The 72,089-nt window shown below is 40.8% G+C and overlaps 1 protein-coding gene and 1 long non-coding RNA gene across 5 annotated transcripts; one reads left to right on the top strand and one right to left on the bottom strand.

Annotated features, from left to right (window-relative positions):
• Window positions 1-19,732: 19,732 nt before the first annotated feature.
• Window positions 19,733-64,981, top strand: GRAMD2B (GRAM domain containing 2B). 4 transcript variants are annotated; one of them, XM_076362337.1, is made up of 14 exons: window positions 19,733-19,909; window positions 45,554-45,676; window positions 47,782-47,869; window positions 48,175-48,241; window positions 49,213-49,316; window positions 53,343-53,438; window positions 54,425-54,496; window positions 54,614-54,694; window positions 55,397-55,508; window positions 57,192-57,314; window positions 57,508-57,595; window positions 58,040-58,141; window positions 59,969-60,062; window positions 63,735-64,981. In XM_076362337.1, exons 1-14 carry the CDS (start codon window positions 19,785-19,787, stop codon window positions 63,768-63,770), a joined length of 1,311 nt encoding a protein of 436 aa, XP_076218452.1. In that variant the 5' UTR covers window positions 19,733-19,784; the 3' UTR covers window positions 63,771-64,981. The 4 variants fall into 4 exon arrangements, with proteins under 4 accessions (XP_076218452.1, XP_076218451.1, XP_076218453.1 ...); XM_076362336.1 differs by having other exon boundaries at window positions 63,729-64,981; XM_076362338.1 differs by lacking the exon at window positions 19,733-19,909 and adding an exon at window positions 31,465-31,594 and having other exon boundaries at window positions 63,729-64,981.
• Window positions 28,511-31,335, bottom strand: LOC143172669 (uncharacterized). The gene is made up of 3 exons (XR_012997384.1): window positions 30,950-31,335; window positions 30,199-30,298; window positions 28,511-28,601 (listed from the first exon to the last, which is right to left on the bottom strand). It is a non-coding gene; the product is annotated as an uncharacterized LOC143172669 (long non-coding RNA).
• Window positions 64,982-72,089: the final 7,108 nt, after the last annotated feature.

Below are 72,089 nucleotides of genomic sequence, written 5' to 3'. Positions count from 1 at the left end.
AGCAGTTACAATTTGAATTTCCCCTTCATATTCTCTCCTTTCATGAGCAATTACTCACAGACATTCACCATTGCAAGCATTTCAAATTCCTCCTTATGCTTCTTGCTCTTGATTTCCATTTCCAAAAACATTTGCTTTGCCTCACGCAGTTTTATCCCCTTTGCTCCCTTCTTCATTTGTTTACAGCTTAATTTCAGACACCTTCAGATAAGGATCTCTTTCTCTTAAAGATCTAGAGTATGGTAGAAAGGCTGCAGACACCTAGCCTACGACTTGTGGGAGCCCAGGATCGATCACCGCATGGCCCATGCTTTCCCATCATCCATTCCTGCCTCTAGGCTTTATGAACATTCATAGCCATTAGTGCAAGCACTTCTTCCTTTCCGTCTTCCTTATCCTCTAACATATTCAGCATTTTTGTTCTGGCCTCTGCTTGCTTTTTGCCGTGCTCTATACTTTTACGTACCAATTGGCTACAACGTAAGATCAACTGAACTAATAAATGCACAAGCAATGAAGTTAATAAATCCACCAAATTGTACTTCAATGCTGTCGTACATAGTTTTTTCTAACCATCCTTTGCAGTCTGGAAGCCATCCCACCAGTCAAAAAAGTTTTTCACGAGATGTTTCATGCAGCATCTGAATGTTACCTCAAATTTTTTGTCCATTTCTATTCTCTGATCTTGGTCTGCATCTGTGCAGCAAGCGGTGTTAACCAGTACCCACGTACCCTCCTTCAGTGATGAGCACATAATCAAATGCCATTCTGTTTTGCAGGGCTACCTGAGATGCTCTAACTGTAAGGCTGAAATAGCATTACCTATCCCTTCCATTAGAGCAGATATACTTACAATAGCCCTTTATAATTCTGATTACAATGCAGACTGGTGGAAGCCAGTTTTTCAAATAACAAGTACTTCGCAGAGAGCATTTTATCTTTTGTTTGGTACACTGTCTCCGTCCTTCCAGGAGAGTTCTGGATGCACTGAAATGTCAGGAAAAAAACAAAAACATTCTAATGTACAAGTGCCAGTCCCCTGAACAGGCAGTATCTTACGGGCCTCAGAGCCACATACACCTCATAATCTTTCATTCCTTAAGGCCTTACCGTGTAACAATTCTTACAGGTTAGTATATGACCAGTAATAATATAAGCCCAAATGCAAAACCCTGAGCTACAATTTCTAAGAACAATCAACAGGTTCAGATGATAATAATAGGGTCATCAAAGTCTATTTGCAGGGCCGCAGACTGTACTTCTGTTGACATTTGATCAAAGGAAGTTCATCTAGATCATCCAGCTCTGCTGTGACAGGTGATACACTCTGCATTGTGTCTTAAAATGGTGTGACCCTTTTACCCTGGGATGCATGGATCCCTCAAACAGGCCCTTGCACATGACTGCAGCATTAGTAATTACCAGTACAACTAAGGTCCCTTCCAGTGCAGCTGAAGCAGATGTTCTCACTGGTTTCCCTAAATGTAGACTCAGTCTCCTGATTTCAATGAGTGACAGACTTCAGTGGTGGGTTATGGTAAAACATCTTTCAGTGGTCTGTAGAAAGTCCTTAAATATTTCATTAATAGCTGACAATATTTCAGAAGACCATTATCTGTTAAGTTTTATGTTTGACTGTAGGGAGTGCTGGGTGAGACAGTCACATGGGTTTGCCCATTAAAATCTCGTGAGGTGACAGCCCGTGTTTTCTATTCACAGTGCTTCTTAAATATAATCAGTGGGACAGGTAACACAACCAGACATTTCAGGCCAGTCTCTGCACAATTTTGTGCCAATTGTGTTTTAAAATAGGAGTTTTTCCTCTCTGCAGCCCCACTGGATTGGGGATGATGGGCACAATGACACCTTGGTTCTATTTGTGGGGCTGCTCAATTTTTTTGCATTACTTGTCCGGTAAAACGGGTCTCCTTATTGCTCTCTAGCATTAGGGGAATATTAAAACAAGGAATTAGTTCTCTCAGCAATTTTTTTTGCAACAGTTGTTTCATCTGAAACAAGAAGAATGGGCAGGGAAGACGACTGGCCTGGCTGAACAGGGAGCTCTTGCTGGGACTCAGGAAAAAAAGGAGAGTTTACCGCTTGTGGAAGAAGGGGCAGGCGAGTCAAGAAGAGTACAGGGATCTCGTTAGGTCGTGTAGAGAAGAAATGAGAAAGGCAAAAGCCCAGCTAGAACGCAATCTGGCCGCTGTCGTTAAAGACAACAAAAAAAGTTTTTACAAATATATTAATGACAAGAAGAGAGCCAGGGAGAATCTCCCCCTTATTGGATGTGGGGGGGAACATTGTCACTGAGGATGAGGAAAAGGCTGAGGTACTCAATGCCTTCTTTGCCTCAGTCTTTAACAGGCAGACCAGTTATCCTCAGGGTACTTGGCCCCCCGAGCTGGAAGACAGGGACAGCGAGCAGGATGAACCCCCCGTAATCCAAGAGGAAGCAGTTAACGACCTGCTACGCCACCTGGATGCTCACAAGTCTATGGGGCCAGATGGGATCCACCCGAGGGTGCTGAGGGAGCTGGCAGAGGAGCTCACCAAGCCACTCTCCATCATTTATCAGCAGTCCTGGTTAACGAGGGAGGTCCCGGACGACTGGAGGCTTGCCAATGTGACGTCCATCTACAGGAAGGGCCGGAAGGAGGATCCAGCCTGACCTCGGTGCCAGGGAAGATTATGGAGCGGTTCATCTTGAGGGCGCTCACAAGGCATGAGCGGGACAACCAGGGGATCCAGCCTAGCCAGCACGGATTCATGAGAGACAGGTCCTGCTTGACCAACCTGATCTCCTTCTATGACCAGGTGACCTGCCTAGTGGATGAGGGAAAGGCTGTGGATGTGGTCTACCTGGACTTCAGTAAGGCCTTTGACACCGTCTCCCACAGCATTCTCCTCGAGAAGCTGGCGGCTCACAGCTTAGACAGGTGTACTCTGTGCTGGGTCAAAAACTGGCTGGACGGCCAGGCCCAGAGAGTTGTGGTGAATGGAGTTACATCCAGTTGGCGGCCGGTCACAAGCGGTGTTTCCCAGGGCTCAGTTTTGGGGCCAGTCTTGTTTAATATCTTTATCAATGATCTGGATGAGGGGATTGAGTGCACCCTCAGTAAGTTTGCAGAATTCACCAAGTTGGGCGGGAGCATTGATCTGCTCGAGGGTAGGAAGGCTCTGCAGAGGGACCTGGACAGGCTGGATCGATGGGCCCTGGCCAACTGTATGAGGTTCAACAAGGCCAAGTGCCGGGTCCGGCACTTCGGCCACAACAACCCCATGCAGCACTACAGGCTTGGGGAAGAGTGGCTGGAAAGCTGCTCGGTGGAAAAGGACCTGGGGGTGTTGGTCGACAGCCAGCTGAACATGAGCCGGCAGTGTGCCCAGGCGGCCAAGAAGGCCAATGGCATCCTGGCCTGTATCAGAAATAGTGTGGCCAGTAGGAGTAGGGAAGTGATCGTGCTCCTGTACTCGGCCCTGGTGAGGCCGCACCTCAAATACTGTGTTCAGTTTTGGGCCCCTCACTACAAGAAGGACGTTGAGGTGCTGGAGCGTGTCCAGAGAAGGGCAACAAAGCTGGTGAAGGGTCTGGAGAACAAGTCTTCTGAGGAGCGGCTGAGGGAACTGGGGTTGTTTAGCCTGGAGAAAAGGAGGCTGAGGGGAGACCTCATCGCTCTCTACAACTACCTGAAAGGAGGTTGTAGTGAGGTGGGTGTCGGTCTCTTTTCCCAAGTAACTAGCGATAGGATGAGAGGAAATGGCCTCAAGTTGCGGCAGGGGAGGTTTAGATTGGATGTAAGGAAAAATTTCTTTACTGAAGGAGTGGTTAAACATTGGAACAGGCTGCCCAGGGAAGCGGTTGAGTCCCCATCCCTGAAGGTATTTAAAAGACGAGTAGATGAGGCACTTAGGGACATGGTTTAGTGGGTGGTGGTGTTGGGTCAACAGTTGGACTCGATGATCTTAGAGGTCTTTTCCAACCTCAATGATTCTATGATTCTATGATCTGCATGTTTACAAGGACAGGCCTCCATCCTGAAAACACACCTAAAATGACAAGGACATACTCAAAATTACAGCATTTAAGCATCTGGATAAACTCAATTTGGAAATTTACAAATGGTCCTCATGGTTTAGGGTGTGCAGCTGCACTTGCCTTCTCCTTCTGTCTTCTACTATTTTGTTGAAATCGTGTCCAAACAGTATGAAGATTCAAGAATGTGAACAGTACTTTGCTGGCAAGCCTCAGTTGTTTGAACCTTAATTTCTGCCAAAATGAAAGCCCCTTCCTGATCATTCACGCTATAGAACTATTTGATTAAATAAAAATGTGTTTGAATTATACAAACCCTAAATTTGTGTAGACTATTAAAAAAAAAAGAAATAATCTTTCAAGTCCTTTAACTTTCCTTTTTCAGTATTAGTTGTATCTTCAGATACACCAACATTTTAATGGTGTAGTCATTAGCTCAGTTTAAAATGGCATTTGAAACTCTACATGTGAAATTGCAAAGACAATTGGTCTGTTAAGTACAGCAAGAGCACAACATTTTTTTCTCAAAAGAACCAGAACAACTATACAGAGACTGAATGAGGTATCAAGAATAAAAGCCGAAGCCTCACAGGGCAGGCATGAATTTTGATGCTGCGCCCCCCAAAAATAAAAGGCAACACAGGACCCAATGCAACCTTTGCCATGTACCCTCAGTATAAGCAAAGCAAGCCAGGACAACTTTGCTTTCTTGGCTGCATTCCTTGCACATTTCACCAACAGCCTCTTTAACCTTTTAAAGACTGGGTAGTCTGAACCCTGGATTGAAAGCCAGGCATCGTGAATATAACACACCAGTGGAAGCTCTGAGGATAAGTAAACACAGGCATGTTCAGCTAGCAGCTTTATCTAGCTTTGTAACAGGCCTTGGAGATGACGTATCACCACCTGCACACTTTGGATTTAACTTCCATGGTTTGGAACAAGCTGAAAGGCCAATTTTCCAACAGCATACAAATGCCTGCATTTTGACTGACTGCCAGATGAGGGAAGAGTTTTGTATTTATTAGAATGAAGTCCATTCAATAAGTAACATGGGAAGCATTACCAAAATTAATAGTTCTTTCTTGACAATGGTATTGATTGTTGCAGGGAGTGTGCTGACACCCTTCTACCTTCCTGCACACAGAGGCTTCATACAATAAAATCAAGCATACTATGAAATCAAAACATCTCTGAGTCTTTCCTAGTGTGCACTAGCACATCCAGTTGTTACCATAACAACAACAAAAGATGCAGGGGATGAGACGTTATTTTCAACACTGAAATATCTGAAGAACTACTTTCCTCAGGAAAAGAATCAAACAGATACTAAATAATCTCTTCTTCAGTTGCAATAGGATTGCAAGCTCCTACAAGCTGAAAAGCTGCTTTCAAAGTGTTCCTGTGTAGTTTTAGGTAGCACAAATAGACACACAAAAAAAAATCCCAAAGAATTAAAATATTTAAAACTGTACAAGTTTACTTGCTTTAAAAAACCCAGTTTTTTTACTTACTGAAAAAAACACGTTTTTTCCTCAGGCACTTGTAACAACCAGCTGTTAAAGTAAGTGCTGTGCATGCTTTCAGGAGGTAAGCTATTAAATATACACTTTCTCAATGTAATCCAGCCAGAAAATTAATTCGCTATTAGAGCTTAGCTGGTGTGCAAGCCAGGAATTCCAGATAGGCCTTTAAGTGCACGACAAACTGAATACATTCTTCATATCCCTAACATAACACTTAAGATCAAGTTAAATCACAAAACAAACCAAGATGTGTCATGCATATATAGTCTGTTTCATCAGTTAGACAGTTTAAAAAAAAAAAAAAAAGGTCCACCAAAGCAGTTCAGATTGATTTGAGAGCTGCTTCTCCCTCCACAGATGTTATACATAGATAGGTTACAGACTGGAAAATGCTCTCTCTTTTTCAAATTGCTGTTATAATTCACTGACAAACACGTACATTTCTGCTGATCAATACAGCACTTGCTTGTGTCAATTTTTTAAATACATTTCTAAATACATCCAACACATTATTCTTTTCAACAAAACCTGTGAAAAACTCGGAGAAGGAAACCTAGAAGAATAAGGATGCAATTTAACAGAGGGAAAAAAATACACTAATAGCCAGATTAGGAAAATGTGCAGCAAAGTTTCCTGCAGCCTCAACGCTCTTGCTGTGGTTGAGGTCAAAGGAACCATGCCAAGACACACTTAATGTCCACTAAAATGATGCTTGGTCCCATATCTGTGTAACTAAACCATGAAATTTAGTGCTTATGATGAAACAGAGCTCAAGCACATTCAATCCTTATCTTAGTTTGTGCAGTACTGTTTCTCAAGCCCACAAAGCTTGTTCTTATAAGCAAAAGTATAAAATGTTTAAGGTAAATATGATGCAAATACAGGCAGTCAGCAATTCTAGCAATACAGAACCCTGACTATGGACTATGTGGCTATCTGTATCAAGAGGCAGAGCTACTCACTACTTAGAGGAGAAGTCGGGCAGAAAAATTCAGTCTCCAGATCAGATGAAGTTAGACAGTGCAGAAGTCTTCAAAAGCCATGGGTTCATAAACAGACAGACATAGATGAAGTAAAGGTAACCTAGGACACTTCAGCATATTTTATGGCAAAGTTGATATTTCTGATCCCTCTTCTATCCATCGCCTTTGAGAAAGTGTAATTTATAAAATGTTGTTCAGAGACTTTCGGTTCCAAAGATGCTAAAAGCAAGTTTGGGGCCTTTTTTTGCCAGGGCGTGAGGGGCTCTTTTAAACACACAAAAGCCAAACAAGCAAATCACACAGACATTTTTTTCCCCCATAAATAATTCTAGTGCAAAGTTTCCATTGAATTTTTGGAATTCAAGATGCATACTCAGTTCCACACGTAATTTCAAGTACTCAGTGAGTAGTACACCTTGCTAGTATCAGCCAGCATTGTATGTTATAAAACATCAACATAATCATATATTATAAAACATATATCATATATCAACAATCATCATATGTTATAAAACATCATCAACATAAAGCATCTAAAGCTGATGCTTTTTTTAGGTGACTGTGTCACCTCTCCTATTTCTCCAGCTTCAAGTGGGGCTGCATTCAGCTATGCAAACTCAATGTTTCCAGCGGAATATTGTTGCAAGATTGTTATGCAGGTTTACAGCCAGAGAATCAGTCTGTCAACATATTCTACCACTACCACACTCCTTCATCTTTTAGCACTAAGGGGAACTAGGAAGGAAATAAGTAATAACCAGAATAAGTTCATCTGTGCATATGAAGAAATCTAAGATGGACATTCCATGTGAAACAGGTGAAGAGCTTCACACTATTAAGTATACCACTACAGGGGAAAAAGCAACAGAAGTCAGATCACTGAATTACTCCCAGAGATCTTGCAACTACATAAATTAGGCTCTATGTCCTGTTCACATTTCTGTGCACCGCCCTAGCAAATGAAGCACTGTTATCAACAGGCCCTCTCCAAATGCAAGCTTGGCAACAGCCTTCACACCAACTTTGATCCACTGTCAGATTACTGCATTATCTGCGTCTGCCTATATCACACAATAGGCAGTCTGGATTAGGGTTCATCATTTTAACAAGTGTATTACAGAAAGCAGACAAGCTATGGATTACACAGTTATCACAAATGGTTTGTGACTGAGCATAAATTCCCTAGCATACACAAAAACAATTCTTCTTCCTAAATCCAGATTCCAGAGCTAAACCTCCTTTGATTACACTTTTTTCCCCATCGTATTCAGGATATATTGAACTCTCACATTTCGCCATCAGATCAGATTAGGATCTAATATGTGTCACTTTCCATAATTCATTTCGGATGTGTGATTTAATATACCAAACACCTAATATTTTATAGCTGTTGCATATGAATTGGATGATGAGAAATACCCTCCCAGAGGACTGGGGAGAAAAAAAAAAGCACAAGACAACTAAACCCTGCAAGCTGATGAAGCTAAAGAAAAGCACAGACTCAGCGGTTCTGTAGCTAACTAGCCTCCTCAGAACTATACACTTGCCCAAGTGTTTCCTTTCCCCCCTTTTTCTCTTTTTTTGAAGGCTCAAGCTATTAATTCACAGAAGTTAGTTACTATTCACCACAACCACTATGCAATGTATGAATTATTCACCTTAACTTTTATAGCTTCCCTTATAATTAACAAACCACAAACATCCACATCACAAATGAGCTACAGCTGATGTAGGAGGATCTCACCGATACTCACTCATATCACGTGGACACATGTTCTACTCTGTTATCCAGTAATCTCAGATGTAGAAAATGCAACGTTGTCACAGAATGTAGACAATGTTGAGTAAAAAGCAGCATAATAAACATACTTATTCTACAGAGAAAATATATATGACTTCCTTCGATTTGTAGATTTCTTTCTTTCTGTCATTTTGCATTAAAACTAGCAAATAACTCACAAGTAAATTACCAAGCACCTGTTTTGACATCTGGCTGCTTTCAGATCTCAGCTTTCTCATTTGTTCCATCATTCTTGGCTCAACCCCTTAAAGCAGCTTTAACTTCTATTCTTGCAAAAATAAACTACATTTAGGCGTCATTTTATGAGAGTCAGAAGGACTAATGGATCACAGTTGAAAAAGTTTTCTTTGGAAGAAAGACCATCACTGAAAAGCTGTGTTAACTATTAATAAGTGCACTGCAGAGATAATCAAGAGCATTCTCAAATGGGGAATATTTGTAAAGGATGCTCTTTAACTGAAATATTATCAGAATAGTTTTTAGAACAAATAAACAAATGGATTACTAAATATGCTGAACTCACCCTAAGCTGTAGAGAATTCATGCACTGAATTTTTGCAGTACTGTTTTCAAAATTGACTGCAGGACCTGCAGTTTATCATTTGTATTAGCCACCATCCCAAGCAAATGGGAAGTGGTAGCTGCAGCACGAGCAAGAGAGCTGCGGGTGTGGGGTCCCTGACTCTGGCTCAGCGGGAAGAGGAAAGCGAACGCTCTCCAGCACAGGCCACCGCGGTGCCAGGGCCCACTAGATGGTGCTGTTCTCCCATATATTTAGGACATTTGGATTTGAACCAAAAAAAGTAAGAATAGGAAAATATTCACTGGGGGAAGCGTTTTTTAAAAACAGAAGAAAATAGAATAACGCTTCAGAACAATATTTTATCAGCTTTCTCTTTATCACCTGTGTGAGTGGTGCCAGCTCCATCACATCTTTTTCTTGAGGCAAGTTTAGATCAGAAAATTAAACTTTGCCCTAGTGTTAGAAGCTTGGAGAGGTGTTTTCTCTTTTTTAACTGTTGTTCTCTAAAATAATTCAAAGCCTAGACTGCTCTACTGATAATGTATATTATTCAATCAAATACTAAATTATACCATGGGAGAGTCTTCTTACTTGATTAATTCAAAGAAATAGTCAACATGTTTGGAAATAATTTACATAGAAAATATAATTTACATCGCAGGTAAAAAAGAAAAACAACTTAGATTGTAGGGAACAGAACCTGACCTTTTGTTTCCTGAACTTTTTCCAGTATATACACTGATAAATGTCAGAAGTTCACTGCACACAAAGACTATTTTTTCCAGATGGCCTATTCCATTTTGTCTTCATTTCAAAGTAATAGTCTATGCCCTTCCACACCCCTTGAGGGCATACGGGGGGGGGGGGGGGGGGGGGGGGGGGGGCGGAACCGGGGAAGATAGTATTTTCAAAAAAATTTGGTGTAAAAATGGCAGTTGAACCACAAAAGGTGGTAATTTTCTCCTGGAAAAAGAAAATTACACACACACACACACAAAAGAGTTATACACACATGAGATTATGAGGGGAGGAATAATGGGTTGAATAGTAGGGAAACTTTACTGAAGGGGGGAGGGAGAAAAGTGCGGAAAGTACTAAGCCAATAAAGCACAGCAGATTGCATCAGAAAATGTAAGAGTGATAATAAAAAACAGTGGAGATTTAATCATTAGCAGTTTCAATAGAATTTAGAAAATAGGTGTCTTATTGCTGAAGGCCTAAATAAATTAGAAGAGAAGATTTCAAGACAGCAATTGCAGATGGTCAGTGAAGAATCACATTACAATCTACCTTTCCTAGCTTCTAAGGGAAAGCTCAGAAACAAGGCAAACCCAAAAGTTAGGTTGAACATATGTTAGGCAAAGAATAAATCCAGCGCTTGCCTGAATAACAATACACAGAAAGCAGTCTGCTGATGAAAGCTGCTATTACACATGCAAAGTTACCATCACACCTTAAGAACCTAGTATAAAACGGTGGGTTTTAACAGCATTTTTAAGGACATAGGATTAACATTACATTAGAATGGTTGACATAAAAAACTAAGCAATGATTCTGATTATAAACCAAAGTTGATTCTAAGTATGACTGCAGCGGTTTAATTGCATCTTTTAGATATAAAACTGACAAAAATGTTAAAGGTTACCAACAAAACTAGCAAGTCAGAGGAAAAAGAAAAGTATTTGTGATATTTTCTGTCTTTCCTTAATATAAATAATTTACTGCCAGATTAGATCACTCAGAAAGCAAATTAATAGGTAATATTTATTATAATTAAAAATTGCTACTAATTAAAAATAATGTTAGGAATTTAAAGTTAGATATTAAAAAGCCTAGTAGTATTGTTTCCAGTTTTACTGGAACACTGCGCTATGTCTCCTGTTTAAGCATAAACAGACTTTGTTCCCTTACGGTACCATTATATTATCAGTAACAAATTGGTATCTTTGCACAGTGAACTGACCTACAAATCTACACTTAGGTTTAAGCATAAAAGGTTGTTCTGGACACATCAACAACTTATTTGGACTTCTTATGCTATTAGCTTACTAGATAGCTTGTTATATTTTTTGTTCACTATAGAAGGTATTTTTCAATACAGAATAATACAGAGTAATGGTCTGGACGGAAATTCTAATTCCTGTAATTTTAAATTATAACCTATGTAACCACTGGAAAATACAAAATGCTTGTTGCATAATGCCAGATCTAGTATGGATTTTGAAAGTGCTTCCTTATGTTTTCAAACATGTTTCTGCATATACTAATGATTAATACGAATGTTTTTCTTGCAAGTTGCCAACTTTGTTGCATTAATCTGTTTTATATTTTGTTCAGTCTCATTCAAGGGATAGGAAAAATTGCCGTAAGAATATTAAAACAGACATGTAAAGCAGGTTGCTAAAAACCTCACCCCAGTTACGATCATTTGAAGAATGCATGCAGGGATGAACAGACCAAAATTATCATGGTTCAGCTCCTTTCAGCAATGCTACCCACTGCAAATTGAGCCAAACAATAGCTTTATGTAATTCAGTTGAAGTATTAGGGACCCCAAGGACACAGTCCTGTATTGCTAGTCAAACTGAAGAGCTGAAGTTCTGAAGGCTCTCCCTACCTCACTTATCTGAATGACATGGGCGACTTGAATAGGCTTTTCGAACACTCAGCATTAATTGGTAAGAGAGACTAGATCAAAATCAGCCGAGTTCCTTTAACCTCCCCCAAATACCCTCACATCTTCAAGTTTCACTTAATGTAATTGTAAAAACAGGCCTACTGTTACTCAACTCTCAAAGGTGGCATTAACTTCATCAGGTGCTGTTTGTACGTTTTAAGCTCCTCATTAGAACATGCACAGAGGTATTTTAGACTAATGAGGCACTATTGTTATAACCTATCACTGCATAATTGCAATTTCTTTATAAGTAGCTGATGGGGTGCAAACTCTCTTAAATGGTAAATATTGGCACAACAATCAGTTTTCATTGATGTGTACTTTAAACTAAATCTTCCCATTAGGCTGCAGGCTGTATGCCTACTAGCTTCAGATAAAAAAAAGACCTAAAAAAGAAAAAAAGAAAAAGAAAACTACACACATGTGACCAACACCTCACCCATTTGCTGAAGAGTGCTGCAGCCTCCTTCCTTCTCTGCAGCCCCACTACGTAGCCTGACCTGCTGACCGGACACACAGCAGCAGCAGCAGATAGGCTCTACAGCTACAGCTGAGATGACAACTCACCCCACCAGTGGTTTTCAGCAGCAGCCTTTAATGACACCCCCAGTTCAGGTATTTCACTGTCTCCTCTCACGCTAGAAGAGAAGCAGCCCCAGAGGTCTGGATAGACAGTCTCCTCTCTCACAAGTGCACAGTCACAAGAGCTAAACTGTTACTTCAACTGTGCTCCCAGTGGCAGCAGGGACAGAGGGAGGTCAGTCAACTCGGCAAATGCAGCAACTAATGCTCTAGGCAGGACAAGTATCTACAGCAACTCATGCTCAACACCTAAGCATGTCTTGGAATGAAAGAAGTTAAGCAAATCAAGGGAAAAACAAAAGCAAAACCAAACAAATAAATATCCAGGTTGCAAACAGGAAGTTTGCTTCTGAAACTGTTTCTGAACAATGTAATTTCTATGCTCTTCTTTGCCCTTCAAGAAAGAAAGACGCGAGGCTTATATAATTTAAATCGTGTACATAGCTAAATATAATAAAATCTTCAGGGGAAAAGAGCTGCACCTAAACCTAAGTTCCCCTTTTTGCCTTGACAAGGGTCCTTCTAATTGCCATACCTGGGCAAAAAGTTTGGCTTTTAGCACAGTTGCACAGAGAAAGACAGCACATTAAAACAGATGTTTGCATATACAGAGACAGAAATTTATCTCTGAAAAGACATTCTAAAGGAAAAAAAAAAATTTTAAAAAAACATGTATTTTTATTTCACTTTCAGGAAGCACTCTACTGTGCAATCACATAAGATTAAACTTGTCTCTCCAACTCTTCCTCCTATTGTTTGTGTTACACTCAATAAAAATATATGGTAAGAGGTAGGAATGGAATTTAACAGCTGGGCCCATATTCTGATCAGGACTACATCAGAGCAGTAAGTTGCCACTTTTCTTATAAAAGACATAAAAACAGGTTTGAAGTGCTTAAATTTCCTGGATCTGTTTACTTTCCTCATGGGCTAGTCTAATCGCTTCCCAAGAAAATCAAAGTAACCAAATCCATGATTTGTTTAGACTGTCTTTATTGATTACTGTAGGCAAGTTTCTATCAAGTGAGGTTTTTTCTATGCTTCCTACCTACAAATTAAGTTCACTGTTGCAGCACAGGGCCATCTGCCAGTGATCTGATTAGAAGTCTGATGAAGCTTCTGTTCACCTCGGTAGGGTTTTGTATAATGTCTCAAATGCCCTTCCCGTTTTAACAATTTGCTACACTGACATATTACAGCTGGCCTTGTTGGAGTTTTATTCCTATTACCAACTTGTTGTTGTTTTACTGACAACTGTATTACCGGCTGCTATCTCACCGACATTATTAGTCTCATGCATCTTCCTGGTGCTGCTACACTAGCTAAACTGCTGGAATTTCCTATTTTATTCACTAAAGCCTTTGGCCATGCAGCCCTCAAGAAGGAGTATCACTGCACAGTCAGCAATGGTATTTTACACTGTGCAGACCAGTATCTCATTTACCAAGTGAAGTGTTTGATGAAGCAGAGGTCTAGATAGAAGACAGCTAGCATAAGCTCACCTCAGAGATGACAGTACTATGGCTAAGCAGAAATTTTCAACATTTCACTGCTGCTTACTTAATTTATTTCTTCCTCTCATGTCAGCAGCCACCAGCTTGGTAAGATATTGTCACTTCTCATTCTTAGCAACATTTTACTCCAGGCCTGGCTGTAATCCTCACCATTACCACAGAAAGTTTGAAAACATGACCGTGACAAACTCGTCAGATTCAAATGCATAAATAAAAGTTGTTGTGTTTTTTTTTTTAATTATCTTCTTACACTACTCAAAGAAGTGAATAGAAAGAAAATCAATTCACATTTTTTAATGCTTGGACTGGTAGTACTGCAAGCCTCTAGACATTACTTCAAGAATGAGAAACGCAGACATTTACAAAGCTGAATTTTTTTACCTCTCTAAAGCATATCCTGCAAACATCCGTAAGGCAAAGAATGGGCCATTCACTCAAATAAGCAGCACCTTGCAAAAATCAGATGCTAGTAGCCTATTTGCTTCGCATGCCTATATTCTTGTGTTTACTACCACAGAGTCTATACTCTCATTCTAACCCAAGCCACTCAGGCCAGGCATAATTAATAGCAGGAGTCCTTCAATCAATCAGAAGATGTATTTTTTTGTTGTTATTAACAAACCTAAATCTCTCACTCACACAGGGCAACAAACTCAGACACTTTTTGTCTTGTATTTCTTTATCAGCCTCTGGTGCTCAAGCACTAAAGCTGTACGTACACCAAATTTTTAGACTTGAAGATTTCCTACTGTTACAAGCAAATTTTACCAAACCCCATCTTCCAAGTCAGAGTTGCCTTTCATAACCCCACCATATCAAACTCTCTTCTCCAACCCCAAAAGAAGCCTCCTTGGCTTTCTTCCAAGTTCATTGGGTGTGGGGTTTGGGGTTTTTTTTTTAACAAAAAACTCTTTCCTGCCTGAAAGTAGAAGCTCCCAAACACAGATAAGCCCGAATACTCCAAGTGTGTAAGTTCTATCTATGTGGCTCCAGAAGCTGAGCATAAGGGAGCTCCAGGGAGAGGAAGGTGAGCATTCATACACCAGAGTAATCACAACAGCATCTACTGAGGTGACCACCATGCCAGAGAGCAAAAAAAAGACATAGTTTTAAGTGCATGTTTGTACAAGATTACTGAAGAGAAAAACAGTCACTAGCCACCACAAACGTGGACACCACATCATTCAGTTCATTCCTATATACCTCTAGGTGTCGTTCTTCTATGCTGCATTTTCATCTACCTCTCTCAGTGCACCTGACCAGCTGAAGAAGTTTTCTGTCTCCTTGCTACATAAATGTTTGTGATTCTACCAGTTCTGCTCTCATCCAGCATTCAGAGCAGCACAGAAGGAGCCACAGCAATCCTAGGTATCTGCCTGTAGCATCCCACATACTCAGCGAACGACTGGTTTAAGTTTAAGCAGAAACAGGCACAACTCAAAACTCACTGCATACAAACTGAGTGTATCTCACTGTTGCAGACTAAGCATAGGGTGGAACAGATCAAACACAAGTTCAAGAAGAAAACCAAGAAATCTAAGATTACGAAGAGGAATAAAATATAGGAACCTAGATATAAAACTTACCTAAAAACGTCCAAAGCATTATAGTGAACTAGATCTGATCCGTATTTCATTCTGAAATTATCTGTGGAAAGGTGCACTTTTCAAATGTACAATTCAGAGAAAAAAATACTAGTTTTTGCACAGGCTTGGTCCAGGCAGCAAAAAAGAAAACAAAAACTGGAGGTAATCCTAACCATGAAAGACAATGTCAGCTCTGAATCAGAGCAGCTGCTTCTTTATATACCAGAGAGAACAAAATTATGTGAGCCAAACCCATAAAGCAAGAACTCTGTGCTTTAGGCTACTAGTTAAACGTTGCTCCCCCCCACCAATTATTCTAGGGATCATAACAGACTAATTATGCAGAGGCTTATTCCAATTTATAGGCCTGTAAATTCTGAGACTCAGAACAAACTGATGAAACACCCACTCATCCATTCCCCTGCTCTTTATTATAAAATCTATAAAGTTTTGTGGCTGCACTCCAGCCAAGATGTAAACTTTTCTAAGGTTGTATATAAAAACATTCACTACCATCTCAAATCACTAGTACGACATCCTGCCACAAGTACAATAGCTGGTTTATTGTTGATTCAATTCATTCTTGGAAGGTAATAAAACTGAATGTTTTGTTCAGAATATATTTCCAGCCATCTCTTTACCTATTTGTTTCATAACATCTCCCTTCATCATCGACTTGCAATCTTTATACAGTTTCTTAGCAGTTACCTATCACAAGGCACAAAGGCTTTCCTAGCATAAATGAAACTTCTCCCTTTAAATACCCAGAATTTATCACTTTTTTCTTCCTATCCGATAACATGAGATCATTTTAGTAAAGATATAGGGACTTAAAATTGTTGCAACAAAATTGGCAATGCTAATATAAATCCCAGTATCTCTTTTCTCAGAAGAAATACTTCAGGAATTGAGAAAGCAAAAATAAACTACCATTCTTTTCCTGGAGTAACTCACTTCAAAAAAAAAAAAATTCACAGCAATCAAGAGGATGAAAGAAGAGAAGAGAATTGTAAATTTTTCAGGACAAATTCTAACCTTTCAGTGATGGCCACTGCAGACTGAGAATGAAATTGTATGAGGTTCAAGGACACCAACAGCTTTTTTTTTTCCCTCTGCCTATCAGAAACAATTGCAACAGTGCTAGACTCCACAAGATATAACAGGTAAGTGATAACGGAGTGTCAGTGACAAAGGTCAGAATTAAAGGGCATAGTTTGATAATTGAGAAAAATAAGGATACACTTGGCCAAATATGCATATGAAGTTGAAGAAAAGTAGGTTACAGGAAGAAAATAAGAAATAAAGGGAAAAGCTGTTTTCATGATACGGGACAGCAAGAGAGAGGGTCAAAAAATGTATTCAAGCCTACAAGCCACTGAGCTACCAATTTCTTCAGAACATAAAGAACAATTCTCTGGGGAGAAGTCCATGTACAGCAGATAGCCACACCATCAGGAGTATCAACTTCTCCCCACACCTGATCCACCGCATCAGAAAGAGAAAAGGTATTGGTGTCCGTTAACTACTGCTAAAAGATATGAAGCAATATGAAACTAAGAAAAGTAAGTACGGTATCTGCCACACGCCTCTATAGGTGAAATTTCTGTGGGTATCCAAACCTCCCCTGGAAAATTTTATGGATACCAGGAATCAGAAAGACAGGGAGTGACTGACTGCTTTAAAAATTTGCATAGTGATTACAAACTACAAGGTTTGCATACGCTTGCACCAAAATAGGGTAATCCCGAGGTTGATCATACAGCTTAGATCCCCTTCCAATAAAAATGGCATGAATTCAAGTCTTATCTTTTATACAGGCACCATCAGGTCAGCCCTTTTGGGCTCCTAACTACAAACTGCCATCTCCTCCTTTTCCAGCCCCAAAACAATCTCCAAAACATCTCAAGATCACAGTTGTGCAGAGGTGCTAAAAATCAATAGTAAACTCAGGTTGTCTGAGCCTGATAATAAGGAAAGGAAAGCTCCATCCCTTGGGCATATAATGACATCACTACCACTACTGTACCTCTCTGCTCCCACCAGAAACGCATCTTGTAGGCCTGCTCCTCTTCTTTCCATCAGTCCAGGCAGTTACTGCTGCAACACTCAAGAAAGGTGAGCCCTCTTAATAAGCAGCAGCAGTAAGAGTCTCAGGGCACTCTCACACAAGCCTGTTTTGCTTTACATGGCTATGCCTAATGCCGGTGTCACTGCAACAAAGTTCATGTGGTGGACTTGGCAGTGTTAGGTTTACGGTTGGACTTGATCATCTTAAAGGTCTTTTCCAACCTAAATGATTCTATGATTGTATGTAGTCAGGCCTGAGCTAGGCCTAAACTAGCTCAGCAATACCAGCTGTGTAGCCACAAAAGCATTTAACCCACCAGCTAAGTACCTGACCTGGTTAGTATAGCACTAGCATGGGCAAACCTAGAAGCCCTTCAGTATAGGCATACACGATGTGGTCATATAATTGCAGGCTGGAAAGCATAGACTTACCATGTGGTGGTGTATGATGGAATATAATAGTTTAGAGGGGGGCACAGTGCTCTGTAAGAGAATTTAACTGTTTTGTGGAAAACAGCAAAGATGCATAAACTTGAAGGAAGGAAATCATGTGTCATGGTTGCTCCTTGCTAAAAATGTTCCTGCAGTTACCCATTCAGGGAAAAATTCAATTGTCCTCTCTCTGTACTTGCTCTTTAACATACAGAAGGAACACAGTTCCCATTCTGACTTTTAATAAAGGGTTTTCATTACATTTTACTATACAAATAGTTTGTTTTCAAAGATAAGTATTTCATATTAATGATTTACGAGCTCACTATGTCACTTAAGTTTTCTAATCAGTTTTAAGGATGTTTGTTCCTTTAAAAAGAATAAAGACTTCCTATCCTAAGTGGATAGATGTGAACAACACAACAGAGCCAAGGCCAATTCTCCTTGTGACTAGAGGAGGAAAATAGCTTTTGTTTACTGTATTTGTTGAAGGTTATATCATTTGTTTTATGGAGGAGGAATAAAGTACAGAGACTTTGCCTTGCTAGCCAGCCCTGTGTTTGTAGTCTATGATCACGCAGGATCAAGCAGAATCAGAGCAAAAAAAAGGCCTAGATAGCAGGAAACCAAAAATGTATAGCATAGCTACTGAAGGAGGCATTAATTCAGAACATTTAACTTGGGAAAAACAAGAAGTCCAACTCAATTTCCAAGCAGCTTAAATACTGCTCTGAAGTACAAGTATTCAGTTTTTTCCATTTCACAGGGAATACCTAAGATGATGAACAGTGTGTATTTCGTTCCTTTTCCGCCTTTTTTTCTTTCAAGACTTCTCACATTTATTCAGAATTTTCACTTCCAAGGAAATTCCTGTTTTGTCTCTACCTTTGCTTCTTAGCTATTATGCTAATCCTGTATTTTAATAGTTACCGTTTCTCCTGTTGTTTCTCACATTTATAGATTTCATTACAGTTTGTATAATACTGATCACAAAATAAATTTTATATTTAAAGAAGCAAAGACCAGGTATTTAGTCAGGCAAAGAAACCAGAGACAAAAAAAAACAAAACACCCAAACATGGAAAAAGCTATCATAGTTTGACTAGGTGTCTTTGAGCCTACAAGTAAAACCTGGGAACAGTCCCAATGCATTTGTGTTGTTTCACAATCTATTTATAGATGCTGAGAATAGAAAAAGAGCACTACATTCCACATGTTTGTCCAGTCCCATAGACAAACCCTTATTACCATGCAGGCCCTAAATGAAGTTTAATGGAATTTCTGGAGGACTTGGGGTGCTAATTCGGTATTGTAAGAGGACTTGCAATCTAAAGAAACATTGCTTATCATTTCCTTGACTAACCTAATCATTATAGTCATATTCAACAAACAGAAAACTGTGCAAGTTTGTAGTTAATGTTTGCCAATTGCTATGGAAAAAATGGTTAGGCAAACTGGTTTTGTTCAGTTGGGTTTTGGTGCACTGAGAATTAAAAGATCTCTATTTAAGAATAACTGCAATGACTTGACTTTATAGCAGCTACATGCACGCGTGTGCACCAATTTGTCACTGGAGAAGTGCAATAGACATGTCAGGATGGGTGGATATAGTCACTTCTGAAAGATATACAGTTATGTTATTCGAACTTGGGTAATTAAAACAGGTAGCTAATTCACAAAGTAGAATTTATGACAGACCATGTTACAGTTTTTGGTACAAACCTGTCAATGAAACATCGTTTGAATTAGAGTTCTTGTTTTACATTCCTTCTTTCTCTTAGTTCATCAAAACAAGTTATTGTTATTAATAATGACATTCCAAAGAGACACTGCGCCTAGGTTTGATGATTTTTGTTTCCAAGTAAACCTACGAAGTGCTGCGGATAAAAAAGAAACCACCTTATGATGTCACATCAATAGTTACTCATTAACTGATTTTAAAAACTAGCCTGAGCTGGAGTCACATCAAGACTGCACTTCCTACAGCAGTGAAAGGCTGTGCGTTTGAAGGATCGCTCTAGAACTGAACTTACCTGACAGCAGTTAACTCCATTAAAATGATGAGAAAAGGGAATTCCTTGGAGGACTCCGTTCTTCATTCTGAAAGTCAGAACAGCTTCCAGAAGTCAAGTAATGACACTTCAGTCAGCCCTACAGAGAGTTTCGGATCAGTATTTATAAGGTAAACCCTGATGTATTTGAGTGTTCTGTATGTATTTGATGCCGGGGGGGACAGGGCAGCAACAGAGGAGGGCACTGGGACAAATACACCAGTGAAAATACCCTGAAGAGGAAGCTTAATATGAGAAGGCAATGCATGCAGAGATGATAATTTTACTCATGTTACTGATTGCACTGGGAAGGGAAGTGCTACTGTAAAAGAGAAATTTTTAAGGGAGGACAGAAGGGTGTTGTTCTCTCTTTCCTTATCTATTACACTGAAGTAGGGCTTTGAATGTGTATAGCACTGTACACTAATAAATTCAAGTCTTAAAATGACCTCTGAGAGGTCATCCGATACCATCAATGACATTTGAGTGGATTGCTGCATAAAACAACTGTAAGCTCTGTTAGAACAAGGAATTTAACAAAATATTTTCATGTGTTTTTTGGCCTATATGAAGCTTTACAATGCTTATTAAATTATGTTTCAAGAGAAATGCTGCCATAATCACAAGCAGTATTCATGGAAGTTGAATGCTTGCATGAATTAATACTGCTAAGGGTTTGCTAATAGAACAATCGCAAACAATTTTTAAGGGGAAATCTGTTTTCTTACTTTGGAAGGGTGGACTTGTTGGATTGTGGACTCACATTGAGGTGGAATTCATTGTAATGAAGAGTTCTGGCTAAATCATGCACATTTTAGCATAGATAAATGAGGGAAGGCAGTGTCAGAGGGTTACTGGCACTTACCGCTTATCCTTCCCCATCTACTGAAGGAGAGAGACAAGTAAACATCCATAGTATTTATGTCAACCCATTATGAATAAAATAGCTTTAAAAAGCTATTCAAAGTAGCTTTAGACATTTATTGGTTCTTAACAAACTTGAAAATTCTTTACCAAGCACCGTTCTTAATATTTGCTCAGTGTCCAGCCACCCAGAACAGTGATTTGGGGGGAGCACCTCTACATATTCTTCATGTGACTATTAGTCATGTGACTATAGCTTGTATTTCTTTGTAGCTGTGCACAAATTCTTTATATGGGGTGGCAGCTCATATCACTAATTGGGTCACAAGTATAAATAAGTCTGCTGGCCTCATTTTTCCTCTTTTGAAATATTAGGGCTTTTTAATATTGTATCTGCATAACTTCCTTTCTTCCAACTCAAATGTCAGAGAGATAACATCCAACAGTTTGACCACAGAATAAGGAATCAGAAATTTTATTTAGAGCTCTCAAAGGCTTTTACCTAGAACTAATCACTTAGAGCCTGTTTTTTAAAACAACATCCACATCTGTTTTTGTATGCCTCTCGATCTCATTTTCCGATTAGGCATGGGACATGAGTACATACAGTGGCGTATGCAGGGTTCAACACAAGTAGGTGATGTTTAACCACTTCTAATTGGGGCAATAGAAAGTTTGCCTTCTTTTCTCCGTCCAGCCCGGAACACTGGGCAGAGAGATTTACCTACTTTTTTTATTTACCACTAGATAACCAGTACACAAAAAGCTACCATATATGCTCTGATAGCAACGTGATCAGCCCTTACAAAGAACAGAGTCCTTTGCCTCAGATTTCTCAATAATCAACTTGCCTGCCAAGTAGTGAGTGGCAGGGGCAGGCCTTCTAGAAATCCAGTTTACTCAATTGCTGTTTCGGTAATATGATTATAGAGCCCTGCTGTGAAACTATACCTCTATCAATAGCAAAGATGGAATAGCAGGCTGCAAATACTAGACAATCTCATAAGAAGAATGCATGATTGCACACAATGAGCTAGTAGCTGGGCTGAGCTCTCACCAAACGTGCTTTTCATGTTTGTCACAGTCATGATTACACTTACCCAAAATGAACCACATGAAAAATCAGGGAAAATGCTTTTGGGAAAAAGAAGTGCAGGCTCTGCATTTTTAGATACTATTTTCAATACAGTCCTATTTACTTAGAGCATATTTCCCAAATATGAAGATGCATCCACAGAGAAAATTTACTATCTTAATGATTGCTCTTGTTTATCCTAATTATTCATGCCTCAGGACAAAAACTGACTATAATGCCTAAGTTTTTATATACCTCTGTTTTCACCTCACTATAATTGGCACCATGTGGATTCTGGCACAAATTTGCCAGAATCCAGGGGGTTATTAACATTTCAGACAGGGGAGCTCACAGTTTATCACCATGGCAGCATGTTATTCCTGACACAGAGCGGAACTGATTTCAGAAGCAAATTAAGACTCTGGAGCTATAGCTGAGGTGTCAGCCATGCATAATAGATCAGAGATTTGTATTGATAAGTATTGTGTATGCAGCATTTTATCAGCATGAAAGCATAGAGTTGTTGACATTGGAACAAAACATTTTCCAGCAGTCCAGATCAAAATATTGGCAAAAACAATAGGGTTCTCAGCCTCCCCTTTGGAGCCCATCCCTATAATGTGAGTCAATACCCTGCATCCAGATCTCCTAAACTTTATAAAAATCTCAAGCCGTGTGGTTTTGACCAATCTTCAGAATGACCCTGAAGAAAATACATTGAACACAAGAGAATGCGATTTTTAAGCAATTTAGATCAGAACTACTGACCACCAGCTCTGTGAATGTCATACTGCTACATATGTTAACATCAACCCTAGCAACAATCAAATGCAGGTTGTATATCAAATGCTTGTAAAAAAACCAAAAGTGAAGATTCAGCATTTGCCAATAACATTGATATTAGATACAAATTATAAATTAAAAAAAAAACACAAAAAAAGTACAGTATGGAGAGGTATGTTTTCTAAATGCGATGTCACGGAAATGGAAGTCAAAAGGGTCCTGAACTCTAATCCTGGTTTGGCAGCTCATTTGGTGCATTGCAATGCGTAAATCAAGTAAATACAATACTTGCATTTTCCATCTGTGATCTCGCATTAATATTTACCTATCTTTTGCATACAGCAGAATAACAGAAAAACTGTGTAACAACTTGTAACATAAACTGTAAAGATTGTTTTGTTGCAGTTGGGTTTTTGTTTGGACACAAGAAGGGATCCGTACATTCAGGTTTTCTCTCTGAAGATTTTTGGATAGGAATGTGAACGTTTTTTAAGGAAATTTACTTCTGCATTGAAATTATACCCCTCAGAAACATCCAATGCACTGCTGTAAGGCTGAGGCTTAGTTCAGACTAATCCAAGCAGTCATGTTAAAGAGATAAGCACGTATCTACCATCGTCTAAAAGGTGTATTGTCTTTATAGCTCAATTACGAGCACCTGAAACACTGGCAACCACTGTACTGCTCAAAGGCTTGCACCTGGGATTTGGCATTCACCCTATGTGGCCTTGCTGTGCAAGACATATCTACGGGGTTTTTTTCCCCCAGAGTAATATAGCTCCTAGTTCTAAATAAGACAAAACAGTAAGTCTGTCTGACTCAGTAGAATAGCTTATTATTCACAAGCCCATCTGATGTAAAGACTGTGAGACAACTGATAGCATGATTCATTCTTTCACATTATCTTGCATCCCTCACTTTAACCTTCCTCTCCTCAGAATACAGCAATCCTTTCCTAAGCTCCTGGAAAGTCTAGGCACTATTTTTTCTTGTGGAAGATTCACTGTATCCTCAAAGAAGCTGTGCTAACTTTCCCTTTCTTACATACTTAACATAATATACTGCCGCTCTTCAGAGACTGCCAGATGACTAAAGGTTTCTCTGAACAAAATGATCACCATATTTAGATATACCATGAATGTTTGCATGCATGCATATCTTGTTCAAAGAGGTATCCATGTATATTCCTTTATGATACACAGATTCAATAATTACACACATGCATGTACATTATTCATTAGATGCACGTAATCTGTTTGATGTCTTAAACATACTGGTGCACCTGGATTGAAATTTTTGTCTGTGTCATCTGTATACAGTGATGTCACACTTGGATGTCACCCAGGATTTCCTTTGGACATTTATAAGCAGAGGGCAACAAATCAAGCTAAGCTGATCCACCGGGATAGAAGAAGCAATATTTGTATTTATCTTTTCCTGCCTAGCTGGCCAATATATTAAATGACGGTTATAAATGCTACAGGTCACCCGACCAGGAAAAACGAGCAGATGAGGCCCACTATAGACAGATAGGAGCAGCCTCACATTCACAAGCCCTGGTCCTCATGGGGGACTTCAACCACCCCAACATCTGTTGGAGGGACAACGCAGCAGGGCATAAGCAATCCAGGAGGTTCCTGGAATGCGTTGATGATAACTTTCTTCTCCAAGTGGCAGAGGAGCCAACAAGGACAAGTGCTGTGCTGGACCTTGTTCTCACCAACAAGGAGGGGCCGGTGGGGAATGTGAAGCTCAAGGGCAGCCTGGGCTGCAGTGACCACGAAATGGTGGAGTTCAAGATCCTTAGGGCACCGAGGAGGGCGCACAGCAAGCTCACTATCCTGGACTTCAGGAGAGCAGACTTTGGCCTCTTCAGGGATCTGCTAGGTAGAGTGCCATGGGACAAAGCCCTGGAGGGAAGAGGGGCCCAAGAGGGCTGGGTAATACTCAAGGATCACCTCCTCCAAGCTCATGAGCAATGCATCCCAACAAAGTGAAAGTCAGGCAAAAACGCCAGGAGGCCTGCATGGATGGACAAGGAGCTCCTGGACAAACTCAAACACAAAAAGGAAGCCTACAGAGGGTGGAAGCGAGGACAGGTAGCCCGGGAGGAATACAGAGAAGTTGTCCGAGCAGCCAGGGATCAGGTTAGGAAACCTAAAGCCCTGATAGAATTAAATCTGGCCAGGGATGTCAAGGGCAACAAGAAAAGCTTCTATAGGTATGTCAGGGATAAAAGGAAGACGAGGGAAAATAAGGGCCCTCTCCGGAATGAAACGGGAGACCTGGTTACCTGGGATATGGAGAAGGCGGAGGTACTCAATGACTTTTTTTGCCTCAGTCTTCACCAGCAAGTGCTCAAGTCACACCGCCCAAGGCGCAGGAGGCAAAGGCGGGGACTGGGAGAATGAAGAGCCACCCACTGTGGGAGAACATCAGGTTCGAGACCATCTAAGGAACCTGAAGGTGCACAAGTCCATGGGACCTGATGACATCCATGCGCAGGTCCTGAGGGAACTGGTGGATTAAGTTGCTAAGCCACTATCCATCATATTTGAGAAGTTGTGGCAGTCCAGTGAAGTTCCCACTGACTGGGAAAGGGGAACCATAACCCCCATTTTTAAAAAGGGAAAAAAGGAAGACCCGGGGAACTACAGGCCAGTCAGTCTCACCTCTGTGCCTGGCAAGATCATGGAGCAGATCCTCCTGGAAGCTATGGTGAGGCACATGGAAAATAAGGAGGTGACTGGTGACAACCAACACGGCTTCACTAAGGGCAAATTGTGCCTGACAAATTTGGTGGCCGCCTACGACAGGGTTACAGTGTTGATGGGTAAGGGAAGAGCAATTGACGTCATCTACCTGGACTTGTGCAAAGCATTTGACACTGTTCCACACGACATCCTTGTCTCTAAATTGGAGAGACGTGGATTTGACGGATGGACCACTCGGTGGATAAGGAATTGGCTGGATGGTTGCACTCAAAGAGTTGCAGTCAACAGCTCAATGTCCAAGTGGAGACCAGTGATGAGTGGTGTTCCTCAGGGGTCAGCAGTATTGGGACCGGGGGTGTTCAACATCTTTGTCAGCAACACAGGACAGTGGATTGAGTGCACCCTCAGCAAGTTTGCCAACACCACCAAGCTGTGTGGTACAGTCAACATGCTGGAGGGAAGGGATGCCATCCAGAGGGACCTGCACAGGCTTGAGAGGAGGGCCGGTGCGAACCTCATGAAGTTCAACAAGGCGAAGTGCAAGGTCCTGCACATGGGTCAGGGCAATCCCAAGCACAAATACAGGCTGGGCGGAAAATGGATTGAGAGCAGCCCTGAGGAAAAGGACTTGGGGGTGTTGGTTGATGAGAAGCTCAACATGACCCGGTAATGTGTGCTTGCAGCCCAGAAAGCCAACCATATCCTGGGCTGCATCAAAAGAAGTGTGACCAGCAGGTCAAGGGAGGCGATTCTCCCCCTCTATTCCGCACTTGTGAGACCCCACCTGGAGTATGGCATTCAGCTCTAGGGCCCCCAATATAAGAAGGACATGGACCTGTTAGAGCAGGTCCAGAGGAAGGCCATGAAGATGATCAGAGGGCTGGAACACCTCTCCTATGAAGACAGGCTGAAAGAGTCGGTGTTGTTCAGCCTGGAGAAGAAAAGGCTCCACAGAGACCTTATAGCAGCCTTCCAGTACCTGAAGGGGGCCTGCAAGAAAGCTGGAGAGGGACTTTTTACAAGGGCATGTAGTGATAGGACAAGGGGTAATGGCTTTAAACTGAAAGCGGGTAGATTTAGATTAGATATAAGGAAGAAATTCTTCACTATGAGGGTGGTGAGACCCTGGAACAGGTTGCCCAGAGAAGTTGTGGATGTCCCATCCCTGGAAGTGTTCAAGGCCAGGTTGGATGGGGCTTTGAGCAACCTGGTCTAGTGGAAGGTGTCCCTGCCCATGCCAGGGAGGTTGGAACTAGATGATCTTTAAGGTGCCTTCCAACCCAAACCATTCTATGATTCATTCTATGATTCTAAATGCAGAAAAATGGATTTCACTGCCATGGGATTTGGTACTTTCATTATAAATGACAAGATGTAGGCATCACAACATTCTAACAATGCCATCCTAACAATGCCATCCATGAGGCATCCAGAGCAACATACTGCTTGGAAAGTACGCCATGACTGCGTTTTTTCTCATGAACTAAGAGGAGACAGTGACCTGTGTTTTTCAGCAAAGTGCCAACTGGCTGAGTGCCACCTCATAGGTAGCAGAACTGAACTATTACATGTCACAAGGTTGCTTCTTTCAGAATATAAGAAAGTTGTCATGAACAATTTGGAGAGAGATGAATGTTCCTTTACTTCACCAGTTCCACTGTGTTTTGCCATTAACCCTCCTTCCCATACTGTTCTTTTGACACACAGTAAGACACACCGGTAAGATGCACAGTATGCAGCATGTCTCCTGTGACTCTACACAGTAAGTTTTGTGAAGGTCATTGGTATCAAAATGGCAGTAAATCTGCCAGTGAAGTACAAGTACAATGTGTTACACATTCACTGTGAGGGGGGCTGACGCCACATTACTAATACCCCAGAAGTTTTGTGTGAGAATGTCTCTCCTTTTTCCTGCTGGGTGCTACAGTACATAATGGTAGTGTAGTCTATTTCATCCAATTGCTTCAGTATTTAGCCGCAACAAACAGCCTCAGCATGCCTCACCATTTGTGGTGAGAAATGTTCTAACTAGCTTTCAGCCCAGCTTACTTCATATGCCCTATGCACTTCCCTGTCCAAAGGGGAGTTCAATCAATACAGTAATCCAGGCTCCTTTAAAGAAGAAACAGGAACGGATAGGCAGATAGGACTTCTAGCAAGCTGCTCAGAAGAAACCAATCACCTGATAAAGGTCTCTATAAAGCAATCTCACGCTTTTAAAAACAAATGAATTACTAACCTCTTAATCCAGGCAAGGAACGGGGATTAACTGGCCAAAACTGCTTTTCACTCCTTACAAAATTGCACCACTCACCGTGTTCTGGCCCTAGTTATCTTCTACAGACTATTTAGGACCTCCATTTATTTTGAGCATACTTCAAGTATGCTGACTGACTTGCAGATGTTTCTGAACGTTCCTGCTTGAGGCAGGAGTATCACCCACACCAGATCAGATCAGGTACGGCTTTGGCTAGCTGGGTCTTGTAACCTCCAAAGACAGAGTCTACAGCCTGTCTAAGCAACCTCTTCCAATGCTGCACCACTCTTTTAGTGCAGTTTTTTTGTCTTTTCTACTCTGCACCTCCCAAGCTGTAAGCCATTTCACTCTGGCTTGTGGCTGACTTGCATATATTCTAGAAATCAAAATTTTTCACTGTTTCAACATCTTTTCAAATGTCTATTAGTTTGTGTCTCATACTATCACAGCTTCTATTTCTATGGTATCTAACGTAAGTCTGTTTTCCTATCATATTTCAACAGAATAATATAAGGACTTATTTAGCTGGTCTTTCATCACTTAATGGCTTCCAAGGCATTTGGGTGGCTTTCACAGAATCCTACCAATGCAGAATATCGCATAGAAAACTGAAGACAAGACATACAATGACCTATAATCCAAAAGTACCTGTATTCAGGTACCATTAAGGCTGTATCTCTTTGTACCTTTTCGCACCTGCAAGGAAGTACAGAAAAATTCTCTACTGAGGAGAAATGTGCCCAAAGTATACAGAATGCCAGAAATCACTGTACTCATTTTCTGCTTTGTTCCTTCCCAAGGAAGTTTCCTCACATTTAGGCATGCTGATACTCACCATATAAGCTGAGAAATACTTTATGAACAGCCTTGATGACTGTACTGAAATAAACACCCAAGATACGTAAATACTGTTGATTAAGACAATCTCTAACCCTGTTTATTTCCAGCTAGATTGTCTTTTTTATAATTCATCGGCACTATCCTATCCACGAATCTCTAGGCATGGGTAGCAGTCCTACTACTTTTTATACTGACCTTTCCAGTGTGCCTCATTGGGCTCCCTTACTCTTCCTTTTCTCACGTCATTCAAGACAGGATTCATAATTATTTTGATAAATTGAAGAAACAGTCTGAAAAAAACAAGAGTGAAATTCAAAAAGGGTATTTAGAAGGCCATACTTAGTAAAATCTAACAATCAGCTGCTAATGTACTAGAAGAGAACAGCATCTCAGTTGTCCTTTATAAAAGCTTCACCAGGTCATAGTGGTTCAACAATTAAACCTCAGCCAGCCTCACGCTGCTGTGAAACACGTAAACACTTTACTATGAAAATATAAACAATGGTAGTTGTTAGTTTATAGGACAGATAAAGCGATCTTTTAACCTTGCCTCTATTCAGCCTTCATAAGCCTTCTGGTCTCCAGCTTGGGGCACTGCACTTCCAAAAAGATCTGAGCCTATTAGAGACAGTTCATAGGGAAAAAGAAGTCCAGAAAACACAATTTATACCTTTTATCTTAGGCTACAGAGAAGAAGAAAATGGGGGGAATTGGGAGACAGTTTTTCACTGTTCTTCATATTGAATAAATTAAGAAGCAACGGCTTTAAATTTCAGCAAGAAGGATTCAGGATCATGTTAGAGATTAAGGAGGACTTCCCCTTCCAGCAAACACTGGAATTGATTGCCTGGATACACTGCTGACTTTTAAGAACAACTTAGACAAGTGTCTTGTCAGGAATGACACAGGAATAGCAGGCCTTGCCTTGGGATAGGGAATGAACTTGATGACTTGGTGAGTCTCTCCCCATTCTGCTTTTCTGTGATTTCATATGTATCTTGAATCTTTTTTCACAATGAAAGTTTTTCCTATTATTTCATCTCTAGTTTTTCATCCTTTGCTGTGTTATACATAATGTTGAAGGTCCTGATCATTAAAAACCCTCAACCCTCTCTGAGGCTTAATGTCGTCTCTTCAGAGCAGGAATGTGTCAATTTTTGCCTACATGGCACCACCAGTACTGCAAGCATTAAACAGTAATCGGTAATTTTATAGTACACTAATTTCTCTTTCTCTCCCCAATCTGCACTTCACCAATTAGAGAAAAACACAGTCCAGATTTTCACACAACAATGGGTCTCTCTTGGTGACAGCTTGATCTTCACATATTTGCTTTACTGTATCTGTATACATGAGCAATTATAACTGTACAGTAAAAGGTCCTTTGTGCTTCTTTTGCGTATGTAAGACTTGCCACAACATATCAAAATAAAAGCATAAGGTTTTCAAGTATTTTTCACCCACATAAGCAGCTGCACATTTGATTGTTTAATATAAGGCACTCCTCATACATATTACTGAGAATCCTGGCATTCAGGACTTTTATCACTCGGGAGTGTGTCCTCTCGCTCTGGAGTTGCTGCACCATGCAGTTTGACAAAGCTTGGCCACAGAGTTTCTTTTTCAAAACCTCCAAAAAACACAAGCTATAGTAATTGCTTATTACTTCCACTGTCACTAACAGATAATAACAAAATCCACCAGAGGCATGTATTGAAAATTTGCCAGAACCAAGCCTCTTGTCAAGAGTTAAGATATCGTGATATGGAACAAAGTATTTAGTAAGGATTCATTTTCAGTGTCTAGGCTGCAGGCATCAATTTATTTGAATGTAAGTTTCTTCTACAGTGAATACCTTGACTAATTAAAACAGACAGCTTTGCATACCTTGACAATGGAGCCAGACAAAACTAAAACAGAGACTGAGCTCCACGGACCACGCAGCTCCTTTCCAGTTCTTACACCACTGTGGTAGAGGCAGGAACCTCTGGAGATGAGTGAACAAAACAGTCAGCAGTAGCATTTATCTCCTGTAGCTAAATCTGCCAGAGACTGAAAATCTAAGCACTCAAAAGGCAGCTGATTTTCTTTGTTCAAATATCTAAAAGTCAGATTCTCACTGACTGTAAACCAGCATTGTTCTGCTGGAGTGGGTAGAGCTACACAAGAGGTAAACCACAAGTCTGCCTTCAGCCTCAAAATTAGAACTAAAATAGCAACCGATACCCCTCCAGTGCAATGAAAGGCCTCCAAAAACAAGATGAAGTGTAGGCAGTCACTATTCCTACTGATTCCAGATATACCGTGCATGCCTTGGTCGCACACACTGATATGAGAACAATTCCCAAGGAACCCAAAACCTCACACAGCTGGGGGAAGGGCTATGCTCACTCTGTTTTTTGCACAACATAGTCATTTCGTGGGCAGACAAACCAGCCTGGGGTGCTGCTGAAGAGAAAGGAAACAAAAAAACACCTGCAGCAGCCACAGATGGAAGTATCAGCACATCACCACAGAAGTTCACGTTAGTACAGCTGTCTGGAGGCCAGCATTGGTATTTGGACTACCGCCTGATTCTAAGAGACACCAGGGAAACGCTCTGACAGAAACCTGCGGAAGGACGTTTTCTGTGACTTACTGCCGGCCTGCAAGCTCTCTCTCAGGCTGAGCCAGTCAGCCGTGTGCGCCGCGCCATACGCTGTCTGGCCCGGCTGCCTTCACCTCAGGGCCCCGGCCGCCGGTCACCTCCACCTTCCCTCCTCAGGCCGTGTGTGCGTGAAACCGCACCTCCTGTCGCCCCGTATAAAACATTAAGGACACCTTTTGTTCGAGCCAGCGGGAGGCAGCGTCTCACGCGATAATTTAAGGCGCGTAGCGGATCGGCCACGCGGGGAGCGCGGGCTGCCGCCGCCGGGGCCGCGTCATTCATTTCGCGGCCGCAACCGGGACCGACCTCCCCGCCGCGGCCCGACGCGGCAGCCAGCCCCCGGGCGGACCGGCTGAACCGGTTTTCAGCGGCTTACCGCCGCGGCCCCGCGCTCCGGCTCCAGCCGGCCCAGGACGGCGGCGGCGACGGCGGCGGCGGCGGGGCCCGCCCCGGGGCGGGGCGGCCGGGGCGGGGGCGGGGCGGCCTGGCCCGCCGGTTGAGTGCCGTGCGGCGGCGGCCGGCTGTGTCGTGCTGTGCGGTGCCGATGGTGCTCATGACCGAGCAGCGGTGCGATGCGGAGGAGCCGAAGGCTGCGCGGGCCGCCGGGAGGCGGGAAAACAGGGGCGCCTTGCGGCTGTGAGTACTGCCCGGACCGGGAGGGGCGGCCGGCCGCCCGCCCGCGGGGACCCCGCGCAGTCCTGCGGGGGCCGCGGCTTCTGGCCGGGCCGCCCGGCAGGGAAGAGGCGGTCGCGGAGAGTTGCTCGGCGGAGTCACGGTGGCGGCCGGGCCCTGTGAGGCGACGGCGGGCAGCGGCGGCCGGGGGAGCCCCCCGGGGCGGCGGGCGTTGGACTCGGCGGCGCGGTGGGGGCTTCGCTGTTCTGGGCGTCGGCTTTGGTTTGAAGTTCATAGGGAACAGTCGCCAAGGGGTCTCCGCGTCCAGGCTTAAATGCAGCACGAACACCTCCGCTCAGCCGAGGTCTGCGCTCTCCAGGAGGCGACCGCGAGCACAGCGTTAAACTCCGATGTCGTACTTTTAGGAGCAAGGCATGTAAATATTGCTTCTAGTAATTTCATGCAACAGCATGGAAATCCTTCTCTGTCGTGGCACAGAAATCCAGCAGCTGTGCTTTATCACTTACAGTAACGTGCATGGGTTCCAGTGGGAAGCTGTGATCCTCTCCTCTGGGTGCCAGGAAAACCCAGAACTTTGTTGAAAGTTCACAAACTTTGATACAGGCAAGATGCAGTAAAATGGGAGTTCAGTCTGACTTCTGTCCCAGACAGAGACAGGACCAGGCACCCCGGCAAAGCAGTGGGCACTCACCTGCCTTGGCGTGGTTCCCCACTGCACTCCTCACCCAGCGCAGCTGTACCCATACCAGGCCTCCTTCTGCTTTTTAACCTGAGAGGTATGTAAAAATTGAGCAGGTGAAGAGATCAAAAATACTTAATATTCTTTGGGAGGAAGCGGAGGCCTTGCTGGCTGGTAAAAGCTGCTTAGGCTAACTGATGGAAGGTAGGGAAGTCAGAGGGCTTCCCCTTCCACGGGCAGGAGGACTCCCCGCACTCCCCCGAGGCCGCTGAGCTTCCTAGCCTCTGATGGTGGCTGGGGATATCAGGGGTTAAAGGCTGCATCTCCTGCATTGGTCTTTGGCTTCCTGTGGAGGTCTGAAGTTGTTTAGGTTCTTGTATGCCATGGTACTGACCGTCACGTGAAAACCTTGTGGGAATCAAGCAGCTGTCTGATTTCATACCAGGCTCCCAATTCACGTGGGACTTGGCAGTCCCAAGGATGCTGTTTGAGAAGTTAAGCATCCATGAAAGAAGAAACTAAAAAATCTGGGGCTTTCTCCTCACTTTTTTTTTTCTTTTGACTTTCTCCTGATCTGGGATGATTCCCATCTTCAGAGAACTTTTCTTCACAAAGATTTAATCTTAAACAGCCTCCAGGAGAAAGGAGAACAAGTTACCAGCAACTAGCTCTTTCTCTGGAAAGAAACTCTGAGAAGGTCTGTGGGGGTTTTTTTGTTTTGGGTTTGTTTTCCCCCCCCCCCCCCCCAACTGTTGTATCCCTGGTCTCTAGGCGGGTGTGTTCCCAAAGTATGTATCTCAGTGAAATCTGTTGCCAGAAATAACTTGCTTGTTAGAGAGCACTTGGAATCAAAGTGTATTCTGAGTGTCCTTTATCCTGTATGGTGTAGTCACATCAGTGACTTCACATTATAAACGAGACATAATTCCCTGACCTTCTCTAGAGCCTTCTGACTTCAAGCCTTGGGTCACGATCCCCTACACAGAATTATGCCAGTGAACTTCATGAAGTTCTTCAGGTATGCAAGGTCTATATCTGATTTTTCTCTTGAGAACAGGACTAGGAATCTAAGATGGCATGTAGAAAGCTTGATGTCAGAGACATTGCACGTGTGCCAGCTAACTGACCCTCTATTTTGTCCCCAGGTGTTTAATCTTTCAGTGCTGAATCAGCTGCAGTTGTAGAAGTGAGGTCAGTCTTAACCAGTGTGGTAAAGGAGAAGTCTCACTCACTATGACTCTCCTTCTTTTAGCTGTCAATTTTTGTTGTTCAGTAGAAGATGGGTGTCATGCAGGGGAAAGCTAGGCAGTGTGTTACGCTGCAAGCTACAGTGTCCAGCAATACTAGCCTGGGCAGCAGGAGGGTGAAAAGACTGGGGTAGGCAAAAAAGTTGAAATGCTTTCTCTTAAAGTAGAAAATTGTTTAAGCATTTGCTGGCTGGAAACAAAGTTGGAATTTATTTGCAGTCCCATTTAACTGGTAGCTGGATCCTTCTGAGAAACGGTCATGTTCATTTGACTGTGAGTTAACCTCAGAAACTAAGTCACTTTGGTTTGACTAACGTGAAGCTACAGGGGGGATTGTTCAGCTGAAGAACAAGAGGAGAATCTTAGTTTTGATTCAGTTAGAAGTGAACTCGTTAAAAGTTCAATCGCTGAAGATCTGTTTTTAGAAAATTTTGTAAATAAGTGTGTGTGGTTGTGGTGGAGTTTCATTCCCTTCATATACTTCCACGGAACAATATGCAACCAACAGAGCTCATGCTGACCTCTGTTGGAAAAAATCCTACCAGAGTTACAGAGGCTCAGGGAATCTTTTAGTGTGTTCCAAAGCTCAGGGGAGAGAGATTTATGTAATCTGTACTTCCTGGAGGTATGCTTAAAATGTTGTTCAATTTAGAGATGGACTTTATAGCTCAATATGCTTCTGCTGCTACCTTAAAGGTGTCACTGGGGGATAGGTGCTTCTGAAGGATTGACGCTGTCAAAGTTTTTTGGTTTTTGTTTTTTGGGGGTTTTTTTGTTGGATTGGGTTGTTTTTAATTATTTCAAGATTAAGATTTGAGAAGATTATGTTTACCTGCCAGTGATTCAGGAAACTTTATACAGAAACAGTTAAGTACATTCATACTGACTTAGAAAATGGGCTTCTTTGGCATGTTTAGCAATAGTTATATCTTTGCAAAGTTTGCAGTATACCTCTGTGGGTTGTACAACCCCAGAGATAACACTCTGGAAGATGGGCGCTGTTGTTACGCAGACCCAAAATAGTGATGTGCCAAAAGTTTGTCATTATGTGGAGTTCCTCCTAAGCAAATCAAAAGTTCCTGTACAGAAGAAACCTTCCGAGTGGTGTTCCGTGACCATTACATCCTGATGCAGCCTCAGACCAAAAAGGAATTAACCCTTGCATTGTATTTAGAGGATATTTAATTTTCTGACTTGAAAGTGGGGCGTGTTATGTTTGTGGTGGTGCTGGACCTGCCTCAGAAGCTGTCAGCCCCACTACAGGGACAGCTGGTGGAACAGCTGTATTGTTGAAAACTGTGTGATACATTAAGGAGAAATGGCAGAGGTCTAATAACAAGCAGTTCATATTCCATGTCGGCATCCTTCTACTTTCACAGACACTTGCTTCTGTTGCAGTCAATATAGCATTTTCTGGTTTCCACAGGTAGTATTTGGCCTAGTACCATTAAATCTGTCTATATTAGGGCACTGTGCTGAGTTACCATATGGTAAGATACCGCTAACACTAAGTGGCACATTCTGTCCCCTTATATTTAACAGCATAAGGTAATGTCCAGTTACTGCATGTGACTTAAAGAAATTAGGAGGCTGGGACTTAAGACTCTGAAAGATATGGAAAGTTTTAGATTTTTTTTTTTTTTTTGAGCAAAAATACATTGCGGATACTGGGGAAAATACGCTACTGAAAGCAGAGGAAAATGCTTCCAGGCAAATTACATACTTCTGGGAAAAGAAAGAATGTAATTTTCATGGTTTGTTTGTCTGACGTGTTATGCTGCCATAACAGATATTTCCTAATAACCGTTTATCAGTTGATAAGTTAAAATGCAATTGAGTGACCTGTGCATAATCACAACTCACTAACTTTTTTTCCTGAACTTTCTTACTTGAGAGAAATACAAAATGCAGAGAAGAAAGGGGAGGTTATTTATTACTGATTCAAAGTTTTATTTCAGCTTTGATCCAGGTTAACTCCTTTCCAGCAGCCAAATTTCTATTGGTTTTTTGTGAAGGGAAAAAGACGTAGGTATGTGCCTACATTATTCATGTTCTGTACTTTTAGTATATATAATATATTAACACATATTAAGTATCATATTTTTTAATTCTTCCCTGATAGTTCTTTCCTGTTTTTATGGTGAAAGTTGTAATGCATGATCTGAAAAGAAGGATAGGCTTGCAAAGTGAAACATTTAAATTTGAGACGTGACAGAAAAGAGGTTTCACATCTGGATGACCTCCATTTGTTCATGATGATGTTTTTTAATTGCTCCTATTTTTATCTTTTTTTCCTGTCATTCTTACTTTGTTCACTGTATGTACATGCTTAAGTTTTAAAAGCAGCTTTTTAAAAATAATTGTGCCGTATGTAAATGCATACCATGAATCTGAACAGCCTTTTCTTTGTACCAAAGCGCCTCATTGGCTAACCTGAAACACTCCCAAATGTGCTGCCTTTACTGGTTATATGCAGTCTGTGAGAAATGCTTGTTAGGCAACATAATACTACAGATAAGCTTTGGGCAGCAGGATTTGTTGCTGGTATTTGACAGGTGATGCATAAACATAGTATCAGAGTATTGTCTTCTTACCACCATCTCCATAAATGTTGCAGTCATGTGGTTAGAAATTATGTGCTTATCTAATGATACTGCTGGGACTAACGATCTTCATGCTCTGTGCATAGCTGTTGCTAAGTCCATATATGTCCTTTCCAGTTAACTTTTTTAGACTTGTGTTACTGTTATGCCAAAAAGATTCTTGTATTTGGTCTAGCAATCTTTACAGACTTCTTTTGTTGTACTTATTTTAACCAAAATTCATGGGTAGCTGTCTGGATCGAGCTAGGCTGATCAGCAAAAGTCCCTTCAAATATTGTTGTCACAGAGCAAATGCTTTCTCTGCAGACAATAGGAATACATCAGGACAAGTTGTCTTTCCCTGTTTCTCCACTTTTCCTTGAAAAGAAACTTCTTGCTTTATTTAGAAGATCTCTGAGCTACCCAAAATTTCAGAGAGATTATGTTTTCCTGCCAGAAAGCTGTAAACAAATATTTAAAACATCCATTTTTCCATAATGCAAGGGTCAGTGGGAGCTTCGAGGAGGCCATGGGCAACTGCTCCCTGCCAGCCCACTGCATATGGCCTTTGTCTCCTTTTTGTAAAATGGCATAGTGTGCTTCTCATGCTGGGGTGATTGTTACAGTAATGGAATTAAGTACTGGGAGGTGGGACGCCTGAATAAAAGGGAGAACCAGGGATTGTAGGGTACGTACAAGGAGAACACAAGTTGCCGCTTCTCAGTTTCCTGGTAACTGAGCTTCAGTGCAGTACTGAAGTATTCACTTCCTTTAACTAAACTTCTGCCTGGCACTGACTGGCTTCTGCTTCCGTCCTTGAAAAAAGGCACACTAAGGTGAGGGATGTTAATAAGCTTCCAGAAATAGTGGCAGGAAATAACGTGCAGGTTGCAGATAGGCAGCAGAGAAACTCAGCGGGGTAGAGAATGTAGAGGCAGACTGAAGCCTTCCTCCTCTGTGGATAGATCGGGGAAGCCTTCAGTTACCTTAGTATGAAACAGCAGTTCCTGACATCCCCTCAAAAAGCAACCATACCTAGGCATGTCCTCTACAAAGATCCATTCCTGTACGTGCTTCAGTGGTTTAGCCCTCTGTGAATCTTAGTTTAGGCTGTTTATGAAAGATAGACCACCTAGGTGAAAGACTGTTGATGGTAATTTTGCAGCTACCATTTATGCTACACTAGTTCAAGAAGAGCCATTTAGGTTTGTTCAGCCTTTTTCTGGACAAGAAGGAATGTTACAGTACAAAAATCCAGTAAATAACAAAATTATATATATGCCCATTTGGTTTTGTGAAATTTTACAATACCTGTAAATATGCTATGGCCAGCATAAGAGAGAGTGGGTGTTGCCATGGAGGACAGCGTGTGGACAGTGGAAAGGCTCATACTGAAGAAGGAGGCTTACAGAGCACTCAGCCTCAGTGTCCTGGTGACACAGAAAATAAGAAAAAATAAAAAGTCAAGCTGGCCCTAGCAGGGATCTGGCCACCACGTGTCATATCTGATTGTAATAAGATTATCTTTTTCCAAGACTTTGGAAGGAAAATGATTCCTTATATGCAGTGTCGCAATCAAAGTACTGTTGTGATTAGTGTTGGTTAGACCCATTGTTGGAAGCTAATTTTTCCTACTGTGAAATAATAGCTTTTGTATTAGATTATCTACATTATTCTGGTCTTTTCCATGAACACACAGATGGGTCTGCAAGAAAAATGGTAGGTTGCAAAGATAGAAATTCAGCATTGCCAGACCCTTGGTGAACAGTGAGCCTCCAACAGTGATTTTACTTTGATCTGCTTCTATCCTTGGTGGAAGGTGTGATGCAACAGGGTAGATGGACACAACTAGATGCTCATTTTCATCTCAGTTAATGTTTTGCATTAGGCCTGTTCTTGCTGGGGAGCCTACAAAAAACATTGTACTGAGGCATCCCTTGAAACACCTACTTTAAATTTTCTCTGCTCAATTAGTGTTGCCTTTTAAACAGAGAAATCTCGTTAATGATTGTGGATTACCTCTTGTCAATGCCAGCTCTCAAAGAAACTGCTGCATGATCAAACCCAACCATCTTTCTCTTTGTGTATATCCTGTCTGAAGAACCAAAACTATTTTTTTCCCCCATACATTGATTAAAACACTTCATGTGCAGCATATTGGGTCATTATTTCTATGCAGCATATTGAGTCATTATTTCTAAAAGTGCCATAAAACAGAAGCTTCTGATCAAGTGATTAGTGGCAGCTTCATTTTTTAACTTTTTTTTTTCTTAAGCAGCAGAGAAAGGAATAAAGGTGTTGGTAGGACTGCTCCCAAACCTCTGCTATCATCTCTAACTGTTCTACATTCTTAATAGCAGTTGTTAATATAATTGCTGGTGTCTGCTTTTTTTTTTTTCTTTTAATCCTAATTCAGTCTGATGTAACTACTCGGTTTTTTTCAAAAACACAATTAATGCTGGAAAACTGGCAACCAAGTCTTTTATCATGTGGAGGCATGTTGCTCTGGAATTCTTCCTCCAAAAAACGGAGATGTAGCTTCAGGTAATGAGGCCAAACCTTTATGCTTATGCTCTGGTGATCAGGCCTCGTTTGTAAAGATGCTTGTGTTGTTCCAGAGAGAGATTTGTGTTGTTTCTGCCTGAGTTACGGAGCAGATCTAATTGATAGATGCTTGTGAGGTCATACTGAACACATGGATTGTGTCTAGATGCAGTATTTATCTTTTTTATTGAATTTGGTATAGAACAATTGGTAGACCTGACACTTCAGTGCCTTTGCCCTCTTCTCTGCACCCTGAACAAGTCATAGATCAGGAATTCTTCTTTCTTTTTCCTTTTTCCTGTTACCTCTGGAAGTTAAAGATAAAAATGTGATCTGATATAAGGCTGCACACTTCCTCTTCAGTAGGATTTGTGATCCTGTTTTTTGTCTTGTTCTGGGTTAGAAGATAAGGTAGGCTAGAACTAGGAGATAGGAAAACCTTTCCCCCTAAAGGCTGCCAGTGAGTTGGAGAATGAAAAGAACACATGCTGCAGTCCAAAGTAGATGTGAATGAGTGTCTCCCCAAAGGTCTTCTGCTTCACATTTTTTTCAGAAATGTGTCTGTCAAGAAGATTTGTGTCGTGTGCTGGATTTGGCCATGCCTATGTTCAGATAAATAGTTGTTGGTCACCCTGCTGAGACTCCATGAAAACTGCATCATGGGAATCTTGTGGGGTTGAGTGAAGATACATACAAGAGGGCTTTTGCTTTTTGAAGTGGATATCTGAAACGGAAACTCTTGAAAAGACGAGAGCTAAGTGGCTTATGTTCCTGTTCTAGTGTTAACTTAATACAATATCTTGTTATAGTGTCTCATGTTTCAGAGCACAGGGAATTCTTCTGTGGGTTTGTTTTTTTTTTCTATGGAACTTGATAGCAGTCTGGTTTTGATTAGACAGGGAATACAGCCAGTTAATAATAGATGGTATTTAAAGCAGAGAATTTACATACTTGCTGATGACGTCTGTGGTGTCACAGTAATCTTGCTGGTGTCCAAGTGGTAAGGTAGTGTGAAACTTGATCTGGTTATTAAGTGAAACGTCTATTCAGTTGAAGAAAAAAACTGACTTCCTCTGTCCTTAACAGTGTTGGAGGGGTTTCTGTTCAGTATTAACTCAAAAATTTCATTCATCCTTTTCATTCATCACTCACATCATATGTGAGTAGTTTTGTATGTCCGTGTTGCTATATCTTTATTATTCCCATATGAGTAGTTTTGTGTTCCAAGAGATAGCTGTGAAATAGAACACAGTAAATACTTCTGAAATTAATTACCTTGATATATAAAATAAGATTCACAATAAAAAAAAAGTCTTTAGCAATTGGGTTGTTTCCTCTTTCAGTGCTAGCTGACATCGAGATTCTACCTGTGCCTGCAGACCTATTTCATCCTAGAAATGCATAAACACGTGGTATATATGCATGTGTGCCCATCCATATGCATATGATATTCAATTAATGTGCAGCTGTATAACTTTGCCTCCATTATGCCGTGTTTGACTGTGATCTCATGAGAAGAGAATTAGCCTGCTCCTTGAACACCCTGAAGTAGTTAAATCTCAGTCTGGTTCATACCTATTCATATTAACAAACTGACCCTTTCCCTCACACAGGGTTTCACATCTCTGCTCCTTCATTAATGCTTTGCAGCTCTTCATCTGCTAGCTGTTTATCTGTCATACAAAATACATAAGAAATGCCGTACTTCAGAATCAGCTGCTTTACTTCATTCACTTTTCAGCCTTAAGTATAGGCTGTGTACTAAGTATATGGAATTATACAAATACCAAATGCATACATTATGGCTATCCTTAACATCTATTATAGCAGCTGTTAAGCAGCTCTCTGCTCCTTTGTGATGAGGGTTGCTGTAGCTCATTTTCTGCCTGTTTTGATAGTTTTGGAGTCTCAATGGTAGTCAATATTCGGCTTTCCATTTGCACAGTAAAAGTCATACTTGGTCATAGCATTATTCTGAGGCGTGTTTTTTAGGAGATTTATTTTCTCCCATAAACAGTGCTGTGTGCCACGTAACACTGGAGCATGGCTGTAGAGCTACTGGAGGCATTTTGTCTCTGAGTGACCTGACTTTGTGGAAACAGACAACATCTAAATCCTCGACTTGAGCACTGTTGTTAGTTTATCCAGTACAGAGACCACTCTAATCTGCTATGAAGAGGACAGCAGGAGGGTTTACAATGGAAAAGGTATTTTCTTCAGTCCAGGGGTGAAATAATTCAACTGTGTAAGGTATGAAAGCAAGCTCATCAGATAAGTACTCCGGATTCTGATTACACATCCAAAAAAGGTTTGTTCAGACTGGTGTGGCTTAGAAAAGATGTTTAGTAGAAGGATGGGACATACCTTCTGAGAGAAGATTTAAGACTTAAGACTTTAGGCCTAGCAAAAGGAAGGTTGAGATGTTTGCTCCTTCAGGGTGTCATAGCTGAAGGAAAGTCTGTGCTAAGGAGGAGGCCTCTGGCCTGCAGCATGCTTAGCAGGGTGTCCTTTCAAGTAGTAGCACATTTCATCTTACCCCCTTGCAGTCATCTCTGCTTGGAGCATGTTGCCGGTATGTCTCCCGAACACTGCCTAGATAAATCTCTTAATCCTGCTCCATCTCCTCTGCTTTTAAGCATGGCAGAGTCCATCATCTTGATTCGGTTTTGAGCCTCTCCCTTTGGCTTTTAGTTTCTGAAAGAATAACCAATTCCTTTATTGGAATAGACTCATGTCTGGGAGTAAGAATAGCTTAAGTAACACTATCTCTTAGTATTTGGGCCTTTCGCACTACTTTGATTCCTTTCTCTGACTCACGTTAAACCCTAGGGAAATACTGGTTTGGCTGCAGTTTTGCAAACAATTGAAGCTGTAGCTAACATCTGGTTATTCAAAACGCCTTTTTCCTCCTGCGTAACTGATCTGGAGTTTGTGGACTGCGGGAGTGGTTTGTCGTAACTTATTGTGGCTTCTGAACTTTTTAGACATGTTATCATGCGGACCAAGTAGCGTGGGTGTCCTTTGGGGCAGATGGGAGGAAGCTTTGTAGAAAGGTTTGTGTGGTTGTGGGGAATTAAGGACGGTAACCACTGTACAGTTCTGGAGTTTTTGATATCTCTTACGTATACCTGAGAAGTGTTCATGTCTGGTAAGACTATATTGGAGTTGTGAAAGACAATGGTTGTTCTTTAAGGCTCACTTTCCAAACTGTGGCCTATTAGCACATCTCTCACATTATTTCTGTTCAGTGCTTCTTACTGAAACTAGTTTTGAAAGGAACAGGGAAGAAGTTTGTATTTTAGATGACTGTCCTTAATTTTTTTCCTCTTGAAAAATCCCCATTAATGTGACACAGCATAATTTTCACAGGAAGTCTGAATTTTTCACATCCCAGAGAAGATTAGCACCAAACAAGAAAACCTTTTGAAGTTCAGAAAAACTTTCTGCAGTACGAGGAACTTGACACACCTGTCTGTCAGAAAGTTTTTGTTTCACAGAAACCATTCAAATTGGAAGAGATGAAGTTCCTCTGACTTTTAAAATACATTGACAAATAATGTACTTCTGAACACTTCATTAGAATGAAACTTAGTCCATGGCCTTGGTTAATGTATTTCATAGCACTTTCCCTATTCTGTGATTTAATCTTGAATTACTCAATTCAGTTATTGGTATATATTTTAAAAAGGAAAAAAAAAACATTTCTTGCAAAAAGTTGAGTTAGAGTGCTTGCAACTAATGTTTATTTTAACTTGCTTAGATACAAGGTATGATCCCACAGTAAGCGCAAGCCTTGGCTTTGAAAATACTCCCTGTGACTGCTGTTCTTTGTTTGGAAACTAGAGACAACTTTTTTCTTCCTTTCTTTTAGCTGTTATTTTAAATAGGCTTGGTAGTAGTACCAAATACACAATATATGTTCAATTTGAAAAATGTTTATTTTCTTATCAACAAAGTCCTGATGTCACAAAGTTTACATGCTTTGCCCTGATATTTGCAGATACAGTTCACTTATATGCAACTATTGCTAACAGTTGTAGTGAGTATCACTTTGTTTCTTAAGTGCACTTGATCCAATTTCTTTTCATGGGTTGCTGGCTTTTGTGCTCTTTTTGCAAAGCATTTATGAATCCTGGCTCACACATGAAAATGTAAGGAGTGCTTTAATTTGCTTGTGACTTGATGAACAATATTGTACTGTTTTTAAGTTATACCTGTGATCTTTCCTTCTCCAGAAGGTCAGCTAAGATTCTTCTGATGCTTTAAAGACACCTACTAGGAACTTCACTGCTGTGTGTAGCTATAGTTACCAGAAGTGTAAGGACAAATCCTTACGTAGTTATTCATTATGTGAAGGGGGCATATGGGAGGTAGGGTAAAAGATAGACATAGCAAGACCATATCAGCTAGTAGGAATACACCCAATTGCTACTGTCAGTGGCATGTGTTACACGGGTGAGTCTCCTCACGCCTGAGATATTGTGGGGGAAACTCTTGCTGTGTTTGGGTACATTCTCCCTTTTCTCAGCTGCCGAAGATGATCCTGGAGAGGTGACCAGGCTGGCATGAGATAGCTCAGCATTTCCACACACATCAGTCAGCGGGGTTAGCGTGTTGAGATGCCCTAGCTCTCTGCCATCTGAAAGCAGCTAGAGGGGATGAGTTCAGACAGTAGAGGTTCAGGAATAGTAGTGGTTAATAGGGAAGACAGACAGGATGGAACAGGCTCATAGGTTTAACTGCAAAGTAGGGATTAATTTATGCGTGAAGGAAAAGGGAATATGAGCGGTAAGTAAATAAAGCATTTAAGAGCAACAAAACATCTAACCATGCTGGCAGGTGTGAGTGAACACTAAAACCTGTGTTATAGGTATTTTTGAAACAAATTTGTAGTATGGAAGTGTGGGTGTGATACAGGCCGCTTTGATCAGTTGATAGCATTGCAGTGTAAGAATAGAAGGCTGCCCAAGGCAATGATGGACACCAGTCAGGCTCCAGGCTCAAGCAACTACATCTTAAAAATACTGCTGTGTCATGTAGCCTTATTCACTTGGGAGTTTCCATGCTGTGCAGCTCTTTTGAAATGCAGGTGTGATTGAACCTGACAATTTTGCCTCACCCTGTTCCTCATCGCACTCGTTTCTGGTATTCTCTGGCCTCCCTTGAAGCCCAAGAATTTGAGGAACAGAAACATTACAGATAGCAAGACTGTGACTAAGACATTTGCAGGATTTGCAGACTTTTGGAACAGAAGCTCCCGTATGCTTGCGGGGAGCACCTTGGGTTGGCAGTTCTCTCTACTTAAAATCTCAGCATAAAACTGCTTATTTGGGTTTTTTAGGCAAAAGGTTGGGTTCTGCTTAAAATTCTTGAATTGCCCATTTAATTTTAGTTTATGTTAGCCGAAAATAAAAGCTGGTGCCTTGTGGTCAGGCAGGGCAGATCCAAGAGTGAAGCAATGGGGAAACAATTGGTTTTTTCCTTATTGACTTTAGTGCTGTAACCCTTTCAAGGATACACAAAGCGTGACTTAGGAAGTGTCAATTCAGTGCCCCTGTGGTGGGGAGTGCTAAGGGTTGAGGAAGGATTAGATACGGGAATAGTTGCTGTATATAAACGTAAGACCCCTTGACAACAAGTCCCAGCACCAGTAAGGCAGAACTCCATGGCTTTTGTCCTGTGACATAAGCTCTAGTTTAGCTGCAAGGTAGGATACCGCCTCATTAGATTTCAATTAAGATGTTGTGAGTGTATCTTCTGATCTTACTCACCAAAGTGTAACCAAAGCAATGGATCTTTTTATGCCCTTCCTAAAAGAAAATGGAGGTTAAATTAGTCTGGAAACCTCTGTCAGCAAAACTTCTGTCTTAGTAGGAAAAGAAACTTTATTGTCAAGACACCCTCGCATGATGGCAGTGGCTGTGTTGTTGCTGTAAAATTGCAGAAATTAAACGTTATAATGGAAAGCTTCTGTAAATGGCATCATTCAGGCCAGTCATTAAATTAATGGGCAACATAGTTTGGCTTTCTTCTTTAATGCTGAGAGCTTCCTGTAGTCTTTCTGAGGCTTTAGTCTTCCAAAGGAGGGTGTGTGTATATATTTGTCATGTCATATTTTAAAGTATTGTCATTCTTCAGACCCTGCTGTTAATGACACCTTTTTTTCTCTAAATTTTCTGATTTAACATTTTATTACAAAATTATGAAAAGGGAAGCCAGGGAAAGGCTCTGATGGCACATCTCTTAGACCTCAGACTCTGATTCCTTTACATACATTTCTGAGGCAGTGGCATGTGCTGTGAAGGGGCAATGCACTGTGGTGGCAGTGCTGCTTTTGTAAAATAAAACCAGCACTTTCGATACTTTGCGAGGACCCTTTATTGTGAAAATCCTGCAGGTGGACTCTCACAGAAGAAGTAAGTGACAGGCAAAATAGGACCCAGGTTCCTCTTGCAACATTGGGCCAGAAATAATCTGCTAAGCGCTAGATACTGTCATGCAGGATGTTTTTCTCCCAACTTGCCAATCAAATTAATTTCCATTAGTCATCGGGTCTGAGTACTGAACATGGAATGCATTTTTCCTAAATGAGACATTCTCTTTGGAACAGAAGCTAGAGCTACAAATTTTGTAAGCACTGAAATATCTGCGGCAGTATTTCAATTTTCCTTTCTTCGTTGCTGAAATTCCAGTACTGGAGCTCAGAAATCTGTTCAGATGTATAATACTGTCAAGTCAGTAGATGAAGACTTTTCAGGACCTTAATATAAAAGATAAGTCATAATTTTGTTTTTTAATATGTGCTGTATTGTCAACATGTTGCAGTGGCGTTTGACATCGGTATGAATCCTGCAATACACGTTTCCATCTCTCTTTTTATTTATTTATTTATTTATTTTTCCCTCTGCAGTTCAGATGGAGAAAATGGAACAGATGAAAAAAGAAAGGCAGGAAAATCACCTACTGTGTTGCTGCAGACCCCTACCAGTGAAATGGAATATTTTGATGACCGGAGAAAAGTTGATGTTGCTAGGTAATGTCAGAAATGCTGTCAGTTTTCTTCTAGTCAGATAATCAGAATGGTTACAACCCATTCAAGAAGCTATGCTGAGTAGCAAGATTTATCAGATATCCCAGTTGTGGGTTAGCTTGCACACTATGCAAGTACACAGGAATCAGAGCCACCTTCCAGGGGTTGCTCTGTTACCCACCACAGGCAGTCACAGTAGGGGGAATTTAGACTTTGGGCTAGCTTAGCTTCCCTGTTCTAGGAAAAAATACATTGTACTGTTTGGTGCCACTGCTGGTTACATCCCTTTCACGTTCAATTTGACAGGCAGTCAAACTGAGCTGCAGTTTGAGTCCTGGGCTGTTCCCAGAACACTTTTGTGCTGGAATATTGATTGTCCATGGTAAAGCTATGACAAAAGTTTTAATTTTGGACTCTGCTGTATATTGCATCAGATTATTGTAATGTCTCTGCAAAAACAGTCATTATTCCTTTGGTGGAGAACTGGAATGCATTTGAAACTCTTGTAAAAGAAAATTAAATAATACTAAAATCCCACTTGGAGGGCTTGAATACAAATTTTGCATCCCTTTCACTTTGTCAACTGAGTAGCCAATGCAGAAGTCAGCAGTCAACCTGACACTGTGGTTTTGGTCACAAGGCAGATATTTAAAAAACATCACTTAATTTCCTGAAGCATCTTTGAGGAGAAGATGTGTGAAGAAATATGTGATTACTTTTTTTTGTTGTTGTTGCAAACTCTCCTTCCAGTCTTACCTCTCACATACAGTGTAATTGACTGTGTGCTGCTGAGGGGTTAGCATAAGTTTTTTGTAATGCTCACTGTTCGTTTCAGTTTGACCTGTACTTTGCATAGGCACACAAATACATGTTCACATATATTTTAGAGTTTTCTTCTGTGAGGGACCACCTGAGATATGCAGCCAGTCCCCCTGCTATCTAAATCACTCCTGCTGTACAATCTTTTGCCTAAATCCAGCTATATCTCCACTACACTTGGGGGTTCTCTTCCTCTCACCCTTACAGTTTTTATTGGAAATCCTGAACCTCTCAAGTTTAGGAAAGTAAAGACTTATTGTGCAGGATAAGGTGCAATAATGGAAACTTTTGTAGCACCTTTCTTTCCCCATTGAGTCTTTAGCACAACATGTTCTTCAGGTCATTCAGTATAGGAGTCCTGTGTTATGTTTTTCCTTCTGTTCTTCAGTCTGCATCTGAAGGCCTCTAAAGAAAGAGCTACCTTATTTTTATAGCTTGTTGATATGCTTTTGTTCTGTGCTAAATAGCTCTCGGGGATAATGTTGTTCTGTTCCTGATTTATGAAACACTGTTATTGCACCTCTGGTTTTGTTTTTCTGAACAGTCCATGCAATTAATTTCTCCTGTATAAAACAAACAAAACTTATTTTCCCAACCATCCACAGAGACTTTCCTCTTGTTTTCTGTACTTGTTCTACTCCAGAGTTGTTGGGTTTTTGGTTGGTTTTCTTTTTCCAATATGAATCGCTATAGCTGTACAGGTACAGCTTCCTATACAACTGGCACTCACAATTCCTTTTCATCTCTAGGATTGCTGGCTATCTTAATGATTTCATTACACTACACAGTTCATAGCCATCCTCTGACTTGTAGCACTTATGTTTCTTCTCTGTTGCACTGTCCAAATGATCTCATGTTTTGTAGTGCAAGTTCATAGCTTTCAGTACACTACCTTGCACTCTCAGCTACTAAGTTTTATCTTACTTTATCTTGCATTAGTAAGTAACATGCTTAGTGATAGTATTTCACATGTTGCCCAGAGACAAATGAACATGGAGCTAAGCACTGTGATAATTCATTAAGTTGTAAAAATGTCTTGAACTTCTTTTTACTTCCTTATAACTAGTAATTTAGAATATTCCTTCTAAATTAAAAGAAGACCTTCAGTGAGGGCTGGCATGGTTTAAGAACAAGATATATTCCTCTTTATTGCTGCATAATCCTTGATGAATCAGATAGTAGTTATTAAAGGATTAATATGTTTCATGGAAAAGCACATCCTGTTGATAACTTACCAAGACTAATGAACTCAGGCCAACATCATATGGGATGCCTTTTTAAATCTTCAGGACAAAGAGCAGCACAGATAGCCCACTTCTGACAATGGATATCAAGAGCGACTCTAAGATTGAAAGGAAAAAACGTGCCTCAAATCAGGTAGGGCAGAGGATGGACTTGTTTGTTTATACATAGTGAGAGTAAATACATATCTACCATGAGAGCCCCCTTGTTTAGCATAGTTCATGGTTGCATAAGGACATAGATTCCTTTTTCATCAGTGTGTTCGTCTGGGTAGAGCAGGATACAGACTTAATAGCCACATAGCAAAAATGAGGATTTATTGTAAAACGAGTGGGTAAAATGAGAAGGTATTGGGAGGACAGGAATTAGAAAGGGTCACTTGACTGTAAGAATATCTAATAAGCTATGTGTCTCTGGGTGTGGGGCTTTTTGTTTTTTAGCTGAAGGCAAATGCGCACTTTCATAAGCTGTTTCTAGATGTTCCCATTGATGAGCCACTGAAGCAAAGTAAGTATTAACTCCCTTGTCATTGCTGGCTGTGGGTATAAGATAATGTTGTTACGCACCAACTGTGGTGATGTGCAAGAAGGACTATCTAAATTTTAAAAACCTTAAACTCCAGCTGCCTAGAGCTACAAGGCCTTCATTTGCATGTTTTTGTTGTAGTCTTGCAAAACTTAAATTGTCAGATGTTGGGCATCTTTGGGAATTGTAGCCCGCTTTGCACTTCTTAGCAGAGTAACCTAGTGCAACATTTTTTTGGTGTGGAAGCTTCCTTACTAAAGGTACTATTTAATTGAGACAGCACTGGTCAACTGACTGGCTTGAGTATTTGCTGTTGATGATGCCTGAAGATGTAAAAGCACTGGTGGAAGAAGGACTTAAAATGTTTAAAGATCCTACTGCTCTTTGTGGTAGTTATAACAAGTGAATTCTATATAGATATGTGTAACAAATGTTTCTTGAAAGGAATACAAGGAAAGCGGTTTGTGAGTGAGATATGGTTTGCTTAATGGCTGTGAAGTAAAAGCAGTATTGCCTTGCGTGTGTTGTACCTCTGTTGGTCATCTAGTCCAGATAACTGCTATAGAGCTGAAAGTTTAAAGCTAAAACCTTTCATTAAGCTCTTTACATTTACATAATACAGTTACCTGAAAGCTAGTCAGAAAGTTCATAGGAAGCTAGGTGGTACTCTCTCGGAAAGGATTCTTGGCTTCTGGGAGCCAGTTGTGTGTTGTTATGCATTTCAGTCTTTGTCCTTCAGATATTTTGAGTCTAAACTTAGGCCTGTGAAATCTTCTGAGTTTGTCAGTATTAGTTAAATTTGTTGAATATTTCAAGGTTTGACAATGTTTACCAAAAGGTATAAACCTGAACATATTATGGCTTTGAAAAAAGAGCAAAACAAAAGACAAACTGGTAACAATTGGCTTGGGTTGCGGTTACCTTAAAGATTATAGAGTATCTATTTGTTTCAGGTTTTACCTGTGCTCTGCAGAAAGAAATTCTGTACCAAGGAAAGTTATTCCTTTCTGAAAACTGGATTTGCTTCTATTCCAAGGTTTTTGGTAAAGACACTAAGGTTAGTAAAATCTTTATGTACAGAATAGTAATGCTATCCCTTAACAGTTTATTCATCACCAGAAGCGATGCCCGAAAGTCACTCTAGAACTGGAGCAGTTATTATTAAAGATTGAGTCTCTCTCTTAAGGACTTTCTGTCTGAAAAAAATAGGTGAAAGGAAAGGATCTGACATGCAGCCGTGAGGGCATTGGCAAGCCCATGTAGCACAAAGTGTACAAAAATGTCTCTCTTGGGGTAAGTATGGAAAAGAGGAGGAGGAAGGAAGGATGAAAAGTACAAGGACTACAAGACTGTAGTTGGGGAACTGGAGGGAAGGATCAAACATATTAAGACAATTAAAGAGGAAGAACTAAAACTGGCTTCTGAGTTGAGTGGCAAAGGTCTTTGAGGGATTCTTCTAGCACTTCTTCGGTTCTGCGTAAACAGAGAATGGGGAAAGAAAAACCAGTTTGCTAGGTTTCTACTTGTGAGCCTAGTATGAAGAGCAGAAATGGGACACCAACAGTTGGGAAGATCCTAATTTACAAGATCATCATTTACTCTTTCTCGGTGCAGATATGACCTACCTAAGGCTTGGGCCCCTGTGGTGAATGATATGCATACAGATAAAAATAAAGCCTTTCCAAAAAGATTTGTGTTCTGGTTCTGTTGATTCAGAGCTTTTGGAGTGGTTTTCTTTGTTTATATAAACTCTGCTTTGTTTTTGAGCTTTTATTGGGAAACAGCTCGATTTGCTGTGAGAGTTTCTTTGGTTTCTTTCTCGAGTACATCCTTGAACAAAGTTCCTGGCTAGATCCAGACCTTTTGTCAGTGAATTGGGTGCTGAAACCAGTTTAGGAGTTGACAGTAGCTCATTTCTCTGCTGTTAACCATTTTGATGGAACACCATCCATCTTTGAAGTGGCTTTTAAAAAGGTGGAATAGGTTTAAAGAATGCTTACAATTATTAACAACACATTGTTCATAGTGACCTTAGGGGTCATTGTGTTTTACTGCCTGGCCCAAGAAACTGAGTTATTGTTGATTCCTAATTAATGGGTTCTGTTAGTTATAGGCAGTACATTAATGCGGATGGTATGTATGTCGGTGAAAGCCATGTGGCACAACCAAGGAGATCAAAATTAACAAATGGTTGGATACTGTCATTCATAATTAGTAATATCTATCTTGGCAATTAGTTTCATTAAAATTGAAGCTGCTGTACTAGCAATCTCCTGTTCATCATGAACAAATGTGACTACTTCAAATGGTGGGACAGCTTTCTAAATTCAAGCTAAGTTAAACGTATACAAAAATCTAGTAGAACTCTACCAAGTAGACTAGAAAGACCTGGAAAAAAAGATGCAGAATGATAATGATGTAGTACTGGGAAATGATCTTTGTCAACAGGGTTTTGAATGCAGGAATATATACATATTTATGTATACAATGAAAGGTGAAAACATTACAAGATAGGGTAGAGTGGACAGTATTTGTAAATGTGGCTATAGTGATAGTTCAAATTATTCAATTCTGGGTCATTGTTTTCAGAAAACATTGCAAGGAAAATGAAGAATGAAGGGGATAGGCCTGATCATTTACTTCCAGCTGTCTTCCCCTACCCCTGTAACACACACTCAAAGCTTTGTTCAGTCACATACAGCATGCACAAGCTTTTAGGAATACCATCAACAAAAAAGCAGTATAATCAGGGATATAATGAGAAATAATGTAATGGGAGGGGGAGGATGAAATCAAGCTTGACAGGAGGAGGAACCTTCTTAGCAGTCAGATACACTGACAAAGTTTCCAAGACACAAAATCTCTATTGTTTAGAACTTGTAAAACAATTTAAGCTTAGTGATAAAGTGTTTTGTTGTGAGAAATAGCAGGTCTACATGTTCTAATAAATTTTTCAACATGAATTCTTCTACCTGCAGAATTTTTTTTATTAAAAGCTTTGGTGGAGGGAATAGCTATGCAAGTCAGGAGATTTGAATCTGCAGTGTAAACACTGTGCATATTCAAAAACAAAAGATTGCTTCTGCAGAAGGAGGATTGAATAGGCTTTGAAAGACATCATTGTCTTTCCAGGTAGTTCTGTTTTGGCTATATATATTGGCCTTGAGTCTTTCCTGGAGCTAAGCATTATCTTACGCATTTTAGCTGCTTTCCAAGTTGCCTGCAGGTAAACCTTGTTTCCCGAAATAAGTATTACTCCAGATAGAAATAAAGTACTTTGCAGTGATTTTACCATTTTAATGTAATGCTGGGGTAACAGTGCAGTAACCAAGTACTTAATCCCACTTAAGTACACTTTAGTCTTGATTACAGTAATGTTATCCATCAAAATAGCATGCAGTAGAATGCCATTAACATCTCTGATTTAAGGTTCTTTGAGGTGAACTGAACCAATTAGAAAACTTCTAAGCTGCTTTTTTTATCATGACTATTAGCAGGATTTCTGCTGAAAAATCTTCTAGTTTGGTTTTGTTTTGCTTTGTTGTTTGTTTGGTTTTGGTTGGTTGTTTTTTTTTTTTAAAGTGATGCAGACTGTTCTGACTACCTGAGGATTCTGGGTTTTTCCCATCAAACACATCGTAGCTGGTCCCTTCTCCCCACTCCCCAAAAAAGCTGTTTTGAAAAGTGTTGCAAAAATTTTGTTGAACAATACAACATCCAGTTTAAGAAGAAAAGGTATAGTCAAGGGCCTGTTTGATTACCCCTTTTCAAAAGATATGACTTCTGAAGCAGGACAAATAGAGCTGGCATGTAAAAAAAAAACAGTAGAACAAATGATGACCAGATTTTAGATGCAGGCCTGGAACTAAGAATAATTAAAATTGTATGCTTTGGGTTGGGTTGGGTTGCTTTGGTTTTTTCCTGCTAGCACACTTTTTTTCAATGAAACTTAAGTACCGACTAAAGAGAGAGTTTCTAGCCCTTAGATGACAAGCAGATACTTGACTAGCCATGCTTAAACAGTGGCTGGCAATCTTGCTCCCAGGCTAATGTACACAAATACATTTTTTTGTTACCTGAAACAATTTTGCATTTCATGACTTTGCGTTGCTGTTCTGAACAAAAGTTAACAAGGTTTTATGAAACTGTGCACAGAGTAACTTCATTCTTCTGCACTGACGTGTTTTTTAATTCAGTGCTGTGATCACTCATTGAACAATCTTGGGACACTTTTAATCTTGCTTCCAAATTTCTCAGGTAGTTGTGACAGTGTGTGCCAAAGGAATTTTTAACAGGAGCTGTATCCTAATCATGTGTATCCAGGATTATTATATTTGCCTAACTCGCTAAGCTCTAGGCTTTTCAACTGAAAGTCAAACCACGTATTCGGTCCTTTGTAATATGGGGTTTATAAAAAGAGCCCATACAGAATATCTGAAGTGAAATACTCTGAAACTTAGTAGGCATTAAGCTAATGGGGTTGGATGTAAACACGAAGCAGGAAGGAAAATTGAGAACTTTTCACTGTAAACGTAGACAGTCTGGATGGCAGACACAGGAATCAGTTTAAGTAAGTCAGTGGGTGTGTGGGTATTGGACCTTTCAACATTACTGAAGGACAAGCTGTTTACTCAGCTGCTTGTTGCAGGCTAAAGGATCTGTAAGTGGTGAGAAGACTTTTATGTTCATTCTTCAACAAGCCTTTCTTGTCTGATGTGTTTGGAAATGTTTTGTTTCTAAACGAAGAAGCCTAGCTTTAAGACTGGTTTGTCCTGCAGATCTGCAGTGAACTAAGCCTGTAGTCTTGTAAGGGTCAGAAGGGATCAGGAAAGGAAGACACAAACAAAAGCCTGGATTGGCATCTGATAAATATAGAAGTAAAAATAGTTAAGAAATAGTAATAATCTGAAACCATACCTGTTCCATATGAAATATTAGTAATCAGGGACGTAGTGGAGAAATCTTTAATTGAAGAGTGGTGAAGGTCTGGCTTATCACAGTTGGTAGGCTGGCTCCTTGTGAAAGAGCATGCAGATTTGTATGCGCGTATTGAGACTCTAACACTACATTGATCTTGTTTCAGATTAGTATACCTGTGCTCTCAGTGACACTTTTGAAGAAAACCAAAACTGCCCTTCTTGTGCCAAATGCTCTGATCATAGCAACAGTCACAGATAGGGTAAGTACTGGTAGAGGGCAAAGCTATTGCACTCTGCTTGCTTTCTTTGTCTTTTTTTTTTTTTTACTTTTTTTTTCCTCGCTATTTATTGGCAGTAATATGAGTGATTCTTGAAAGTGCCAAGTGGCCATTTAAACAGCTATAGGAATTGGTCACATGTGGGCAGTTATACTTACGACCCTGGAGGATCTGGTTTCTTAGGGGATGATTCTAGCTTCTTCTGCCTCCTCTCTTGTGACAGGCAAGGACCGTTTTTATCCCTGTCTTTTTTTTGTTGTTGTTTGGATCTGCAGTAAACAAAGCTATTAGAACTTGGTGAGAAAATAAGAAACGGAATCTCTGGTTGCCACCGGCTCTCTATAATCTATCATTCCCCATTCTCCAAGACTGCTGTGTAGTAGCACTGGGGGAACTGAAACAGCTGGGTCAGGAAGTGCATGCACAGAGGGTTACCTGCTTTGTTGGCAGCTCTGACAGCATTCTTTCATTTACTTGGGTCTCTTACCTGACCAGCAATACCTTAGATGCACAAAATACAGTTGCTTACAGTGATACTCAGGAGTAGTAATTGCATCAATCATTGGAAAATGGGATTATCCTACGAGCAGCTTTAGAACCAGCCCATTTTCATTGCACAAATATTTTGTGGATGCAGGAGACTGTACAAAAAATGAGTTGTGGTTTGTTGGTTTTTTTTAAAGGGGTAGGTAAAACATAGTATGCAAAGTCTTTTTAAAAAAAAGACCAGGTCTGGACTACGTTCTGGTTCCTGCAGCAGAACATGGTAACTTTTATGTCCCTGTTCTGTGTTCCTTGTGATTAACCGCAGGTCATAGGCTTAGAAGGAGTGGAGATTTTTCCTGCAATGTGAAAGTTCTTGAAAATAGTTACTTGATCAGCAAAACCACCTATCAGTTTTATTTAGATAAAAGGAAGCTTGTACTGTATGCCTTTTCTCAAACAGTTTTGGAACTTTTGTTTTTCAGTACATGTTTGTCTCCTTACTCTCCAGAGATACCACCTACAAGATATTAAAATCTATCTGTAGGCATCTTGAGGTAAGTACTAACGGGAGTGAAGATGGTACGTAGCTTTGTGTTCATTATTACTGCTTTCCTGCTTTTAAATGCTAGGTTTCTGAGTGTGTTCCTTGTTAACACTGCTTCTTTTTTCAGGATACAACCATGGGCAACAGTCCAAATCCCTCTTCTGCAGAAAACAGCTTCACATCTGATCGTCCTACAACTCTGCCCTTGGTAAATGGCTTAGATGTTTGTTCTTTTGTTGCATTGCACCTTTCGTTGCAAGTACTACTTACAATGCCTGAAGAAAGGAAACTGAAGGAAGTCATGACATCTGTTTCTAAAACTTCCATGAGATGTTTAACATTACAAAGCAGTGGGAATGATTGGCATAGGCGTAATTTGATCTGATCACATGCAGTATATATACATGCATATGCTTTGGATATATTCCAAGATCTGTATGCTCTACATATCTCTCTTTAGCAGTCAGGTTTCACAGCGCTCTGTACTGACTTAAAGTTGCTTCTTCCTCTGCCATAAACAGTTTTTGAAGTGTTTCTAGTTGCAATCCTTCCTCTGTGAGGCAGTTCAGACATCTGAAATAGCTGTGTAGCCACGTGTGATGACCAGTCTAATTCTAGTAATGCCTGTCCTGGACTTCCCAGTTTGTCTAACTTAACAGTCTCTTTCTTTTGCACACAGACTTAATCTCTTTGCTTAAATGAAGGCAGGGGATGAGGCTTGAATTCTGGTCATCATGTGGGGCTTATTTTGCTAACTTGATCTCAACATTTTGATATCAGAGATTGTTCCTGGTTAAACAGTTTTAAATCTGTAATTGTTGGTTCAGTTTCTAGAGGGAGGTCAGAGGAAATAAGGTCGTTTAGATTTAGAACAGTGCTGAGCTTTCTTGTGACTCTCTCTCCCCATCAGGATTTCAATGAAGACTATTCTGATCTGGATGGAATAGTGCAGCAGCGGAGACAAGAGATGGAGGAGTCCAGCAGCACAGGGTCACAGACCCCAGAGCTGGAATGCTTCCAAGGTGAGTGGGATCGTGGGGCCCCAAGAAAATGAGAATGGCTTAGCTCTCAGTTTTGCTTCTGTAATCCCCTTCTGATGTGGAATCTACATTCTCCACAGTTCTGGAGAATTACATGGTTTTTAAGGTCTTCCTCAAGGCCACAATAGCTGCATTTCCATTATTATATCCCTTTGCAATCCAGACATAGGCAATGCCTTGGTCAGCAGTGGATCTGATTTGTCACTACTGCCTCCAGCTGCTTGTCCATGTACTATCTGCTCCCCACATCCCCATCAGTTATGCTAGCAGAGATGCAATGTAGGAGATGTTCCTCCTTTAAAAAAAAAAAAGAAACAATCAAACAAAAACCGCTATTCCAATGGTCATCAAAAAAGTTATTTTTGACATGTGTTTTTGTGGTTTTGTTTTTTTAAACCTTCATTTTATTCTTTGCAGTTATTAAGACACTTGAAGATACTGCCCAAAGTTGTTCTTTCTTAACACTACTGTTTGTAGTCTCATATGCCTCAAGTTCTTCACCTAATTAGCAGGAATGGTGTGTAGAAACTCACTGCATATAAGTTAACAAGTACAGCAGAACTTGTTTTATGTAACACATGCTGAATGTTATTAGCAAAACCTAGGGTATTATTCTGCTGTACAATTAATATATATTAACATATTAATGTGTTGTTATGCTATTATTACTCCAGGTTCCATCTTGACTATAAAAGAATTTGTCTAATAAGAAGCTCTTACCATTACTTTTAAATGAAATACTATTTTTTTAATAGCAGTTTTCTGTCACGTTAGTTTTAATTAAGTCTTCTTTTTTCCTGTGTGTCTTTTGTTCAGTGGTATGATTTGGGGCTATTTGCTTTCATTGGTCTTTGGTATTTACTGTGTGTGTATTTTTAATTGTTTGGTGGTGTTTGTGAAGCAGTAACTAAATTGTGGTGTCATCACTTGCCACGTGAATGCTTCTGAATAATGATTTAACTTGCTGTCTTACTTCCTTACAGCTAATAACTACTTCAAACCTTTCCGTTTTCCTTTTCCACAACTAAAAAACCAATATCCAATTAAAGAATCACCCTAGAAAAAGCAATTGAGGAGTGGGGGAAACACACCTGTCATTCATGATTCTGTTTCTTGTGCATCACTAGAGGCGGGCCAGGGTGTGCAAGTGAAGCATGAACAGAACTGAGTGTGACTGGATTTTTCTGTCCCATCTATTTCAAGACATTGTCTGCATTTAAAAAAACAGTCAGGAAAGGGAGCTATAATCTCCTTTATGAAGTGACAATGCAATATCTCCATTTGATGTTGCTATTAAAGTCATTTGGAATCATTACTCTAGCATATTCAGTCCTTTTGAGAGATGACTTCTGTGTCTGTATAATCTTCTGACTGGAAATTCAGTGATAACCTTCAAAGTTTGCACAGATTGTCATCTTTCAAAGGATCTGGAAATATAAATGCAGCACACATCATCCTCTTCCAGTCCAGGTGCTTCTTTATATTTTGTGATCATGTGGAATTACTATGCAAAATGTTTTAAGGCTACTAAACCAACTGCTGCTTTCTATCCAAGTCCAGAAATGCACCTTTTAAAATCCTTCTCTACTCCTTGACTAACGTAAGCTACCGACAGCTTCCTTTGACTTCATATTTCAGCTTTATTAAAAATCTTGCTTTTCACAGATTATCATGTTGTTGAGACACAGACTCACTTGAAAGTTTCCAAGACTGAGGCAAAGTCTGTCCGTTCAGATGCACACAGTAAACGTGGACCTGACGGAAAAGCCCAAAACAGTCCTCGAAATGGTATGGAGTCAAGGGCAGATCTTCAGCTGGAGTTAGTTGAGATAAGTTTGCATAGTTATGTCAGTTCACATAATTTGGAAGATCTCTTTCTTGTTTATCCCTCTGTTTCTATTATCTGTTGCATGCTTCAAAATACCATTTGTGTGCCGTGGTCTGCTTTGATTAAAGTAACACTTGATTCTTTTTCTCGCAGGCAATTCTGAAGCCTTCAGGTTCTTCCACAAAGTGAAGTCCCAGAAGCTTTTATCTCTGAACCATGTACTTATATTTTACGCAGTTCTGTAAGTTAGCAATTAATTCCAAGATTGTCAAAATACTAGGATTTTCTTACATTTACGTAGATTAATATAATCTAAGCTTCACTTGAAAAAAGGAAATTATGGGGAATTGTGGCCTTTATACTTTTCAGAAGTAGAAGTGGTGGGGCAGGCTTACTTAATAGGCCTTTTACTTTTAAAAGCAAAGGGTCTTGTGGTTCAGGAAATGTTAAAAGCATTTAGCTACTTGAAGTTCATTTTACATGTCACTTAGCAAAGCCATACTCAAGGCTGAGATTTTCAGAACTGTCTGAATGCTACTGATGGGTATCCCTGAGGTGTTTCTAAGAGTGATACCTTTATTATTCAACATGTACAAGTAACAATTTAAATGGCTTTTAACATTAAATTTGTTAGGTACCTCTAAAGTTTCCATTAACTGATGTACCTTATTTTTCTCTTTTACAGTGTTTGTGTATTAATATTTTCTACCTTCTATATGAGATATAAAATCAGTGTCCTGGAGGAACGTCTTATTTCCATCACATCCTTTGATTCACATATTAAGGAGTAAGATACACTCTGTAAAATTCTGGGGTTTTAAAATCTTTTTCCAGTATCTGTCATGCTCATCTATTTTCTTCAGAAACCACTGTGAAACTGCAGTGCCCTTGTGATACTTTAGTGTCCTGTAGTTCTTGTATCTGTACCTGCCTCATCTCACAGCTTTCTGTTTAAGACTTCTAGTACAAATGTGATATATCATGGTCTAATACTGCCTTGAGAATGTTTCAGGTAGCTGTGAGTAACTTAAGTGTAAACTGCTGAAGTGAGCAGTTCCTTTTCAGAGCAATGATTCTGTGGAAAAGGTATAACTTCTGTCTTCGGTCTTAATGTCGTTTGATTAGCCTAAGATGACAAGAAGGTTCTTCATAATCTTTGGGCTAATACATCTGACTCACTTTTAGAATGTTTTCTAAAGCTTTGGCCTGCCTATATCCGCTTTATAAACTGATACCCTGTCTTGCTACAATAAAATAAATTAAAAAAAAACCCCAAACAAAAAAAAAAAACAACAAAAAAACCCACCAAAAAACCCCCCACACCACAAAACCAAACCAAACCAAAAAAAATCCAAACACACCAAGAGGAGGTTCTTTATGTATTTGAAGAGGAAATAGGGAAGGGGACAATAGTTCCATCCTGTAGCTAGAGTCATGGATGTCATCTGCTGCTGCATTACTTTTTTTTTTTTTTTTAATCTCCATGTTGCATGGATAGGAAATACGCAAATGTCAGATGAAGAGGCAGTGCAGGGGCATACACCACAGCACTATGCCACTGTAAGTTGTATCAGCTTCCTGTTCCTCTCTTAGGACAGAAGACAGTTAACTGGATACTGCTGAGAATACTAATCAGTTTATTCAAGATTAAATTTTGCATTAACTCTTCTCTCCTTCTTATAACTGATTTTTTTTCTGGGCTGCTCTGAAAAATATGGCTTAAAAGTCATTTATAAATCTTACTGCAAAACCTGCAGCTACATGCAGCGTGAGTGGGAATGCTAACAGCTTGAGAAGCACCACCTGAAAAACAGAGGGGGAGAATAAAATTCAAGCCAGAGCTGTATGCAGGCTGAGTGGAACACTCTGCAAAGTGTTTCAAGCCTGTAGCAAGTTCTTGAGTAAGGGTGCTTCTTAAGTCAGCTTTCTTTGATGACCCATCCATGACGAACAGGTCACTCTGACAATGCACTTGTGGTCGTACTGATCCAGCTGCTCTCAGCTGTCTTTGGTGGAAGGCACTAGGACTTGCATGCGTGTGCCAGAAGACAGAGCTAGGTTCTTGATAAAAAAGGAATAGGGAGGAAATAGTTCTTTATCTTAAACAGACTTGCATTTATATTTTACCAATAATGCAAGGAGAGGGATAAACCTACCTCCAACAGTAGGCAATGTCAAAAGCCATTTTCCCACTTTTGGCACATTTTGATTAGCAGGACGCCATGTCCCTCTTCTGAAGCACTCTTATACAAGAAAGTCCTGTTTTCTGTTGCTCTGATCCCAAACAGTACAAGATACAGGATGATCTAATGTACACTTCTACAGTGTCAAGGGGTTGGGCTTTTTGATTTCCTGCAAGTCGCAGGACATGGAACTTATGCAACTTTTCAACTTATTTCCAGTGAAAATGGCTGTAAAGTTTTCCATCCAAACTTCTGGAGAATGAGACCACATAAAGAATGTAGTCAAGAGTGCAAAAGTGACTTGGGCCTTTGTTTCTGTAAACAAGTACAGTTCACAATACCACCATTGTATTCCCATCTACATGTATCTCTCAGTCCTGTTTTCCTCTTTTTCACTTCTGTCACACTTACTTCTTCATTCTGTTTGACAGACATCCAGTGCGCCAAGGTTTGGGATCTCATCTGCAAATTAATGCTGATGCCCTTTGTGATGAGTTAACTGCTAATCTTATAAAATTGGAAAAGGTAACTTCCTATTGATATAATGCAAATGCTGATACACTAATCAGTTTCTTGCTGACTTTTTATGGTCTGTGCCATAGTGCCAAGATTTACCCCCAGATTTGATACCAGAAGCTGGCATGTTTTGCTAGACAAAGGACAATTTTTTGGACTACAAATTAGCCCATGTACAAGCATTGGTATGTGTACATGTTTTGCCTTGACCTGAGGCTTACAACCAGGAATACTAATAAACTGGACACTTCAGCGGTGATTATTGCATGTAATCAACTCAATTTTTTTTTTTTTTTTTTTTTTGTTCGTCAAGGCTAAGGATTCTGAACTTAACCTTTATTACTATTTGATGAAATTTTCTGTCTGGGACTTTTGTTTGAGTTTTTGGGGGTTTGATTAAGAAAAATTATGCTGGCTTTCATATGTAGTCAGCCTCTTCATATGAAGTGGCTGGAATCTGCCGGTTTCACTTTAGTAACACAAATGCTGCTACACCAGTTGTGTAATTCCGTATGCCTGACCTTTACTTTTTACCATTCTCTAATTGCAAAACTAAATGCACTTGCTGACTTAAATTGGAAACCTATGCAAAACAAGAGTGGGTGTGCAGACCTTATTTCCACTTTAGGTGTTGTGGTGGGCTAACCTTGGCCAGCAGTCAGATGCCCACCCAGCCACTCTCCCACTCCCCCTTCCTAGCAGGGCAGGGGGAGAAAATAGGATAAGAAAGCTCGTGGGTCAAGATAAAGGCAGGGAGATTGCTTACCAGTTACCATCGCAGGCAAAACAGACTCTACTTCAGGAAAATCAATTTAATATAGTGCCAATTAAAATAGATTTGAGTAGTGAGAACAAGGACAAATGACAGAAACAATACCTTTCCTCCCCCCTGTCCCAGGCTCAACTTCACTCCTCCGCTCCCGACTCCTCACCCCACTCCCTGCCCCCCAAGTGGGGCTGGTCAGGGATTACAGTCAGTACATAAGTTTTCTCTCTGCTGCTCCTTTCTTCCCCCATTTTCCCCCTGCTGCAGCGTGGGCTCCTCCGAGGACTCCAGTTATTCAGGAAATAACCGCCTGCTCTGGTGTGGGCTCTCCATGGGCTGCAGTGTGGACATCTTCTCTGCCATGGAGCACCTCCTCCCCCTTCTCCTTCTCAGACCTTGGTGTTCCTTCTGCTGTGTCTCACCCCCTTACTCTCCTCCTCTCTCTGTTTGGTGTTTTTCTCCTTTCTTAAATACACTTTCCCAGAGGTTCCACCACCGTCTTGGCTGAGGGACTCAGCTGTGCCCTGCGGTAGGTCCATTGGAGGCTGCTGGAATGGCTGTGCCCAGCACGGGACAGCCCCTGGCCTCTTCCCACAGCAGCTGCCCCTGCAGCCCCCTGTCCCGCCCCTGCCCCCAAACCTTGACAACTGCAGCCAGTACAGGTGTATGAAAAGTTATGTGTTGGGAACACATACGCTGGCCAAGCATGAAAAAAAGTATTAGTGGAGCAAAAACAAAAGTTACTTGAATTCCTAGGTGCTTAAGTCACATGGGATATTTTTGCCTCTGTTTCTAAAACTAAGTGCATGCCAAGGTCTTTCAACACCTTTTTTCCCAAACCAAGTTTCCCAAATAGCATAAAACTAGGATTATATAATATCACTGTTTACCTCTGTGGTATAGGCTTTAAAAAGACTGCCAAAAAGAGGTTTCTCCCCCTACATCTCCACCCCTTTGGCTGTAGAAGTCTAGGGTATCACTAGCATAACCCCTCTGTGTGCTCTGGATAATGAATACAAGGGGAAAAAAAATGTAAGAATACAAGGGGAAAAAGCTTACCAGATGATCACCAGATACAATCTTTAGCCAAATTAGGTCATTTAAGAGGTTACTGCTTTCCAGCTGTCTGGGACAGACTGGCAAGATGGTTCATAGGAGACCTTCACTTCATTTAAGCGGGAAGCCAGCCAGCACTTTGCAGCAGGGCTAGGCACTTTCCCACTCCCTTATATAGTCTCTGCTTGGAGACGCAGTACAAGGCAGCTGGATGGTCGGATTATTCAGCTATTCCCAGAGAAGTGACCCTCTGTCCTGAATTAGTCTTAAGTCATGTGCTTTTTTCAGTTAGTGTCTACAGGATTGGGCCTTTAAAGTCTTACCTTGTATTTGCCAATTACTCAAGACACAATCAACTGCTGTGCATACAAGCTAAACGAGTATTGCCTGTAGCTGCATATTACCACATCCCAGTCCTCTCTAATCTAGATGAGCAGTGGTTAGAACAGGATGTTTGACCCTACTCTCGTACTGCAAAACTGGTAGAAATCTAACAGCTTTATGTTCTCTGAGCAAAGTTACTGCAGTTGCTGAACTGTTTCATATGCCTTAGTGAAAAGTGCTGGTAATTGCCTGCAGCTGGCTTCAGCAGCAAAGGTAGCATAAAAGTTCTGGTATAACTTGTCTCTCTCCTCACTTGCTGTGCGACCACAGCATTGTAAACTAGAGCACAGAAATTACCTAGGTTAAAAACTGAAAACTACTTTCTGGTTAAAAAATGTTCAGTGTGAGAGTATGTTGCAATGACTTTTTCTGTGTGACCTTGTGATTTTTACAAGCTCTACTTCATACTTGGAGCCAAGGAATTACCATGGCTTAGCAGAATTTTGCTTTGGCATTTAAGTGTGTTTAACAGCCTATTAAAATGCACCATGTCTATCAGAAGATAAAGTATTAAATTGGGGGAAGGAAAACGTGGCCTAATATTACTCATTCCCTTACTCTAATGTAGCTTGTGAAAAGGAAATTCCTGTGAATGCATTAAGTGACTCTTACAAAATTAGATGCTTCTTTCTATTTTCCTTTCCCCAAAATGCCCCTCTTGAAAAAGGTGTGCATCCAGGCTAGAAATCATGAGGTAGGATTAAGAAGTGGTATCCTTGAACAGGAAGTACAATGGCTCCTCAAATTAAAGTTTGAAAGTAGCTGTGACTAAACCTTCTGTAGCCAGTGACTGCTAGTTACTAAGATATAGAGAACACCTGTGCCAGGGGATGTGACCCACTATATTCCCTGCTTTTAAGGACAAGGAGATGAAAGGTGGATAAATAGGCTGTGTAAAATAGGTCTGTGCAAATCATCCTTGAGGATGCAACTGGCTGGCATTGCCTTCAGCGTAACTAAGGGAAGATAACCCACAATCAATACACTAAATCTGGCAAATGGGACATGTCTGCTAATCGTTAGAAGACCTTATTTTGCTGTGTACATGTTATAGCCAGCTGTGTAGCTGAAGCTGTTACAAAACTATTCGAATTACCCACTTAAACCTAAGAGCTGCAACTTTGAGGCTTTTATTGGGTTTTGATCAAGTTGAAAATAATTGGGTTTCTTGTGCCTTTGTTTCTAGCTCTAGTTTTTTTTCTGTCTTACTTTGTCATACCTAATGAAGGAGAGAATCTATAGGAGGAAATTGCAGGAGATACTCATAATATGAAAGCTAGGTGTGCTGCTGGCTGATTGTATCCAGATGTTTCCTTTGACTGTGCAGAAAGCATTTAACATGAATACCATTGGTATGAATAGTTGTGACAGAATTAACGTGCACACAGAGTATATTGAAGAGGATGTGATTTTTTTTTTAATGCTGTATAACACTTCCTGCCTCCCAATTATTTTTCTCTTTTTCTAAGATACAGAACAACTTACAAAAACTACTTGAAGATGGTGAATGAAACATTGATGTTCTTGGACTGCTTCAGACCTCATTCTTCTTTCTTGACAAACAGTTCCAAAGGAGCTCTGCTGGCCAGAGCTCAAGCTTCTTTATTTTCAGTCCAAGCCAAGCTTAAACTACTGTAAAGCTCATGTCATAATGCAGAAAGTCAGTTTATTCTTGAGCATATACCTATATGTTTTGAAAACATATATGTTTTGATCTACCTGTATCTATATGTTTTGAAAATAAGGGGATTTTTCCTTCTCTACTGTGTGTGAATTAATGGATTTTATAGCTTGCTTGATTCTAGACTTGCTTACACCAGTGCAAACCCGGTGCAGCTCCTTTTACCTCAGCATTTGCTTTCTGCCTGTTGTCACTGAAGTGTAAATGGGAAGAATTTCAGTCATGACTCTTGTGCTGAAGTCTTGCGTGAATGAGCTGGCATCTGTCTCAGCTATGGTTATTGATTGGTGCTGTGCTCTTCATTTTTACTTATTTGTGCCCTGGCATCCCAAAGATCAGAAAACAGACACCTCTGGATTTGGTTATGTGAAGTTCTGAATGTTCGAGGTGTGCTCAATTCTCGGGTGCTGTAAAAAGGCTCAGTTCTGCATTCTGTGGCATTGCATCACAGCTGAGGGGAAGGTCTGTTTCTACTGGGCATTCAATTTCTATTGAAGTCAAGCTTGAAATATGTATGGACTCGCCAACTTACAGTCGAGTTGCTTATGAATAGCAGTATGGGTGTGACATATCTGCACAACTTAGAACTGCTAGGTTTTTTGTCCACTCATACAGTCTCTGTCCATTAAGTTAATCTGTGTGAAGACCCTCAGTCAGCTTTCCTTGGAGTTGCATGGGGTTTTGGTCAGCTGAGCAAGTGCAATTTGTGTTCCAGTTGATGGAAATGTAGTCTTGGTATCTGACTCCAGGGACCAGATATTTCCACATAATAGGAACTTGTGAATTAATGATGCAGCAATACAATCAGTAGAGTGAATGAAAAAGTGGACACCTGCTTAGTTATATCATACTATTTTTTTCACAGTGCCTAAGAAGGTATAACTGGGGATTTTAGCTTTCTCATTTCTGGTTAGTTTTTAAAAAGCAGTATTTAGGATAATAACAACTAGTATCTGTAAAGTAACAGTATTGTTTATAATATGCTATGCATTTTATAACCATTTCTGTGAAATGTACCTACTTTGTTTAAATAAACTTTTTTAAAACAAGTGACTCAGTACTATAATTTGGATGAACCCAATTCCATCCATCAGCTTTAGTCAGATGGATACTCATGATCTGGGTGGGCTCATACCTCAGTACAAAGTTTGTGCAAAACCCAGTACCCAACACAAAGGGTTAGGAACTGCATCCTGCTGATGTGCTTCCTCTTACTCTGCTGTACTCGAGGTCTTCCCAGACTGCAACAGTAGGAGCAAATTTGGACCCCAGAGTTTTGAGGAAATGTTAATAGGTTTCTCGGGTGATTCCTCCCTGAAGGATATTGGATGAGTATTGTAATGTTGAGGCAGCTGAGAGAGCCCTGTGTGCTCTCTAATGTGCCTGCCTGGCTCAAGTTTCCTTCTGAGCATGGTCTGTCAGAAATCTGTGAGATTTGACTGTTCTCCCTGTTGCAGCCTCTGCCTTTCCTTCCTCAGCTATCATGAGATGATTGTAATACTTGGTTTCACAGGAAAACTATTGAATTAAGCTATTTTTTTCTTCTTTTTTCCATCCTTTTCCCTACTCTCCTTCCACAGTTACACAGCTTTTGCAACGTTTTGGACTCTGACCTCATCCTCTCCCTTCTTCTCTACTTCCCTCCCTTTAATTCTGTATCAGTAACAGAAGTCTGTAGTTCTGTTCATGGTTTACAAATTGATGCCACAAGTCATCTTTATTAAAGGAACTTCAAGGAAACTTGATTATATCCAGCAGCTGAACTGAGTTAGCCTGTTACTCCATTACATCAGCAAGGATGCGCTTTGCTATAGAAAAACAAGGGGGGAGAGAGAATATTTGGCATGTACCTTATGTAAAGCAGGCAGGCTAAACCCTTATCATTAGCCATAAGCAAACAGAATAATTACCATATTGAATGAGTGATCAGAGGTGGATGCGTGCCCTTTAGCCCACTGCGGCAGCATGCCAGGGGAGGTGAGTCTGGACAAAGGTCTAACCGTCTGTCAAGCGGAGAAGCAAATTACATACCAAAGAAAGAAGCGGCACTTGGCGCATGTGACTCTGTGGTCACCTCAGCTCACCGACACAATTCAATGTGGCCACCTGCTCTTCAGTTGGTATCCTCGCTCCTCCTTTTCCCAGAGGGAGGAGGAGGACGTCTCGAGGGTGTCAGTAGTTGGGCAGTGTGTAGTACTGCGGTACTTCCAAGCTGGGAGACAGAGCTCACACAAGACCCTGCAGAGGCGAAGTTTGGAAGTGTGAGTTGAGTGGTTTCAATCCTGCGATTCAATCTTGTGACTGAAGAGGAGGGGTTTGCCCCAATCCTGTTTGGGAGGGAGGTAACACCAGCAGTGATGAGCAAGGAAAAGCTGCTTCCTGCGAGGGTGGGAGTCGGGCAAAGGGTAAGGGCGCTCTCCTCCCAGCATCTGAGGCAGGTAGTGCAAACGAAGGCCATGAGGAGGGGTTTTGCTGTTTGGCAAAGGTGAAGTGCTAGTTTGCAGAAATAGGCGGGAAAGATGTGCAACTTCAGGGAAGTCAGAAATCTACACCAAATGTTTAGGACACGATGTTAATAACAATCACTTATAATCTGCTGCATAGGCTGCCTGGAAATCTGATTTAAAAAGCCGATTTTCTTATTTCTTTTTGGTTTTGTTTTTCAAATTTTGTCTGTGTGTTTTCCCTCACAGCATAGAGGCTGGAAAAGCAACTGGGTTCTACTAGCCGTGCAGGACCTAGTAGTAGTACCAGTTTCTGGCAAGATGGTTTGAAATTACAGATGTATGGAAGGCAACAGGGGTACATCACTAACGGTTTCCCTAATTGCAGTTGGTGACCCAATTATTTTTTCTTAACAGTCTTAGCCCAACCTTCTTCAGTTCATGTGACTGCTTATTCTAAGGGAGGAAAAAAAACAACCAACAACTAACCAGCTGCTTGATTTTCTTCCTCAGAAAATGAATTTTGAGGAAACTCCTTAGACGCTTTGCTGGTTGTGGGTAGGAGTCATACACAAGACGTGACTTTTCCACGTACATTCTGGCAATGTCCAGCAAGTGGAGCCCTTACATCCTGGCCTGGCGAGACTAATTCAAAGTGGTTTTCTCCACCTCACTGATATGAACGTGTACCAAATACCTAAGAGTCGCTGGGGAGGGAGGGGGGGGGACAGGACATGGAAGTATCTTATAGGCATGATTTTCTGATGTTTGGGAATTCATCTATCTTCAGGCTGCTGTCAAGAGGAAGAGTCCTTTCCATTTCTTCCCTCTTCCATATTCCCAGTTGTTATTTTCTTGTGTATTTTCACAGATAGCAGAATGGAGGGGAAAAATGTAACGAGGGTTTGGGGAGGCTGGTTGGGTTGAGGGGTGGTTGAATGAGTTTTCTGCCAAATTAGTTGCCTGAACTGGCTTGGGCTGAGGGTTATCAAGTGTATCATACCGTTGGTGTGAACGATGCAGCTAGTACTCCAACAAGGATAAGTATCATAAAGCTCCCTCTCAGCAGAAAATGAAAGGTAGTAACTCTCTTTAGCATTTGCAGAAAAGATGAACAGTTTTGTGTGTGTGTGTGCATGTGTTTGATTTTAATACTATCACTGCTTTCACCTGAACCCTCATGCAGGCGTGTAGTAATGCTCTCCGCTTCCTGCTATGCCTGCACTTTCATTTCCGAGTTTCCAGCTCATAGTCAGCTGACAAATGCTAAATAAATCTCCGGGTTGGTGCTATCCAGGCCTTTGTGGGCTATTGCTCAGCTGGTTCAGCTGCAGCTGCTAGTGAGGTGTTACTCCCAAGAACATAGGAGATTTTACATTTACAGAGCAGGTGTGATGTGCAATAAAGATCATGAAAAAGCTGGCTATTTAAACAGAAAACTGAACAAACAGTTTCTTTTGTGCTCTGTGCCTGTGTGTGCACTTCTGTAAACAGCAGAGGAATAATGTCGTTTGAAAGGATTTTGCCAGCACCTGCTTTCAGTTTGCCTGGTGAGACTATCTGAGTCTGACATGCAAATTTGCTCAAGTGGGAAAATTGACTAATCTCATTTGACACTTCCAGGTTTATGGTTTGAACCCCATGGAGCTTTCTGCTAAACATGGTTGCATGTAATGAGACTTTACAAAAGGGATGGGGTTTTTTGCTTTCTTGGGTTATAATGTCAGTGTAATACAATTTTATAATTGTAGAGCTTCATGATAGCCTGTTGTTCAGCTAACAACCACAACGAAATATATGCCAGAAAACTTAATTTAATTTTCTCTGAAGTTATTCCCTGTTTATCAGTAGCCTTCCTGACAAAAAAATCAGTCAAATGCATATAACAAAACAATCTACTCTATATGCACTAACTCAGCAGCACTTACGAGAGTTTACTCCCTGAGCTTCACACAATGTTATGATGCCTATAACTATTCCTGTCCAAAATATAGGCATTTCACTGATACATACATAGTTGTTTTTTAGACCTTCTGATTTTCCTCCTGGTGGCTTCTACTGACCCTCAAGTTTCCATTTAGTCAAACTGCCCAGCGATACTGTGCCTACTCAGCTTAGATTAAATCTAAAATTATTTGGGTGACTAGGCCTACATCCTTACGGCAGCATGGTTGGGAGCCCTCATCTACACCTGCAATTGGTAGAACACTCAAAGGGGATGATCCCAAGAAGGAACTGATTAGAACAGTGTATCTGAGAGGATACTAGCAGGATTGGTATAATAATCAGAAGCTTTTGTCTTTCTCCCGTACCTGCCACCATCTCCATTATAATTTACAAACAAGTGGTCAGGCTGCAGCATCTTAGCAAGCAGACTTCGAACAGGAATTCAAGGCAATAGTATGTTAGTGAAGCCTTCCCCAAGCTCATGTTTCTAATACAAACAGTATAAGAATATTCCAGCTATCCCCTACTGAAGTTACAAATGCTTTGCATGAATCACTTTACTTTTTTCCCCTACAATGGGCAGTATTTGTGCCAAAAATGTTCCCTCTCCTGGAAGGTCCAAACACCTTTCCAAGAGTGTTACTGTTGATAGAAGGAATAACCACCCTAAGTTGGATGTCTGTTTAATAAGCAGACATCTGGGCCAAAAAACTTGGAAATTAGCTCCTTGAAGAGAGGGTCCTAGAAATTATTGCCCTCCATGTACATTTCGTACTGACTAGGCTTGCTAGCTGCCAGCCTCTCCGAATTCAGTCTAATTAGCTCTTTCCCCTCCCATTTTTTTTCCTATTGTCCATTGTGTGTGGAGCCTGTGCCAATGTATTTTATTGTGTATGTGACCTTCTTGCCTTGCCAGTTTCTGTACTGAGTTCATTTGGATACTGCTTAAAAGTTCATTGTGTTCTTAAAGTTGAAAAGATATCTTTTCCCAGGCTTTGCATAACAAACAGCAAGCTCGTGTCATGATGCGTCATGATGCATCATGATGTAGCAAGCGCATCCTATTCTGGAGGTGTGACCTTCTATATCAAGCTTCATAACACGGATTTATTAGTCTTTGGCAATGCAGGTAGTTTGGACTGTACAATACAGGCCTTTTCAACTGCTGTTCTCACTTAATGGTATTGATAAGGTCATTTTCCACTGAGTAGGCATTTTAGCAGTGCTTAGCAGGAGATTAAAGGAAAATCATTCCAATGTGCTCTCAAGTACAAAATTAAAAACCAGCTCTTCGCACTATCTACAGATAGATAGACAAGGGCTCCTTCCAAGAAGAAAAGGTAATGAGTAACTTAATTATAACCTTACAGGCTGGACCTGGCATGCAGGGCAAAATATAGCTCTGAATCCTTACCACGCTTACAGCTTGCTATCGTGGCAATATGCACACGTGGCTGCATTCTGGAGCAAGGGCAGGGCGGGAAGAAAGTCAGCTTGTCCTAACAGCTGTTTTCACAACATATGTAATGAACCATGAACCTTCTCTCACAGATGAATCGTGAAAAATAAATGCTTTATGACACTGGCTTATGATACTAGTGTGAAGAGATGTCCTTCTATGTTTTCCCCCAAAACAGTTCTAAGCGATGCCACTAACCGCACACATGGGGAAAAAAAAAAATCCGCATTAGCTGATTTGGAAATGGTCAGCCTTCTAAAGACTCTGATCAACAGTAATGGCTATATGGTTGCTGAGCTGAAAGACTTAAACTTCTTGATGTGAGAACACATCTTCAACACTTCATACACTTCTGGTTCTGAAATCACGCTTTGACCATCACAGCAACCCCTCCCATGAAAACAATTTGTGGTTTGGGGTCTAATTGAACTAATGAAAGCACAAGAGTTGGATTAGGGTTAGGACTAAAGAAACGAGGGTGCTCAGAGCTGGCTATTGAGAGCTCCCATACTCAGTTACTCTCTCCTTCTGCTTATAGCTTTCTGCTTGTGCTACCAGATGTAACCCGGATCCAAAAGTTGACCTGCTAAATAGTAGCCCATCCAAAACCAGTTAATTTTCCACCAGATATATGAAGAAGAGTCTGTAAGACAGCCCAGTATCAAAGGCAGGCCTATTGAGCAATGCCTGAAATCATAGTTAGGAGTTTTGCTGACATTACTACTTTTTCCCTCTATTGTTTTCTGTAATTCTATTCCATGCAAAGTGAAACAACATTGGAAGCTGCAAGAATATTCTGAGGCAATTTCTCTGTACACCTGCCCTGTACCTCTGTGCTTCCCCAAGGAGCCATACACACAGAGGAGTGAAATGGACCAAATGTGTCAGCAGCAATAACTTAGGCTTCCACACAACTCTGGTTGCACTCCTCAATTGTAACCATCAGAGAAAACGCCTCTTAATATATGGCAATGGAGGATTATCAGAGTAATGTATTTGTCCTGTGAACTTTTTGTTTTGGTTTGTGTTCCTTCAGGGAGCAGATAGAGTTACCTAGCACGATCAGACCTGTATTACTATTTCCAACCTATGGAAATCAGATTTTTTTTCAAGTTGTGACAAACTTTAATATTAAAGTTGGAAGCATCTCTGTCATAGCAAGTATGCCTGTCCAAGATGGACTGTAAGCTAAGTGCAATATTAATTTTTCTCCTGCAAAAGCAAGGTTATATGCTGACACACTTCACTGGATTTTTTCCTCCTTGTTTTGAATAGTGAAATTAGTCTCCAGCCACCAACACCAAACAGAATTCATCTCCCTCATCTCTTACTTTCTCTGCTTACCAATTTTCTTTTCCTATTCACTTCTTTTTCATGAATCAGCTCTACTTGGCTGTAAGAAGCAGAGCCAGCAAATCCTGAGTCTGTTTTAATGTTTATAGTAAGCTCTTTAAGCTAATACTAGAAATTCCATTTATGTTTCTGCATTTGGTGAAAAAATGTGGGTTTTGTGTTGGAGACACAGACTAACAACTGTACAGTGTACTATACAGTGTTCTTTTCAAAACCTTTTTTTCTGTCTTTCTGAAACCTACCTTTTTTTTTTCAGGTCTCAGACTGAGAGATCTTTAAGCTAGCTTGATTTCTAGAGTGTGGGTATTTATTCTGGTCTGAATTGATCCATTCTTTCTTTTACAATGTGCAAGAATGTACTGCAAAAACAGATGTATTCAAATCACACTGGAAAAACAGAGATGTTTTAATGTCTAAATCATAGAACAGGCTTTTTTTTTTTCTCTGACAGTTTTACCGACAAGTAAAAACTTGTTACAGTACACCGCAAACATGGATGAGTAAGCGTGTAACAGCTATGCTGCTTTAGCCACTAAATTATTATTGCATGCTGTCCTGGGCCATCCTAGAAGTGGTTTTGGGAGCCAGGACTTGGAAAGCTCGGAGAAGTACGGGATTTCCCCTTTCCTGGCTCTGCCTGGGGAAGTGTCTCGTGCTGCAGAACAATTCTGCTCCCATCACCCCCAGGCAAAGTCCTTCCATAATGTACCTTCACTGGGAAAATTTTAAATCTCCAGCTATTTCACCACTTTTCCTAGCTGTTACTTCTCCTGGTGATACTGCCACTTAAAGCTATGTGGCACTGCTGTTGGATGAGGGGATGCACTTCTAGTGGATGCTCATCCTACACTGGTGCCATCAGGGCCATCAAGGATGGTGGAAGCCCTAGGAGAAGAGAACTATTCCTTCCTGCGTTGAACTTGACACAAAAATTTCATAAGCAAAT

The sequence above is a fragment of the Aptenodytes patagonicus genome, chromosome Z (assembly GCF_965638725.1).
Source record: "Aptenodytes patagonicus chromosome Z, bAptPat1.pri.cur, whole genome shotgun sequence".
NCBI classification, from domain to species: domain Eukaryota; kingdom Metazoa; phylum Chordata; class Aves; order Sphenisciformes; family Spheniscidae; genus Aptenodytes; species Aptenodytes patagonicus.
This window is presented reverse-complemented; position numbering and strand designations above follow the sequence as displayed.

Excerpts from the sequence above, each read along its gene's own strand:
- GRAMD2B (XM_076362336.1), top strand. The coding sequence starts at position 19,785 with ATGATGAGAAAAGGGAATTCCTTGGAGGACTCCGTTCTTCATTCTGAA. Across the intron at positions 19,910-45,553 it reads TTCGGATCAGTATTTATAAG|TTCAGATGGAGAAAATGGAA; the intron begins GTAAACCCTGAT and ends TTCCCTCTGCAG. Across the intron at positions 49,317-53,342 it reads TTTTTGGTAAAGACACTAAG|ATTAGTATACCTGTGCTCTC; the intron begins GTTAGTAAAATC and ends ATCTTGTTTCAG.